Source organism: Schistocerca nitens, chromosome 3, assembly GCF_023898315.1.
Source record: "Schistocerca nitens isolate TAMUIC-IGC-003100 chromosome 3, iqSchNite1.1, whole genome shotgun sequence".
Taxonomy (NCBI): Eukaryota; Metazoa; Arthropoda; class Insecta; order Orthoptera; family Acrididae; genus Schistocerca; species Schistocerca nitens.
Genome location: NC_064616.1, coordinates 394577510 through 394649598, shown reverse-complemented (window position 1 = coordinate 394649598; position 72089 = coordinate 394577510).

Genomic DNA, 72089 nt, shown 5'->3' with positions numbered 1-72089 from the left:
GTTCGGATACTTTTGAGCCCGACTGTACATTTAGCCTTCTCCATTATCGCAGAAAGTTTTTATTCGCAACACGGAATCACGTTGTATGCATTTAGTTACATGTATGCGCATATCTCCCATCTGTTTTAGAAAGGAGGACTGGCATATGTTAATTACACTAGCGTACCAGATGTTTACTATATCATTCCAACCTAAGCAGTTGGAGAGACCACTACCTTCAGCTGTAAAAAACGAGGAACGGAAAAATATCAAAGTCCTACGTAAGAAACTTTGGAAGGAGACACCGTGGAGAAGAGCTGGGTCTCCCTGATTTGAATAAATGAGTATCAGAGCTGAGCTGATTAATAAACACCTCCCTTAAATGACTGCACATAAAAGTGTTACGCAAGGACTTGAATACACGAAATTTGATGTGTTTGGCCCAGCTACAACTGAGCCATAACAAAAAGTATGCACCTATGCTAAATAGATTGTTAGAATTACAGATCACGAGAAATTTAGGAATACAATCATTATAACTTATCAAGTTTAACTTTTAGCTTGACGTGCAATACGGGTGGCATAACGAACGTCTACTTGGTGTGAACTCTTTTTTTCATGGCTGTGGCTAAGACTATGCTAGCTACAATAGGTGGCCTGTGAAGATCCTGGAGTGGTTTCTCGGCGGGAGCACCTGCAAAGAACCTTCACAGCACAGCAAAACACTAGACATGAATCACTGATTAGTCAGGAGTTTTTCTCCCGTGTACATTATCGGGACTTTGTATTCTTGTGTTAATCGAACGGAAAATACTACGTAAACAGGATTTTCCGAAGGACAAATCAAATTATAGATTCCCTACTACATGATAGGCTGAAAAATAGTTGAATTAATTATCCTGACGTGGAAACCACCATCTGCCAGCTTCCCAGTCTTAGCCAACACTTTTGTCATGGTTTTGTCGTGGAGTTGCTGCTCTTGACTCCTCGTCCTCTGTGTACAGTACAGCAGAAGCTAGCACAAACGTTCGGTGACGTAGTAATATTGCGGCCATCTCACGACTCTCCTGCGGATGGACCGAACACAGCTGTGGCGTGGGTGGGCACGGAGGCCTTCTTAGCATCACACGCTTCTTTCTAAATACTCTCCCGAAAAACGGTGCAACGCTTAGAGGTATGCCAAAATGAATTCGAAAACTCCAATGAATAATGCCGTAACAAAAGGGAGGCCTGCCCATACACTGTCGAAACATCTTTCGAACTAAGTTAGCTCCTCCACAACGGAACCAACGTCGTAAGTCCAGGCGAGGTGGCGAGAATCAACGAATCCGATTTCTACACTGCAGACACTATGGCAAATATTCCCACGTAACAGTCAGTCTGCTGGTATAGGTTCGACGCATCACTGTAATCTTCCTTCCATTACGACATTCTCTCGCCACAGCCGTTCATCGAGTGCGTATGCGCGGTATACGGCGAAGGACAACAATATCCTATAAGGAATCTTCATTTACGTACGGATACAAATAATTATCACTCTTCTAATTCTAGCACAAAGGGCTTACTCTCGAAGAATCTGTTGTACGAATGATCTGAGCCCACCATGTGGATATGGCTTTATTCGAAAGTGGAAGCGGAAATTAGATGAGCCTTTCGTGCTCGTTGCTGGCGTCAGTTACACACCAGACTGCGATTTCGCTGTGTGTTGGTGGGGTTTCATGGGCGTATCTGAATTGCTTCGTCCGCCTGCTGGTCTCGGGTTGTTGCTCGCCGATTGTTGGCTCCATTTTGATTTTGGTCAGAATCGCCCTAGTTACGATCGTAACGGCAACCGTCATCACTTCCATTACCATTACTTTAGTTATCCTTCGGGTCATATTGATACCCTCGTTCCTTGGTTCTTCATGCGCACTGTTTCTGTCGTTTCTACCGTCATTTTTTTATAGGGTGGCTGGTTATCTTCCTCATTGTTCTTCTTCTGGTCCCTGGCGTTCCGCCTTTTATGAATTAGCTCAAACTCTTGTAGCAAACTCTTGAACGTGTCTATGTTGCCCCACACGTCCCCACGCGTGCGTCCTTCTTATGTGTCGAAAGTTTGGAGAAACAAAATCCAATAATTTGGTTTCTGCTGTAGGGCGTGTACCACCACTGATACTTTTTAGAAGTACCTCGAACATCTTGACGGGTCCCCTGAATCCCGACAACTCAAGATTCAGCCACATCATTATTTCCTGCTTGATCCTGTCTTGCGATTCTCGGGACCAGTAGGTGGAAATAAATGTGTCTCTCAGTTCTTAGTAAGAATGTACCTCGCTGCAACATCGTGTATCTTCCTGCCGTACGCTCAATGTGCCCGCAATGAATTCGAATTTAGCACTCAGAGGCGACAGTGAAGGTAACGATTTGGTGAATTACCGTATGCCAATTTTTTGATGAAGTGTGATCCCTTTCTCTCGAAAATGTTGGAATTTCAGTACCGAAAGGAACTGCTTGTGGTCGTATCCTGGTTCATCCCTGGTACTCGAACACGTTCCGGAATCGGTCACATGTATCTACTCCTCTTGGCGTGAGAATTCATGTGTCTGGTGACCATCATAACGCCATTGTAAGTATTTCGAGAGTTTTCCCTCGTTACCTGGATGCGACCTTGTGAGAGTTCACTCGCCGTGCCCCGGCGGCACGTAGTTTGCACCTCGCTGCTGTGTGTGGAGCCCGCAGGTATCGACCGTTTCGTTGAAAACACAAATCTACATACAAGACTGGTTAGGTCTGATCGTGATGCTCCCTTCCGCAGTGTTTGTTCCACATGAGTTAAGAAGTCGTCCCCCGAGATTGCCTTAACGACATCCTGTGTTTGAGCCTGTAGTAAGGCCAAAACTTGCCACAGATTTTTTTGCAATTTCCTTAACATGCTCCTCGATGCTGTTCACACTAGCCTTTATTTTTTATTCTGACTACTCGAATCTTTTGTCAATCTCCTTAGTGTTTCCTCCATGTTCAGTTTTAGATCTTTCGCTGCCTCTTCCAATTTATTTTCTGTCTTTTATAACCTATCTTTCATCTTTATCAGAAGTGCGATCACTGGGTCTGGCTGCTGCTCGTGATGCATGTTGCTAAACGGTGATATGACCCGCGGTCCCCGTGCACTTCTGCAGTGGCTTCACTTGGTGGGTCTGTCCTAATCCTTCTGTGACCACTGTTTCGACATGCCTCCTATCATACCTTGTATCAGTACTTCTCTCATAACAATTGTCTGTTCGCAACCGTCATCATCGTCCTGTAATATTTGATTATCATTGGTGGCCACACCTGACTGCTCCAGGAGATAAAACAGCATTCCATCACTGGGTATACCTATAGCCCTGCCCTAAATGCCAATCGTGGGTGAGCAGTATATTTCACGCCCATTACGCCTTCGAAACTAATGCGATGGACTCCCACTACACACACATATTATAGTAAAACAACATCCTCCAATTGAATGGCTTCCCACCAGAGTAAATGGTGCCTGCAGACGTGAGCTGACCTCACCCCCAGACCACCAATCCCCATGCTCACCGACTGCCTGAGTGGGAAGCCATAGGCGTGGGAGCACGTACAAGCAATATTCTAAGAAGGTGGCCTACGTGTGGTGCCAGAGGGCCACGTACTCTGCGGCGCCGGACCTACAGTTCTAGGAAAGCCAACAAACAAAGTCTGCTGACTTTGTAGGCGGAGCTCACTCATTTCGCACACAAGAACCATGCGTCCATCAGAATAAGCTATCGCCTCTGTAAGACAATTAGTGAAGGCGCCAGGGCAGCGTGGCCAGCACAATCTCACAGCCACATGCCCCGGCTAGCGTACAACAGCGGCCATGATTACCTGGGTGCCCGGTAGGTACGCTATTGTTCGTTCCTCCAGCCCTTCCAGAAGCTGGGAGGACGTCCTCGACTCTCTAATGTACCCCCCTGCTGCCTGCCTCTCCTGGACCAAGTGGCCACGGATTAAAAAAAATAGCAACAGAAAAAAGAGAGTTAAACAATACCAAACTATTTGCAATATTAAGTCGTGACAGTACATAGAGCTCAGTTTCTGTGTTTACATATAAAAGATCGCCCCACACAATAAATAAATTTGGTGTAACCGATAAAATGAAAGACGGATAGGCCTGAAGGGCCATCCATTTGGGAGACGGATGGGCCAGAAGGGCCTTCAGTCTTTCAACTTACGTATGACACCCATATAAAGGGTGAGAATTATTGAACGGATTGCCTTTGGACGTTCAAACTGCATGATTGTCCACGGGGCATGACGGGAACTAGTATGCGCATGCATAGTTTGGTTTAGCGACGAAGTCCACTTTCATTTGGATGCTTTCCTCAATAAGCAAATTGGCCCGTTTGGGGGACTGAAAACCTTCATTTCGAGATCGAGAAGTCTCTTGACCCTAACGGGTGACTGTGTAGTGTGCAATGTCCAGTCACGGAATAATTAGTGCGACGTTCTTTGATGGCACGGTGACTGCCGCACGGCACGTGGAGATTTTGGAAGATGATTTCATAACCATTATCCAAAGTGACACTGATTTTGACAAGGTTCGATCAAGACGGAGCTCGCCCCTATCAAAGCAGGAGAGTATTTAATATTGTGGAGGAGCACTCTGCGGACCGTTTTCTGGCTGTGGGGTACCCAGAGGCCACTGGCATGGGCCTCGATTGGCCGTCATATTCTCCGTATGTGAACACATATGACTCATTTTTTATGGGGCAATAGCGAACACACGGTGTACAGCAAGAACCCCAAAACCATTGCTGAACGAAAAATAGCCATCCATTAGGTCATTGACAGCATCGATGTTCCAACACTTCGACGAGTCATGCAGGATACCGCTATTCGTCTGCGCCACATCATCGCCAATGATGGCAGGCGTATCGAACATGTTATAACCTAAATCCGAATATCTATAGTGACGTTTATATGTTGATTAAAGCGTGTGCAAAATGGTTCAAATGGCTCTGAGCACTATGTGACTCAACTTCTGAGGTCATTAGTCCCCTAGAACTCAGAACCAGTTAAACCTAACTAACCTAAGGACATCACACACATCCATGCCCGAGGCAGGATTCGAACCTGCGACCGTAGCGGTCTCGCAGTTCCAGACTGTAGCGCCTAGAACCGCACGCCCACTTCGACCGGCAAAGCGTGTGCACGCCGTAATTAGTAACTAATTTACTTTTCTTCTCATATAGATCAATGATTTTCACAATGTACATATGCACACAAATCTCGTCTATAGTCATTTCCTTACCGCACTGCCACCAAAACTAAGTTATGTTACTGAGTACTTGTATTCACTATCGTTATAGGCAGAAGCTCAATTCAGTGAAAAGTCTCACAATGGATACATGGTGGCAACTTTATGGTTTGTGCGTTCATTGTCCATGCTTAAGTTGTGTGAGGAAACCCATCACGTCATTAGCGTAACGGGGCACTGTACACATTAGTGTCTATTATAGAGGTGAGACAACCTCACCAACACTGTCTGACTGATACGCAGTACCTTGATATTCGAACATGTTTGGTTCACGTTTCTCACATTCTGACTGCTCTCTTATTATTACCGAGTGACACATCATCAAAGGTGAGTCGAAAGCCATATCGGTTAAATAACTTTCTCCAGTTCTTTCACCCTACGTGTAGATTTCTTATCCTTCGGAGCCAGATGAATATCAAAGAAGTCCAGTCGTTGAGCAACTCAGTTAAGACAATCTGGAAACATTTCAGATAAACATCCCTAATCTGATGCTCCCAATAAAAATAATGTCTCCACAATCATCGGACCCTTTCCATCACACATTCCAGAGGTGTTGAGACGGAATGATAGGTGGAAATAAAGATGACTTTAATTGTCCAATGACTTAAAGTTCATGTCCGATGACGAGAATAAATATGAAGGACCATTATCAGGTGTTAGTATGCGACAAATATCACTCGAGCTAAGATTTTCTAAAGTCACTGACGGTGACTTTGCTGAAAGCGTATTTAAGGCGTGAGACAAAAAATATTTGAAGCGAAGAGCACAAAAAATAGGCTACTAATTTATTCGTTAGGGGCAGAGACTGCAATGCTGTACAATTGACTTGAAACAAATGAGCCAGGGATGACGTGGTAGGTGGTGGGGGCCGCTTTCAGCATAGTTAGTGCAACGAAAGCTCTCTATGGATTCTTTCTGATTGTCGATAAAAATGGTAGGTTTCACCGAGCTTGTAAAAGTAGTTATGAATACCCAAGTGATCAAAGCTCTAATGAGTATAGTAAATCAGTTTTTTGTTACTTCATTGGGAATGAGCAAGAACTCTGCGTCTGAATAAAATAGTATTCCTCACCAAATACTACTGTCTCAACGCCAGATTTGGCGCACTTTACCTTTATTTCTGGTAATATGGGATGGGTATCTTGTTCAAAGAACTAGCCATTGAAAGATATAGCAATGTGATTCCATAAAGTAATAGTTTAATACAAAGAATACTAAAGTACTCTCTTATGGGGACCTTCATTAAATAAATTGTATGTATTTACTGAACAGAAGCCCAAGATAAAGAATGTACAAACAATATTTTTCGCACTTAAAACACACAAAGCGGTGAAGTGAAATTCGTGCAAATACACACTAAGACAAAAAAGCGACGTAACATGAAGGAATTATCCGAATGAATCGGAAATCGTTAGATGTAATGTAAATGTACCGACAAAGAAATCACTACAATTTTAAAAAAATGATTGATTTATTCAAGAGAAAGAGCATCACAAGTTGAAGTGAGCAAGCCAATAACGCAGTGGTCCACTTCTAGCCTTTACGCAAGCAGTTATTCGGCTTGTTACTGATTGACAGAGTTGTTGGATGACCTCTTGACGGTTATCATACCAAAGTCTCTGTAATTGGACCGTAAGATAGTCAACATCCCGAGCTAGTTGAAGAGCCCAGTCCATATTTTCTAAACGATCTCAATTGGAGAGATAGTCGACGACCTTGCTGACCAAGCTATTGTTTGATAAGCACGAAGAAGAACAGCAGAAACACTAGCCATGTGCAGACGTGCATTATCCTGCTGAAATGTCGTGGACAGCGGTAGGATACGAACCTGATTGTTGCCCACCATGCTACCCGACAACTAGGGTTGACGGTCTGGAGTGCCATTTCTTTTCATAGACCCATATCGTCATTATCCACCGCAACCTCAAACATAATGTTATGTGGGCAATATTTATGCTCCGTTTTGTGGTCCTTCATGGTAATCCATGCTGGGCTTACATTTCACAAAGATAATGGCCGCCTGCAGGCGGCGAGAGTTTCCAATGCTTGTCATCGTGTTTACCAAAACCTACCTTGACCAGCAATGTTGCCTGATCTCTCTCAAACGGAGAAAACTAGGAGCATTATGGGTAGGGACTTCCATCAGGCTTAGGATTTTGACGATCTAACGCGCCAATTTCACATAATTTGGCTCCATATCTGTCAGGAGGACAACCAACAACACTGTCAATTAATACCGAGCCCAATAACTGCTTGCATAATGGCGAGAGGTATCTCAGCGTGTTACTGAAATGGTTCAAATGGCTCTCAGCACTATGCGACTTAACTTCTGAGGTCATCAGTCGCCTAGAACTTAGAACTAATTAAACCTAACTAACCTAAGGACATCACACACATCCATGCCCGAGGCAGGATTCGAACCTGCGACCGTAGCGGTCGGTTGGCTCCAGACTGTAGCGCCTAGAACCGCACGGCCACTCCGGCCGGCGTGTTACTGATTTGATTCCTTTGTGAAGTACCTTCTCTTCAATAAAATCATAAAATTTTACTGAAATTTTCATCATTTGTTTGCCTACACATGTACATGTCCTCTACCGATTTCTGTCCCATTGCAACAATTCCTGCGTGGTGGGAAGAAATCTGAGGGTTTAACATTGCAAACAAAAAATCAGTGTGCTAGACAATCATGATTTGCTTAGACATCGTAAGCTTGTAATGCACTGTGTTAAGTGCAGTCACTCATAATTTGACCAAAGAGGTAAAAATATACTCACATGAAGAAAAGTTTTTACATCACCTCGGTTCCGAGAGTTCTGGAACCTATTCAGAAAACTGGAACAGAGATCAACATAAACAACATTTCCACCCTTTTTATTGCTCATGATAAACACACATTGCATGTTGTACCTTCCGAAGTGGTGGTCCAGATTTCAGTACACACCAGTACCTCTAATGCCCAGTAGCGCGTCCTATTACATTGTTGCATGACTATATTCGTCGTGGCATACTATTCACAGGTTCATCAAGACACTGCCGGTCCAGATTGTCTCACTCCTCAACGGCGATTAGGCGTAGATCCCATAGAGTGGTTGGTGGTTCACGTCGTCATTAAACAGGACTTTCCAATCTATCCCAGGCAAGCTTGATAGGGTTCATGTCTGGAGAACATGCTGGTCACTCTAGCCAAGAGATTTCGTTATCCTGAAGGAAGTCATTCACAATATGTGAACGATGGGGGCGCGAATTGTCGTCCATGAAGACGAATGCCTCGCCAATGTGCTGCCGATATGGTTGCACTATCTGTCGGAGGATATCATTCAGGTATCGTACTGCCATTAAGGCGACTTCCGTGACCGCCAGCGGCGTACGTCGGCCTCACATAATGCCACCCCAAAACAGCAGGGAACCTCCACCTTGCTGCACTCGCTGGACAGTAAGTCTAAGGCGTTCAGCCTGACTGGGTTGCGTCCAAACACGTCTCCAACGATTGTATGGTTTGAAGGTATATGCGACACTCACCGGTGAAGAGAACGTGATGCCAATCCTGAGCGGTCCATTCGGCATTTAGTTGGGCCTGTCTGTACCGCACTGCATGGTGTCGTGGTTGCGAAGATGGACCTCGCCGTGGACACCGGTAATGAAGTTGCGCATCATGCAGCCTGTTGTGCACAGTTTGAGTCGTAACACGATGTCCTGTGGGTGCATGCAAAGTATTATTCAACAATGTGACGTTGCTGTCAGTGTTCCTCCAAGCCATAATCCGTAGGTAGCCTTCATACACTGCAGTAGTAGCCCTTGGGCAGCCTGAGCGAGGCATGTCTTCGACAGTTCCTGACTCTCTATGTCTCCTCCATGTCCGAACAACATCGCTTTAGTTCACTCCGAGGCACGTGAACACTTTCCTTCTTGAGAGCGCTTCCTGGTAGAAAGTAACAATGCGGGCGCGATCGTACCGTGGTATTGACCGTCTAATCATGGTTGAATTACAGACAACACGAGCCGTGTACGTCCTTCCTGGCGGAATGATAGGAACTGATCGGCTGTCGGAACCCCATCGTCTAAAAAGCGCTGCTCATGCATGGTTGTTTACATCTTTGGGCGGGTTTAGTGACATCTCTGTACGGTCAAAGGGACTGTGTCTGTGATGCAATATCCACAGTCAACGTCTATCTTCAGGAGTTCTGGGAACCGGGTTGATGAAAAACTTATTTTCATGATTATAGTATGAAGAGCTCAGAATCTAGTCACTGAACTGCTGCGCTCACACTTCGACATCCCTTAGATAGCAAAAGTAATAACATTACTACAGATGATGTTACCTTTCTCAGAGTCTTAGAAGAATTGCGTACCATAGCCAGGCCTTGAACCATTAGTTTCAATAGAAAAGTGTCTTGATAAGTCTTGATGGGTTAGGAGACAAGCAGCAAGCAGTGCATCCTTCATAAGATTTTTCTCTAATCCACTTTGGTCTTCAACGTCCCAGTTTCAGGTTTCCAATTTAATTCACGACACTTGGTAGTGTACATAACTCTTAAAGCGATAAATCCCTTATAAAAAGGTGTAAGACCAGAAAAGGCTCTTAACTGCTATTTCACTATGGGAACAGAAGAAGAGACCATATTATTTAATAGTAGTAGAAATATTTAGATGAAACGGGAATTTACGAAAGTGACAGAAACTACCGAAATATACGACAAAATTAAGACCTCAGTATAATACTTGGGTGAGTTAGAGAAGTGGTAGAAAGTGGGTAGATGAAAGTATTACATCACTCTTTTCTCATGTATATCGACGTTTCCGCTGTGGGTCAGTGTATGTTATACCTCACTAAGTGTATCTTAACCCGTAAATTAGACCCGTAGTGCCTAAAAACCAAGCTTTTGTGATTACGGAACAATTAAATAGTCAGATTTCGGTTTATTTGACGTTTAGTACTAAAACTGAGTTGTTCTTATTGACAAGTGCACTTTCAGCAAGTGATTCGTGATCGACCGACATCTCTAGGGAAGCTGAAAGACAACATCCGACGCCAATGCCTCACCATAACTCCGGACATGCTTTACAGTGCTGTTCACAACATTATTCCTCGACTACAGCTATTGTTGAGAAATGACGGTGGACGTATTGATCATTTCCTGTAAAGACCACCATCTTTGCTTTGTCTTACTTTGTTATGCTAATTATTGCTATTCTGATCAGATGAAGCGCCATCTGTCGGACTTTTTTTGAACGTTTGTATTTTTTTGGTTCTAATAAAACCCCATGTCATTCCAAGCATGTGTGTCAATTTGTACCTCTCTATCTACATTATACCGTGATTTGTTCAGTTTTCAAATTTATATTGACTTTTTGATCACCCGGTATATCCCACTCATTGTCCAGGACGTCAGTCTGTAGGTGTAACCTGATGATGATGGCACGTTACGCTGTAGAAAATTCGTTCGATAGCGATCAATATATGTTGGTGCATGCCCGTGAGACTTTCAAGCACATCTTTACGTATTTTGACAAATAATACAGGACATTTCATGTGCTACTTTATTTTGGTTCAGAGATACAATTTTCGTTCACGGTCAGAGATCTTTGTGGAACCTTGTCCATAACTGTCTCTGACGTAAACAGAGGTATGAAGGTAACACGTCGTATTTAGTGATTTTCGAAGTTCTACTTGCGAATTGTAGCTTAAGTGATAAGCCACACAAAAACTATTGTCAGAAAAGTCACATTTAGTAAAGTTTGTTGTGCTAAAACGTTGTAAAACGTGACGTTGGTGGATAAAAATGCTTATGGAGGTAAAGACTAAAATTTTTGCAGAACCTTAGTACAATAGGTCCGTCCAGAAAATGTCTGAAAGTACGTTTCTGGAGGCTACTGTCAATGTCCTTACATATTTTTGATACAAATTCTATAGGTTTGGTTATAACATTGAAACACTTCATTAGGAAGCTCACCTGACGTCTCCGATTCCGCGGAGGACGCATTCTGTTGCTTCCAGTTATCTGGGCCGTCTGTCCGTCCGCTCACTTACCAATCTGTAGAAAACATGACAGCGGAATTCGTACAATCCTCACCTTCGTTTCCAGTCAACGTATAGCACCACTTGTTCCCACTGAACCTTTCCGAAGTCCTCCTGTAATAAAAGAATAACACCTTGCAGTTTGTACAGTCTTCCACTATGTGGGTGCCCGTTCCTACTTGCCGTTGTCGCAAAGGACAGTTAAGTGCCTCAACATTAAACGATTCTCTTGTCTTTTCTGATTAATTCCCATCTATCATACGTGCGTGGACTGAGGAGATTACTTAACGCAAGAAGATCCTTCGGAAAATTTCACGGTATTAGCCGTAAGCTTTTCTTCATTTGAAGACTCGTAGTGCATTTTCACAAATGCCGAACTCCTATCTTGGTATTCAGTGTCTCTGCCACCTCTTCTATCTGTATTCTCTTTTCTTGCTCCGCTTGTTGATATTGGTTTCTTTGTTGATAATTTGTCGGTCTATTGGCGCTCCAATACCCGTTCCGGTTGTCGTTATTCCCTCTGTAATAGTTGTTGCCGTTCCTAGGTGAATTATAGTTATTGCCATATTCTCTTCTAAATCCATAACCGGTTCTTTGTTGAAATCTATTGTCGTTTCTTGGTGCGAAGTTATCACGTGGTTCGTAATTATTGTTTCTTCGTACTGTGTCTTGTGGATTCCACTGCTTTTTGCTTTCGTTTTCACGTGCGCTTCGTCTTTTTCTTGCGTCATCTTCCGAAAATATGAACTCTAGTTCCCTTAGAATACCTTCAAATGCTTCGACGTCATTGCCTCCGCGACCTACTAATGATAGCTGGTATTTCAATGGTAACTTCATCGCGCATAATTTAATCAACTCTCCGTCACTGTATGGTACATCTAAGCATTGATTTTTCTTTGCCATTAATTCGAAAAATTTCACGGGACTCTTCTCTCCTGAATTTTCAAAATATGGGTTCTGCAATAACTCGTACTTCACTCTGTTCTGTGCTTCGCTGGACAAGTATCGTGAGAGAAACTACTCTCTGAAATCTTCGTACGATCGGCATGTCGCTGCAACATTTTGCATGGTTTCTGCGACTGTTGCTGACAAATGTGCACATATAAAGTCTAATTTGTGTGCTAGCGTCCAGTGTTCTTTTAATCCTACTCGGAATTGATCAATAAAAGTTCGTGGATGTAATGAGTTTCCTTCTCGAAAGTGTTGAAATTTTCTGACTGTGAGGAAATGATCGTTGTCGTACTTCGTCATAGTTCCATATGAAATTCGCGATTCTTCGCCACTTTTGTTTCTGATCATTTCCCCGTCGTTCTTTCCGGTTGTGGTAGATCCATTGGATATTGTCCACTGTAACGTTCGCGTACCCGCGGTGCAGGCTGTCTGATTTCACGTATGTTACTTTCCGCCTGTGATTGGAATCGAAAATGCATGATATCTTCGTTAATTGCTTTTTTTTTCCGGTGCTGTTACAGATACGGATGTGGTTGCAGACTCAGTGCTTGTTCGATCTTGTTCACTACGCTCTTCAATGGTTTGCAACTACTCTGTTCGCAATTTCTGAAATTTTCGCTTCGTTTGCGCTTCTATTTTGACTGTGCGGTTATCATATCTTTTCAGCGCTGCTTTTGTGATACGTTTGTGTAACACACTGTTTTCAACAATTTCAGGCGCTGTACCTGCTGCTTGTCTAGTATTTACGTTTATCTGTTTCTCTAGTTTCTTGACTTCTCCCTGGGTGTTGTTACGTAATGTTTTGATCTCGTCCTGAGTGTCATTACGCAATATTTGTGCGTCCACTTGTACCTTGTCAATGTCTGTTCTCAATTGATTGTGAACTGTTATTAAGTTTCCTATCACTTCTCGAGATTCTTTTGCTTCGTCTTCAATATGACTTAGGTGTAACTGAATTTTTTTGTTTTGTACTTTAATCTCACGCATTTGTCTCGTGGTTTCTGCATTCTGAATTTGAATTTGGTTCGCTATGTCTTTATTTTGGCTTGTCGTGGTTTCCGTAATTTGTTGTAATAATTCTGCCAGATTGGTGGGTCCTATTGCGTCTTCTTCCGACGTCCTACGCGCTGTGTTTTTGCCCAAGTGTTGGTTCGCAACCGATTGCATTGAACTGTGCTGTGACACGTTTCTGCTCGCATTCCTTATACTCTGTGGTGAGAAAGCTCTGATTACTTGTACTATGGGTTCTACGTATTCAAGACGCAAGTTCGAATCCTCATCGACTGTGTCTCTACTTTCCTGCTCCTCTGTCTTATGCTGATTTACGTTTTCTATGCCTTGACGTACATTATCCTCGTTATGGTGCGTTATCTGTCCTATTTATCGCGATACTGCATCGTCTGTTGTACTGTCCTCTATTCTCTGTCCATCTTCATGTTGGGTCTCTACCTCAATTCGGTCAAGGTCTCGATCTGCCATAGCTAATCTTTCCGAATCCCTTATTTTCTGTTTTAAAAGCAATTCACGCGCCCTACTTCGCGTCAACATGCGCTCATACGATCTCACGCGTTTCATAAAGTTTTTGCACACACGACGTGACACTTATTATACCCAAGACTGACAATCCATTCACTTACTTGTTGGGTCAGAACCAACTTGTCAACGATGTATCTGCCACCTGTGCGCTTGCATTGAGGAGAAAACTTCATTCTAACAATTTTTAAAATTCACAACTTAATTATGCTATTGTCTCTGCTAGAATGTCTCACTTTCTATTGAATACTTTCTTACTATCTATCGCTGCAGCTACTGTTTTCAACTATTTATGCCTTTCAAAAAAAATTTTTTTTATTACGAAAATTTTTAACAGGATATTTTTCTGACCTAGTGAGGCATGTGGTCGACCTTCAATCATGGTATTTTACCATCCTGGCAGCATCGCCATTTTCTAACATTCTGCGTGGTGTCTGTTGTTCTAAGTCGTGTCTCCCTACCACATTCGTGCAACGACGCTCTGAGTGTATTTTTTAGGGAATTGACTAGTTTGAACCTGGGACCTGTTGGTGGTAAGGCGACGCCAGACCACACATGACATGTAGAGTTCAGAAGACTTCAGTGAGACTAGCGATGATATAACCAAATACTTACTGATTTCAGCGTCAGCTCCACTGCACTCCCTGTAAAAGAATCTTAATACTAACTAAATTTAGTGGAAGGGGTTCAAGGCTTTCCTATTTTTAGTTAGCTGGTAAAATAACGTCGAAAAAGCAGTTAAGTTTACCATTGGAAATTTAATTCTACTCACAAAACATTGTTTATAAATTGCACTATTGATAAAAGGAAATGGTTTAATACAGGATGATAAAAACCAACTGCGTTCAACAAAAATGTGAACGAATATTCCCTGAATGGGTTTTCAAGTTCTACAATGGATCGAAGGATGACCTATGCCATATCACATCTATAATCTAGGTTTAAATTAAGTTTCACAAAAGAGAAAACTATCAAAATGGTCTACAGTGACCCTCAATTATCTTTAATTACTTATCTAACTTGTCGTAAATTATATTGGCTGATGTGGCTTCGCAATAATTATATAACAGAAAAATTATCGCGTTTAAGATTTTAATTTACGTAGCAAATGTGAATACCATGAGCTTCAATTGACGATCGACACTAGTATTACATAAAAAGGGGACGTAACAGATGAGACTTCTGCAGTTCTGAGTGAAGCATTATGCGCTCAAAAATGCGGCATCGCGTGCGTTCATTACCTTGTCGGTGTTCGTCAGGGGGCGGCGGCCGGCGCAGCTCCGTACAGCTCGCCGTCTCCGAAGCAACTCCTCCCTAACTTCTCGTTACTACAATTTACCGAAGTTGGTTTAAAAAAAACTATCTGGTTGTGTTTTCATCTGACCAATCAGGGTCTCAATGTTAACCTTAAGCTCCGCCTACAAAAATTCTGTCTATCCAATGAGAAACGTTATACTTTTCGTGGTGGGGCAATGTTTTTAAATTTTGCAACGTAACAAAGACGCGAAAAAGTCTCACGCTAAAACTTGCAGCTGGTGTGGCCCTTTTAGTGTTATCGTAAGATCGATACTGTTCTTCTGGAGGGCTCTATCTTTTAACATGGGCTGAGGGGTGGTCCTGTCGGTTCCTTTTCGTGGTGGGGCAATGTTTTTAAAGTTTGCAACGTAACAGAGACGCGAAAAAGTCTCACGCTAAAACTTGCGGCTGGTGTGGCCCTTTTAGTGTAATCGTAAGATCTATACTGTTCTTCAGAGGCCTCTAGCATTTAACATGGGCTGGGGGGTGGTCCTGTCGTTTAGCTGGCGACGTGGGTGTCCGTCCCTTATCGTAGGGCCTTCTAGCTTAACACGGTTCTGCTCTCTGCTTCTGTTCTCGTTTCTCCCCTCAGAACTGCGTCTGTCTCATGGTAGGAAGGTATGACATGCATTTAGGCATTCTTGTGTTAGTCTGTGGTATTCCATTTGCTCACTCGTTACTCGTATTACTTTGGTTAATTTAATGTCACGATTTATTCGGAGCTACGTAACATACTACTGGATTTGCTTATCATGTCAGGGTTTTCATGGAAGGTGTTGGATTTGCCTGACACCTTACAGGTTATAAATGATCTATCCCTTCTCTTGAGGCATTCATTTCCACACCCTTCACAGAGGAAACGACAGTTTTCAGTGCGATGTGCAACAGGACGACGCTCTTGACAACTTCTGACACTTACGACACTCCCCTTCCGGACGATTGAACCCTTCTCTAACGACATCGCAGTGTTGCAACTGTACTGAATGTGATGTCATCCCAGTTGAGAGCAGTGTGACGGCACTTATTGGGTTGATATATTGGGTGGAACAATTATGGACCTTTAAAAACCATTCGATGATATTTGAAATGGTCTGAGGCAGAAAAGTATGTTGATGTGGTGTGTGTATAAGGAGGTAGTACACTGGCACACGAGCAAATAAAATAGCCCAGAACAGCAACAAATTCTGTGACACCTGGAGGCATCCAGTCACTGCGTCCTGAGCGCTATTGTGATAGGCAACTTTTTGGACACCCTTCACATTTCGCATGTAGCTCTTAGGGACTATTTCAGCAGCATAGTGACGCTCAGCTGAGGAATGGAGGCCCCGAGATCGCTGTTCAGAGTGGCTAACTGGATGCCTTACAGCCAGTTACCTGTTTTTTTAGCAGTGTGAATGCGTCCAGGACAGAGAGGACCGTATTAGAGCCATAATTCATCAAGCCGTTGATGAATTCAACCTCAAGTCGTCAGGAACGCCAAGGATGCAGCTTGTCCGTTGGTGGAATGATGAATCAGGGACAGAAGAGCGGCTGTGCAACAGACGAGTCGGTGCCCTAAGAATGAGCATCTTGAAGAGTTTCGTGTGGTGAGGGCAAAAGCGAGCAGAATAATTACGGACAGTAGGAAGAGGTCTTGGATATCCACACCCGGAAATAACGTATGGGAAGCTATTAGGAGGATTTCCAGGAGGAACTCATGACCGCCAATAACAGCTGTAGAAGTACATTGATATCTCCTAAGATACTGCGCGATGTGGAACAGTGGCTAGCACACTGGACTCGCATTCAGGAAGATGAAGATTCAGATTCTAGTGTGACAATCCAGATTTTGGTTTTCCGTGAGTTCCCTAAATCACACCAATCAGTTAGCGGAATTGTTCCTTTGAAAACGGTGATGCCGATTTCCTCCCTTGTAGTTTCTTAATCGGAACTTGGGCTCCTTCGCTATTGACCTCGCTGTCGAAGGGACGTTAAATTATAATCTTCCTTTCTTGCTTTCCTCTAACACCACTTCGAGACATCGCTTCGACAATGGCTGAATGTAATACCAACATTGCCGCTGGTTATAGCGCCGGTGCAGTTTTCCTTCGCTATCAGAGGAAACGGGTGGATGGGATTTAAGTTCCACCGACGTGCACAACCTTCCTCTTTCTCTTTGGGAGTTGGATTCTGGATTGTCAATAGTTCGTGATACTGAGCCCACTCACGACCTGGAGAAGCACAGCATGTTAAATCAGTTGAACCGGCAGTCGAATGAGTTCCTCTTCCAGTTTTTCAAAGATATTTGGGGACATGAGCATTCCTCGGTTCGTGGAAAGAAGCTATTTTAGACCAGATTTCAGATCCAGGGGAACATCATACTAACCCCAGTAGCTATCGTAGAGTCAGACTCACTACCTGCGCAGGACAGACACGAGCGTAAGGTCAACCGGCACTTGATGTGGATTCTCGAAACTAGGTCGCTACTAAGTCACTCCATGTGAGCATTCGACAGGTATCCTTCCACACTTGACAACCTGATCCTTCTAGAAGCAAGTTTCCTCATTTATGTCGGTGTATTCTTCCATTTGGAGAATGCTCACGGTACTACATGGAGACACAATATTTTCTCAGTACTTCAGATGGGATTTCAATGCATGTCTTCCCCCTTTTATACAGTCCTTCCTTTCATATTGATATTTTAGATACAGGATCGCTAATGTTCTCTCTGTATCACGTCTATGGTGAGCAGTCCAGTACAGTGTTCCCTGTTCGTCAACGAGCCCTCTACGTTCTGTGTGTCCCCCAACCTAGCAACGGCTACTCGGCAGCTAAATTTAACGCCAGCCGATTGGAAGAGTGGAAAAACAGCACAGGTTTCAAATTCTTTTCGATAATAACTGTTCGTGTTGATTGTAATCGCCCCACACTTTTTTAAGACTAGTGGATTCTGTCTTCACTTTTAAGGACAAGGTAAAATACCAGGCTAACATGGCTGCCATACCTTAAGGAACTAAAATTACGATGCCTCAAAGATTTAAGAATTCTCAAATGCGTCAGTCGTGGGTTTGATGAGAAAATAGGGCACGTCCGCTCCAGTTTTATAAAGCCTTCGTTTGGCCCCCCTTTAAATACAGATGCCCTATTTATGGATAAGTAAGGTCTTCATGCTTCAAAATGCTGGCTGTGATTCATTACGAGAGCATTAGGTTGCCAACATGAGCTTATCGGACAAGTCCAGTTTCCAGCTTGTGTACAGAGGCTGTAAAGCCTCCACTGCCTATTAGACGTCTTTTCACGATGGTAAGCCAATCATACAGAGCTTTGACTGTTCCAGAATCGCCAGCATGCAAATTCGTTAACTGTTCCCACTGTAACCTCTGTTGTGTAACCATTCCTGAGCAACAAGGACATTTGGGATCAGTGTGAGGGAGAATCATGAGTTACTGTAGGTGAATGAAAGTAAGGTCCAAAACCAGGGGTGGAGTAGGGGATTCCTCTGGCTATTAAAGGAGCCCTGTTTATCTTATGAACTGAATCAGTACAAGAAGAACTGTACCCTAGATTAAAATTTAAAAACTAAATTTTACGAGTTTTTAAATCGCTGTCCGACGTTTATTAGTGTTTAGAAAGATGGATATAGAAAGGGAAATTTTATCGGCTGCTCCGCGTGTTTACCGGCTTTATTCTTAGAATAGGGCTACCAGAACCGTTTATTATGCGGAACTGTTTGCTATCCTAAGGACATAGGAACAAATGAGGCGGCACTGTGGCAAGAAATTCCTCGTATGTTCTCCCAGTGTGCCTTTCCTGCTGTTGTTCAGCGGATACGATAGCGCGACGTGTCCAGGATACTTTACTTCTTTAACAATTGAAGGAAAAGCAAAGAACTTACTGCTGGGTTCCAGTACAAATAGGGATCCAGGAAAATGAACTCGCTCATGAGGCTGCCAAGCCGACTTGCTCCCGTCCATATCCTGCTCGCTGTACCGTCTCCCTACAATCCACATACAGACTGTTTTCCACATAAGTGACCTGAGTGACCTGTAAGACGATGTGTTGGTGGGAGGCTCAGTGTCTGGCAGCCTGGAGCAATAAACAGTGGGCAGTGAAACCGTTAGTGTGCCCCTACCTTACTCCCTACCGATCAAGACGAGTCGAAGAAACAGCACTTCTAAGGCTCAGAGCATCAAATGGCGTTTTCTTGTGTCACTAGCAGCTACCAGTGTGTCAAAATGGTGGTGCAAAGCTGTCGAGACTATATATTTTCGGTTCTAGGCGCTTCAGTCCGGAACCGCGCTGTTGCTACGGTCGCAGGTTCGAATCCTGCCTCGGGCATGGATGTGTGATGTACTTCGGTTAGTTAGGTTTAAGTAGTTCTAAGTCTATGGGACTGATGACCTCAGATTTTAAGTCCCATAGTCCTTGGAGCCATTTGAACTATATATTTTAGTTGAGTGTTTTTTATATGACGACCTTTGGGACAGGACCTCTCCTACGCTACACCTGGTAATAAGACGAATGTGGAAAGCGTTTTAATTTTTTTTTTACCATGTCTGGATACCTTCCCAAACCATTGGGTAAGCTATCTTAGTGTTTCTCAGAGTGCTAACCACCCGTCCCCCCTTTCCGCCGCCTTTTACACTTGGTTCAAAATATGGCTCTGAGCACTATGGGACTTAACATCTGAGGTCATAAGTCCCCTAGAACTTAGAACTACTTAAACCTAACCAACCTAAGGACATCACACACATCCATGCCCGGGGCAGAATTCGAACCTGCGACCGTAGCAGTCGCGCGGTTCCGGACTACAGCGCCTAGAACCGCATGGCCTTTAACACTTGGTCTTGCATTTATCTCTTAATGACAGTGTTGTAGTTTAACCGCTTGTTTGTTGATGAAGCTTGACTTTAAAACTTATTGGTATTTTTAGTAGATTTTCACCCCCCCCCCTCCCCTCACTATTTACTTCACGCAGAGGCGTTGATGAGCTTGACGTTTACAGCCCTAAAATACCAATCATAATCACGTCACACAGATTTAAAATGCGATGCTGGCATTCCAGTATCTCCTACAGAGTATGCTGCTACGGCTCAAACTCAGTCATTGTGTGGTATAACTAGACGACACAAATTTTTCCTACAGAAAGATGAACGAGCATATTGCATGACTGCAGTTAGTGGTGCGGACCACTCGCCGTACTCTGAATCTAGTAGGTTATCACTTCGCTGTTGGGGAGGCATGATGTTTACATCATTATCACTAACCAAAAAGTTATCGAATCCCACCCACAGCCTTAGGAAAGTGGGCGCAATTTGCCGGTACATAGTGTGGCAAGGGTACTGAAACTCTTTCTCGATCTGGAAAATTACCATCGAAAATTCACACACAACCATGCAAAATTATAAGCTGTCTACCTGTATTGCTGGATATGGGTGTTAAGCTTCATTGGGCTAAGAAATGACAAAAAAAAGTCAACTGCGCAGCTGAAGCAGCTACCAATATCCTCATATCCGGACTATGTAAAACTCTTTATGCTATCCTCCTAAAAGGAGTAGGATATCCTGTCATACAGGCGTACTATCAGCTGAACAAAGCCGCAAATAATAACTCCACAGCAGACATGGTATTAAAAATACTGTTTGCGATACGCTTACAGATCATAAAATTGGCATGTTTGAATATAAACGTCTTTTACATTCAGATTTTGTGTTGTAAAACGAAAAGTGCCAAATGTATAGCAACCCATCAAGTATTAATCACAATAATAGCGATTCCAACCTTTATTTAACGATAAATAAAATAGGCAATACTTATTTATATGGAACATAGTGATAGACAATTAAAGGGTGCTATTAAAAGAGCGGTGCTTTGGATGGAGAAGAACCATATTACAAATATATCTGACGTGTTATAAATTTAGAGACTTGCATCGAGCTACTCTCTGAACTAGTGAATATTGGAGACAGATAAGGACGACGTCGACACAGAGTAGGACCTACTTAGCTCGAACACATAACTGAATTTCAATAGGTTGAATGTGTGGAATTTTATTCCATTCTTTCAAACAACACATTGGACGTCAGATGTCAGTTTTGTGTTAATATTGGTATCTCAAGTTCAGATAAGGTGCACTCTCTCGTCTTCTTCATAGAGAACAACTGACGTATCATATAGAACGCCTGAGACGTATAAGGGATGAACATTAATAAAACCGAGAAACTCCAGGAACTGATTCCTGACTGGAAATGGAGGAAAAAAGGTCCTAAGAACATGTAACCGGAAATTTACGGTGTGCGCGCAACAACAAATCGTCCCGGAACGCAGTACAGAGGTGTATCGCATCCACGTCACAACCAATCTTCATAGTGCCATTCACGTGATTTCAGGTGATGGAGATATTGGCTGTTGACGTGTAGGATACACATAATCGTGCTTTGGCGTACATTTTGTTGGCGGTTCACTTGCCTGGAACTTGTAATAAAGTTAGTCTCAATATCGTGTACAAAGCGGTCCTCCAAATCTGGTGTACACACAGTCCGCCGCCTCCCTCCACGTTCATCTGTCTGAAAGGACCCATGATCACGCAAACGCCCATAAAAGGCTTGAAATGTTGTGTATCGAGGTTGGTATTTGTGAGCGTACTTGTTTTGGTATAGCTGTGCTGCCTCTTGACAGTTTCCACCTCCTTGGCCGTACACAAACACCATTTCGGCTTGTTCCCGACATGAATACCAGACATTTCTGCTGCGTCAATTACACAGCCTATAACACAAGAAGAACACGCAGCACGTGGTCAGAGAAGTACTCATTCGTCAGCGTCATCTACTGTCGCCACGATGCATTTCCGGACACTTTTCCATAGAACCTTTCGCCCTCCATTTTCAGTCAGGAATCAGTTACTGCAGTTTGTCGGCTTTCTCAATGTTCAACATGCATATTAATACTTTTACTGCCCCATCAGATAGTCATTACTAATGCTGCAACCACTGCAACTTAAATCAGTATAAATTTAATATTCAGAATGCCTGATAGAACAGCAAATGTTACATCAGTCAAGTCCTATAGTTGCGAATTATCAATAAACTACAGGAGCTCTTATGATTTTGTCTTGCAATTCACATGATGCATAACTTCTTCTTATTGGCTTATTGGTTTCACTGTCATACTAGCATGATTTCTTAAACGTAAAACAGGGTGCGAATAATACTTACACCAAAAATACAGCAATGAGATTTTTTATGCACGAATAAAGGGTCAATTTGGTATCTTTCATAATGTTTCCTATAACAAGCTTAAATGCTTTTTTCAAGGCGAGCCAAGGAACTATTGAACCCAACGTACAAGGAACTTGTAATATTTCTGGATTATTCAGCCATCATATTAGGCTCCAGGAAGCTATTCCCAGGGTAGTGGAGATGCAAGAAGCATAGAGATGACGCAATGTGGGATGAGGTACCGGTGACAGATGTTACATTCGGTACCATTCCCGTGAGGAAGACCGCCTGCATGATGCTGCTGCTCTGTGATTGGCTGCTGTGTTCGGCGGTAGGGCGCCAAAACGTTAAACTTTAGTTGCTATTATTAATTAAACCTGTCATCCAAATTACTTAATTTTTTTAAATAAACGTCTCTCAATAGCCAGCTATCAATCAGTCATTTCAAAATTATTAAAATCAAAGTTTTACTAAAAGAAAAGACTGACGATATTACTGCCGATGCACTTCGGTGGCGTTCGAGTCACACCTTGCTGGCTTGGCGCGCAAAGTGTCTCGGGCAGTCCGGCTCTCCAGTTCTGACCGTTCCGATTCCCGGCGGGGTCAGGGATTTTCTCTGCCTCGTGATGGCTGGGTGTTGTGTGCTGTCCTTAGGTTAGTTAGGTTTAAGTAGTTCTAAGTTCTAGGGGACTTATGACCACAGCAGTTGAGTCCCATAGTGCTCAGAGCCATTTGAACCAAGCCATCTGACCGTTCCAGTAGACAGACATGTTGTCTGTTATAGCAGTATTTGTTTCATGCAATTTTATTTACTACACTTCCGACCGTCGCTAGGTTACTGACATGTTGTCTGTAATAGTAGTATTTGATTCATGTAATTGAATTCTCCAGTTCTGACGGTTCCAGTAGACAGACATTTTGCCTGTGACAGGATGTATTTAATGTTATTTTAGTCAGATATAATGACTGTGGAAAGATATGAGCAATATGTTGTGATCAAGGATAGTTTCTCGTGTCTATTTCAATAAAAACGCGTGTGGCATTCCAAATGAGTTATAGTTTATTCGTAGCAGCAGTTCCTTGCGAAGTTAATTTCAGCCTCAAGAAAAAGAATCCACGACCTGCGTGCTGTTTTCTGCGCTGGGGACATCATCATGATGAAGACAGCAGGTTAGTGAAGTGTACAAGAACTTATGTATTCCACACAGGGCAGTAGAAACAACTAGGCACCTCACGTGTACTGCATGCACAGTACAAATGTGCTCAGTGACACGTCATCTGCAGTAATGCAGATGAGGTGAAGAAGGATGAAAGTATTAACACTATCTCACTTTTATTCCTTTTTTCTTGCCGTACATGGCATCCCTTGCGTGGATATCTTCGATGTTTGAGTGCTTTGGAGATATGAGGCTTGTTTATTAGCGAGGACTGTGAACTGTGAAAAATTCTTGGAAAAATTTATAACACCTAAAGTGACTGTTCTGCTACTACATGACAACAGAAATGTGTAGGATCTGTTTCAAATGATTTTTGAACTGTGTTTGAACTCTTTTGAACTTTAGTTGAACTTCGATGTTTGATGCCACAGACAAGTTTTTTTATTCACGAGAACATAACGTCCGTGTATAGTAGATGCTGAAAGTGTTAAAGAGCAAGTGACAGAAAATCAAATACGTGTGCGGGGTCCATGGGATTACGTTTAATTTTCATCGAGATTTCGACGTGCTACGAGGCGACGGAACGCAGTGCGGGGAGGCAGAGCCAGCGGCCACAGTTCTCCGCGTCAGGTGCGAGGTTCGGCAGCCAGCAGCGGGCGAGATCAGTAGCAGCAGCTGAACAGGGTGTTCTAGCAGTCCGGACAGCAGTACGACACTTACGCTTCAGCAGTCAGAGCAGAGATGGAGCTTCTTGACGGCAGCACGCAGAATAGCATCGAAGAGTAAGTGTTATTCTGGCGCAAATAGTAATCTCTGTAACGGACGGTAGAATAATATTGTAACTTCAGAGTCTAAAATTTGTCCCTTTAAACATATTTGGCTGAAATTTGTAAATTATATTAAGTATAAAATTTCTGACAAAACTGAAAAATGATATCCTCTTAGAAGTAGGGAAAGAGATCAAGTAGATGTTGATGGCAATGATCCTTCAGATCAGCCACAAAACTTGCAAATAGATAACATTGTTGATGATCTAGCAGATAATTTGCAAAGTTTAGATAATGAAACTGAAAATGTTTCGGAAAATGCTGATTCTGTGTTAAATGATCGTACTGAAAATGTAGACACTGTCGCTCCTGACCACAACGACGTAGTAGATTTGGATAAAGACGTCAGACAAACTGAATCTGACATCAACATTGCAAATGAGCAACAGTGGAGTCACGCAGATTAAGGCATGGTACTGCTTCAGCTGACACATTGCCAACAGTAGATAATGGGGAGATAGAAATCAGCAAGGAGCAAAATACGTTATCTATGTTATTATTACTTTTAAAAGAAACTAACGAAAATATAGATAAAACTGATAAAGGGCAAAATGACACTAAAGAAGAGATAAAAGCCGAGTTAAGCGAAACAAAAGGTGATGTCGGGAAAGCATATGCAGTAATGACTCAAATCGATAGCAATTTTAAGGCATTAGAACAAAGGGTATCAAAACTTGAAGCTAAAACTGAGGCTTGCTCCAGTAAAATAGATCGAGAAACAAAATAATTGGCTATGAAATTAGAATTATGTAAGCTTGAGATAAATCAGAAGTTTGATTGTAAAATTAAAAAGCTGAGTGATGATATGGGGGCTCAGGATTGTGTAACATTAACAATAAGTAGTAATGTTAGCCAAGTAATAAACGAGCAAAGCAAGGCTGCTAAAGAATGTACTGATTAACATGAACAGCAGTTAAGTGAGTTAGAAGACATCAAAGATGAGCAGCAGGTACTTAGTCGTAAGGTTTCACAAATAGGTGCTCATTGTAAAGGTAGCAGATGCGATTCAAGATAAATTGAAGTAATTTGAGCAAGCAATTAAGCAATTTCCTGACAAAAGTAAGGACAGAGTGTGTGTACATGCTAGTGATGTAACAAATCCCACTATTGTTTACCATCCTTTCTCTAGTAGAGGTAACATACATCCAGCTGATTTTATTAAACAGTTCGAGGGTACACTTCCTGAGAATCTAACAGAACAACAAAAAATAAATGCTGTGGAAGTAGCTAACATAAAAACGGGAGTAAGCAAAGTACTCTACAATATCGTAGACATCAAAGAATACTATGAGCATTAGTAACCCTCAGGGGGCAATAGCGTTCTTTGCATTGTTAGGTAGATGACTGCTACCAGGTACCCAAGTTAACTTCATTTTCTTTCATGCTGTTCGTTCTTCCTCTTCTTTCATTCAGAGCTATATTCTGTCTTCTTTACATTCTTTTCTAGCCACGGCTATGACAATTTTTTACCCGATTTGTGACAACAAACATAATTAGTGACAGCATAGTAACCTGGCAGTATAAACATCTGCATTGCAAGGGTGAAAAACAGGAATTGACGGAAAATATGTGAACTGCGAGTTTTATAACACCAAAGTATAGCATCACAGATACCCAAGCTAAGGAACACAGTATTACGTTGCCTTAAGAAACATCAGTATAAGCTTTTAATGATATTACATCTATTACAAAGTATACAGTGGAACGATTTATTTTTGAATTTTAAGAACTAGTAAGTACTACACATCACGAATTGTGTTTGAAAAATCTGGAAAAAGTAGCAAATAAGTGAAATATGGGTTCTTATTACAGACCTAAGCTAGCAGTTGCTAAAGAAGAGGACGACGCTAAGCCAGGTAAGTGAACATGACGAAAGAATGAGATTTGGTGGCAGAAAACGATGTCAGGAGATTATTAGTGCAAAAGCTGTGCTAAGTTTTGTGGAAATAAATGTATTATATTCTTAAGTATGAATTGCCAGCGACGCAATTTCCGCTGAGGCAAGAGAGTATGTATTTATAGGCAAGGGATGGTCCTGCCAAAGAGGTTTATGTTGTGGAAAAATATTATTAGGTGACAGGTAAGTCGGCCAATTGTAAATGAAGAAGTGAGGAGATGAGAATTATTCGGCGACGTGTAAGTCTGCCCATTATTTATGAAGTATGAGGAAGTGGAGGTAGAAGGCGACGTGTGAGTCGGCCCTTATTAAGGAGGTATTTACTGGCGAAGTGGTTCCGCCAACTGGTTATGAAGTACGAGCGAATGGACGTATTGTTACTTACATGAGCACGACACAACACCAGCACGAACATCTCAAGGGACACAGACACAATACAATTACGATTTAAAGATAAAGCCACGTTATATAAGATATGGAGAATAGCTCACTGGTTTATAATAAGAAGTATGAAAACTACAATGCTAGCAATGAATAGTTCACACAGCCCCTGCATGAATTCACATAATACGAGGCCTGTTCAGAAAGTAAGCTCCGATTGATTGCCAAATTGAAACCACAGTGAACATCAGAAATGTTTTACTTGTAACAATTAGCTACACCTTTCAGCTACTTCTCTACGTAGTCGCCGTTCTGACTTAGACTTTTGTCATAGCGTTGTACCAACTTTTCAATAGCCTCATCATAGAAGGCAGCCGCCAGTGCTTTCCGCCAATTCTCCACGCTGGCCTACACCTCGTTGTCTGTGTCAAAATGTTGTCTTCAAAGACAGCGGTTCATGTGACCAGAGATGAAACTCAGGGGGAGACAATTGCGGACTGTATTGTGGGTAATCTCACATTTCCATTTGAAAACGATGCAGGAGCATCTTCATTGCCCCTGCAGAATGCGGCTGAGAATTGTCTTGAAGAAGAAACAGCACGACAGTTATGTAATGTTAGCTGCATAGCTTCAGGCGAAATTTCTCACCAGGCCCTCGTACTTGGCGGCAGACACTATTTTCTAGACATCTTTACGCACTCACTGCGAGCTCAGAAATAAGAAAAGTGACGTGATGCTAACTGGGGTTATACTAGAGACACTACCCAACACATCTGTGCAAAGCTTTATCGGATTTTCGTAGTCGTTTCCATTTCGCGACCGATCGGAGCTTACTTTCTGAACGCCCCTCGTACTTACATACGACTTTTGACACAGGGATGATTACAGAAGTGTACACATATGAACACATTAATACAGTTCCACTGGTTATAGAAATAGTAACAACGCTTACACGAGAAGAGAAAGGTATTGTAACTTTTACTGTTGAGTGACGCAACGTTTCTGACAGCCAAAATTTTCATTAAGAGATTTATTCCGAAGTGTTCTCTCAGTATCTGTGAATCGCAACTGTGTGCCTATTAATGATTAAGAAAACTGTTTACGTAATATCTAAAATGATACTGTATTGAAAAATGTAGAAATAACGTATGAGAATGAGTTGGAGGTGCAGTCATATAAGTCTGCGTAATGAAACAGTTACACGGCCCAGAGCTATTTGTCAGAGTTAAAGCGTACGGCAACAGCTGGCGTCTGTATGAATGAGTCACGGCGCTAGTACTGGACGTCACATGTTGTGAATGGACATCGACCCATCATACTCTGTGGGCAACGCCCTAGCCATATGATAGCAGTCACTGTTTATAAGCAGTGGCACTGCATTCAAACAGAATGAAGTTTACTTTTTAGGTCTATTCATGTACATATTCATTGTATTGTATAATCAAAAGTTTATTTCAGGATTAGTTAAGTTTTATTAGAAACTTAATATAAGGCATTTTGTATTGTTACATGAAATGTACCGGTCCTGTATGCTGGAGTTGGAGACTGAGAATGGACAGTCACTTGTCAGACCCAGCACCTGTTGAGATGAACTACGCAATGCAAGACCACTTGATGGACAACGGAAGCCCCCGTTGCTGATGTGAGCCACATGCGTTTCCAGAATGAGATTTTCACTCTGCAGTGGAGTGTGCGCTGATATGAAACTTCCTGGCAGATTAAAACTGTGTGCCCGATCGAGACTCGAACTCGGGACCTTTGCCTTTCGCGGGCAAGTGCTCTACCAACTGAGCTACCGAAGCACGACTCACGGCCGGCACTCACAGCTTTACTTCTGCCAGTACCTCGTCTCCTACCTTCCAGGCTGTGGCTAAGCCATGTCTCCGCAATATCCTTTCTTTCAGGAGTGCTAGTACTGCAAGCTTCGCAGGAGAGCTTGGCAATGAGCCAAGAAGGTCTCTCTATTTTAATACAATTTTTGTAATGCTGTAAATTCTTTTGAGTTTCAATTGACGGCAATGAACCGATAATAATGTGAACATTTGTGTGCTGTTAATGTTTTTTAGATAACTTCACACTTTTTTTGGGTAAATTTAAAAGACAGCTATAAGCTTATGTTTTCTTGTGTTTCAGATAACTATGTGATTTACTTTGAAAATTCGTTTACTTCTCACATGTTTTGTGTAATCACATGATGATATACTATTTGTAAAGGGTTTATTTATTTTTCATATTATTGTGTTAGGAGCTGAAGATGTAACTTTATGTTGACAATGTTTGTGGTGTAGGGTGTTACTGTTTTGGAATTTATGGCAGGCATCACATTATTTCCTTCTTCTCAGATTTTGGAATTTTAATAATGATTTTAGGGCAGATTGGTTAAAGCAAGGTTCTTGTATACAGGTTGATTTTTTAAAGTAGGGACAGTGGATAGCTTGGCTCTTGAGAGATTACCTATTGGTTTACCGTTTTATCAAAATTTGGTTCTATTTTTTCATATATTTCCAAAATTGAGTGGTGTCTTCGAGAACACCCCAATTTTTGGAAATCTCAGAAGGAAGGGAGATGACACAAAAAATGGTTCAAATGGCTCTGAGCACTATGGGACTCAACTGCTGAGGTCATTAGTCCCCTAGAACTTAGAACTAGTTAAACCTAACCAACCTAAGGACATCACAAACATCCATGCCCGAGGCAGGATTCGAACCTGCGACCGTAGCGGTCTCGCGGTTCCAGACTGCAGCGCCTTTAACCGCACGGCCACTTCGGCCGGCGGAGATGACACAATGTGGGATGAGGTACCGGTGACAGTTGTTAGATTCGGTACCATTCCCGTGAGAAACACCGCCTGCATGATGCGGCTGCTGCTCTGTGATTGGCTGCTGTGTTCGGCGGTAGGGCGCCAAAACGTTAAACTTTAGTTGCTATTATTAATTAAACCTGTCATCCAAATTAATTCATTTTTTTAAATAAACATCTCTCAATAGCCAGCTATCAATCAGTCATTTCAAAATTATTAAAATCAAAGTATTACAAAAACAAAAGACTGACGATATTACTGCCGATGCACTTCGGTGGCGTTCGGGTCACGCCTTGCTGGCTTGGCGCGCAAAGTGTCTCGGGCAGTCCGGCTCTCCAGTTCCGACCGTTCCAGTAGACAGACATGTTGTCTGTTGTAGCAGTATTTGTTTCATGCAATTTTATTTACTACACTTCCGACCGCCGCTAGGTTACTGACATGTTGTCTGTAATAGTAGTATTTGATTCATGTAATTGTATTCTCCAGTTCTGACGGTTCCAGTAGACAGACATGTTGCCTGTGACAGGATGTATTTAATGTTATTTTAGTCAGATATAATGACTGTGGAAAGATATGTGCAATATGTTGTGATCAAGAATAGTTTCTCGTGTCTATATCAATAAAAACGCTAGTGGCATCCCAAATGAGTTATAGTTTATTGATTGCAGCAGTTCCTTGCGAAGTTAATTTCAGCCTCAAGAAAAAGAATCCACGACCTGCGTGTTGTTTTCTGCGCTGGGCACATCACCATCATGAAGACAGCAGGTTAGTGAAGTGTACAAGAACTTATGTATTCCACACAGGGCAGTGGAAACGACTAGGCACCTCACGTGTACTGCATGCACAGTACAAATGTGCTCAGTGTATGTAATACAGAGGAGGTTCAAAAATGGTTCAAATGGCTCTGAGTACTATGGGACTTAACATTTATGGTCATCACTCCCCTAGAACTTAGAACTACTTAAACGTAACTAACCTAAGGACAACACACAACACCCAGTCATCACGAGGCAGAGAAAATCCCTGACCCCGCCGGGAATCGAACCCGGGAACCCGGGCGCGGCAGAGGAGGTAAAGAAGGATGAAAGTATTAACACTATCTCACTTTTATTCCTTTTTTCTTGCCGTAAACTATTAGAGTATTCCTAATGTTCTCAAAATACGTAAGAGTTTTATGAGATCTGATTAGCAGCGTTCGTTAACGATACTGTTGTCTGACGAAAGTATTGTCGTTCGGTCACCTTAAGGAAATGCAGAAAGATTTTGCTGCGGCGTAGTTTCGTTCCTTTTCCTGACTCCCTCACTTACCCCAATGAGTTCCTTAGAACCACTACCACCCTGTAGTGACGTGTATCTTTATAAAACTGGAAAAGATTTCTTAGCTAAAATATCTGCACTGTATTATCACTTTAGCTGTACACATACTGCTGCTGAATCTGCTCTGGCACAGAGTTACTAATGTGAAGGCCAATAGTTGATCAAAACTTGTAATATTACGTTCATTCTCACATAATCCCTATCCCTAGTAGCCAGTATAAATACAGATTTCGCTACCAGCTGTTTATACAGCCACCACTTCAACCTGTCAATATGCAGTTTGAAAGTCAGCACGATGTTCATTAATTTAGAATGCTCATCCAATACGGTAAAATTCCCCACTATTCCATTATCTGTAGCTTCCATTATTAAAACAGGATTTACCTTCGAGATAGATCAGTTATATCTGCACACACATAGGGGCGCGTTCAACTAATACGGCAAACGATTTCGCAATCAGTTCGAAAACGGATGTAAATTCGGCAGTATCCTCAAAAAGTTTAGGAAATGATCCTTGTAATTCTTTCAAATCCCCAATGGATATTCAAGCCTTGCGTTTCCTTTTAATAGCAGTGAGCTTAGTGAACTGGTCTGAGATTGTTATAATGTGTCCCCTCTATTACACGAGTTTCCTTCTAAATGTTCTAAGTTTCGATCCTACACTCCTTTTTCCTTCATAAAGTCAACAACAGCGTATTTAAAATTAAGAATTCGATGCCGGTATGCCACTTGACTTAATCAACTTACTTTGCAGATACATATGAAGCGTCCATACTTTTCATTCAGTTCCATCGAAATCTGTTGCAACTGACAGTGTAATAATGCGTGCGACTTTAGAAAAAAAAAAATGGTTCAAATGGCTCTGAGCACTATGGGACTCAACTGCTGAGGTCATTAGTCCCCTAGAACTTAGAACTAGTTAAACCTAACTAACCTAAGGACATCACAAACATCCATGCCCGAGGCAGGATTCGAACCTGCGACCGTAGCGGTCTTGCGGTTTCAGACTGCAGCGCCTTTAACCGCACGGCCACTTCGGCCGGCTGCGACTTTAGAAAATTTACTGTTCATACTACCTATTTCATCATGTGCTCCGTGCCTGCAAATTTAGCACAAAATTCTTCTAGATGTACAGAACAATAAATCCCGTACAAATAATCTCTCGATGGTTGTAATTTTTTGGTATTTAAATTTGCTGATCTGTTACTGTATCACAAACGGTATCATTAATTCCTTGCTTGTTGTGCAGCTGTTTTATTCGACTCCCTTTAGCTGACGGTACGCACATGTGACAGGATATTCTGCTCCATCTACTTTCTATGAAAACACGCAATGAACTACGAAATCGCTGGTATGGCAGAATCATTAAAAACCGTTAAACGTCAATACAAACTTTGTTGATGTTGTTTGAAACTTGTGACTGTAAAAATTCGAATTATTGCTTCGCCTTACTATTGTTGCTGTTTGTGGTTGTAGAATGGGTGTAAGCCACACGAGTTTGTCAGATGACTACGTAAATCAACTTTTGTCTCAAAGTACTGCCAATCGGTGGAGAACCACTGTAAAGTGCAGATGAGAATTATAGTTGTTTTCTGTATGGACTGGCAGCAGTGGGATGAAAACCGCTACTCATAGGCTAAGACAATATTGGAGGACTTGTTAATCAGGGGCAAGGCCAAGTAGTATAGCGCATAAGTTATTTAACATAATTTTCTGTCTTCATCACTATTTTATTTTATAAACCGTGTGTCTTCACGCGTCTCGAATTAAGCAATTATCAGAATAGGTCACATTAGAAACAAACAAATGGTATTTATTCTTATAAAGACAGAATTTTACGTACGTATAAAATGAACTGAAACATTCTAAACTGAAAGAACGTCGGTACATAGATTCTTGGCAGAGCCCAGTGTAAAACCGTACCATGTACGAATGCAAATTTTTTTACTGAGGCCACTTTCACTGAAATATAACTAAAAAATAATACTTCGCGTCCGTCATTTCCTGTTAGTGCAGTAGGGTTTTCATGTTAAATTTCTAACAGTACTATAATAATAAATAATAAATTTTTATTAGACATATCATATAAATTGAACCTAAAAGAATAGTGTAACGTACCTTACCCCAATTTGAAGAACGACTTCAATACATATTATTCACTATTGAGCCATACGATAGCGTGACGTGGGAACGTGACTCTGTAAAAAAAAAGTACATTGACGGAAGAAATAGCAACAGCGAAAAATAATTAACGTACAGTAATGACATTTCGGGAATACTTTTTTCTAGGTAACACAAGCGATTGACATTGCAAGATCACTGGTTAATATAAGCGCGAGAAAAACCATTACAAACGCGAAATGCTGGTATATCAATAACCAGTGTAACCAGCAGAATGTTGAATGCCAGCATGCAAACGCAAATGCATTGTTTTGTACAGGTGCTAGATGTCAGTTTGTGGGATGGAATTCCTTACGTGTAGCACTTGGTCGGCCAGTATACGGACGGTTAATGGTGTTTGTGGATGATGCTACACTTGTCGTTCAGTGATGTTCCATTTGTGTTCGCTTAGAGACAGGTTTGGTGATCGATCAGATCAAGGCAACATGTCGACAGTGTGTAGAGCGTGTTAGGTTACAATAGCAATATATGGGGAAGCCTTATACAGTTGGAAAATATCCCTTGGAATGTTGTCACCAGGAAACACTATGCCCTCCAATGTGCTCCAGCTTGACACCACCGAAGTCCCAAATGACAGTAGTTTGGGGTCAGTGGAATACATGCTACAGGGAGTCTGGCTCGGAGCTGTCCTTGAAGTAACCGATCTGTCACAGTTCGTTGTGTCCCTTTGGTGCCAACTGCTGCTTATATTGCTGTTGTAGGAACAGTATGATGCGGCAGAGACATAAGCGGAACACGATGGTTTCCTCTCGATAGTGCCTCGTGGCCATCCCTGCCCGGTCTTTTTGTAGCCATACGTTCTCGTGACCTTCACTGCCAGCTATCATGTACAGTGACTACGTTCTCACCAAGTCTTTCTCCAATTTCACAGAAGGAAATCCAGCTTCTCGTAGTCTTATTGCACCACCTCGTTCAAACTCAGTGAGGTGTCAATAACAGCGTCTTTGTCGCTTTAAAGGCATTCTTGACTAACATCAATTCTCCACGTCCAGTCTCAAACTTAACTAACGCTCACGAGCTTTACAGCGTTTATGTAAAGTAAATCTGATTTACATGCTCATAGTGGCGCTACTAGTGCCACTCTTATGCGACTGGTGCGAAATTTTAGTAGACATTATCTTTCAGACGTAGAAACACACCTACTAACTTTTGTTTGGAAATTTGTGGTAAGGGCTATCGGACCAAACTGCTGACGTTATAGGTCCCTAGGCTTACACACTAATTAACCTAACTTAAACTAACTTACGCTAAGGACAACACACACACACCCATGCCCGAGGGAGGACTCGAACCTCCGACGGGCGGGGAGGGGAGGGGAGGGGAGGGGGGGCTGCCACGCGAATCATGACAAGACGCCAAATACCGCACTGCTATCCCGCGCAGGTAACTTTTGTTTATGTGACACAAATCCTTCTAGGTGATGCGTTTTTTTCCCGTGTATGTGTACTGTACAATCGGAGCAGATACGAATAGGGAAGTATTCTAGCGACGATGCTAGCCGAGACTTTCACCAAGGGCAGATTGTTGTGCACCGGATTCTGGTAACGACCATGATAAATATGGCTAATGTGTCCGGCTATTCACGTGCTATAGTCGTGGATATCTATGGAAGTTTGTTGGAGGACGCTGAAACCACATGTACGCGACAGGTGTTTATGTCCTCACCTTAGCATAGAACATGGAAGTCGGGGGCATCCCTGCTGAGTACGGTGCTGGTGCAGACATCTTTCGAAACGAACCTTTAAGGACAAATTGTTGGAAATAAGGCTTCGCAGCAGACGACCGCTACTCTACTCATGTCGACAAAACGACTTCGCAAATTACGATGTCGGGATCAATGGAAATATGTAGCATGGTCGCATGAGTTAGTTTTGTTGCTACACCAGGTCGATGATCGTGACCAAATAACCGTCATGTAGGCAAACGGCTGCCTGAAACATGCACCGGCACACGGATACAGGCAGATTGGTGCCGCGTTATACTACGGAAGACATTTACTGGGGGCTTCCATGAAACGTCTGGTAGTAACCTGGCCACAATGATAGCCGTCAACTCTGTGAATATATTGATCTTTCATGCTTGAGGTTCTTCCTGACGTCATGGTATTATCCGGCAGTATAATTGTCGGTGTCACAAGGCTGCAAGCCTGACACAATGGTTTAAGGACTGTAACGATAAATTGACGGTGAAGACTTAGTCACCAAATTCGCCTTATCTGAGCTCGATGAAACCCATATGGGACATTATCGGACGACAGCTTCACTGCCACAAACAACCAGGCCGTAATGTTCGGTATTTGCTTCTTTGTGTAGATATCTGGTGCTACATACCTCGAGAAACCTATAAAGGACTTCCCGTATGGCTTAATTCTAGTTTTGGCACTGGAATCATAGCTCCATACCCCATGGATGGCGACTGATGTACTAGCACCATTTCAGTACTTCACTAGCTCTTCAAAGATAAGCACCGGTTAGTACAATGGAGTCGCATTCCGGAGAACGACGGTTTAAAGCTGTGTCTGACCACCCAAATTTCGGTTATCTGTGATTTCTCTTAATCACTATAGGTAAATTCCGTGACGGGTCCTTTGAAATGGCACGGCCTATTCCCTTATCCTTTCTCAAACTATTCCTTCCTTCAAAGATAAGACGAAAAACAGTTAAATATAAAATCATTTCGTTCATTAATGTAGAGTTCTCTATCCATCTATCTGTCTGTTTGTCTCACCGTAAACAAGTTTTCATATCTTCCAGTTTATTTAAAGCGTAGTTTTTCGGTGCCGTATGTAAAAATTGTAAATTACTTTACATACGGCTTATTTTGTGTTTATCGGTATTCACAGGCTTACATAGAACACCTTTGTCCAGTTCACAGGTGTGCTTCCTAAATCGAATGACGAATTTGCTGCTCGACTGAAAATTAAAATGCTCCCCTCCCGCCAGAGGTACGAGTCCTCCATCGGGCATGGGTGTGTGTGTTGTTCTTAGCATAGGTTAGTTTAAATTAGCTTAAGCAGTGTGTAAGTCTAGGGACCGATGACTTCTGCAGTTTGGTCACTTGAGAACTGACACACATTTGAACATAATTAAAATGTATCACTGTCTTGACAGTTAATTATATAAACTCTCGAACCAATTGATTTGCTACGTTACGCGCCGAACTGATGTCACAAATTCGACCCCATTGCTTCTGTGTTAGTAAAGGCTATCTTCACATACGCTTTCCTTCAATCTGAACAATTCTGTCTTTTAATCTCTTTCACTGCAATATATTGTTTATTACGAGTCTGCCAGCTTACCTGAGTGGTTACGTGCTTGCCTCCCATGCAAAAGGCCCGGGTTCGATTCCCTGCCGGGTTGGAGATTTTCTCCGCTCGTGGACTGGGTGTTGTGTTGTCCTCATCATCACCGATGCGCAAGTCGCCCAGTGTGGCGTCGCCGGCAAGAAGTCTTGCAACCTGGTAGCCCAACTACCCCGGATGTGGCCTCCCATACAGCAGTGCCACACGGTCGTTTCATTTTTTCTTGTTTATTGCGAGCATCTTTTAACTCTTACATTTTTCATGTACCGACAGAAAGAAAATTACGACACCAAGAAGGAGTTGTGGAACGTAAACGAAAGTTGGTAGGGCTGTTGCTACACATAAAAGACGACGCCTATTCGAATTTCGCGCCAGTCGCGTAAGAGTAGCGCTGGTAGCACTACTACGAGGACACACATCAGGTTTGCTTTAAATACACGCTGTAACGGTATAGAGCGTAAGTTACCTTCGAGACTGGACGTGGTGAGTTGATATTAGTCAAGAATACCTTTAGGCTGACAAAGATGCGATTATCAACACCTCACTGAGTTTGAAAGAGGGTGTGTTGTAGGGTTCAAATGGCTCTGAGCACTATTGGACTTAACATCTATGGTCATCAGCCCCTAGAACTTAGAACTACTTAAACCTAACTAACCTAAGGACATCACACAACACCCAGCCATCACGAGGCAGAGAAAATCCCTGACCCCGCCGGGAATCGAACCCGGGAACCCGGGCGTGGGAAGCGAGAACGCTACCGCACGACCACGAGATGCGGGCGTGTTGTAGGGCTACGAGAATTTGGATATTACTTCTGCGAATGGCGGGAATGTAGTGACTGTATATGATCGCTGGAAGCGGTGGTTACACGAATATACGGTCGTGAGAAGACTACACCACAGACCGACACGTGGTACTACCGAGAGGGAAAACCCTCGTGTTCGGCATATGGCTTTGGTGCATCGTAATGCATATACAGCAGCAAATTGCGCAGCAGTTGGCACTACAGTAACACAACGAACTGTAACAAATCAGATACTTCAATGCTAGTCCCGAGCCACACGCCCTGTACCGTGTGTTCCACTGACACCAAACCACCGCCATTTGCGACTTCGGTGGTGTCAAGTGAGAACACGCGGGAGGGCAGCTTGGACGTCTGTTGTGTTCTCTGAAAACTGGTTCTGCTTCGGAGCCAGTGATGGCCGTGTGTTGGTGTGGTGTGCGTACTGTAAGACTTCCGGTACACACACCATCAGATTATTTGACTTGTCGCTCTAATGAAGTAGGCGACTGCCAGCAATATGTCTCGTGGCGTGTTTATCTTCTGCCGTTAGGTCAGACGATAGAAACGCCACTTGCACGCTTAGAGTAGCACATTGACGGTGACCAACTTTAAACAGAACTTGATTAATTTTCACACACATTTATTAAAATAATAAAAAAACATAGACAGTACGTAACTTGATTCTGGATGCTGTTTACAATTGACAATCTGAAGTTCCTTTGGTCTTGGTACGTTCATCTTATTCTCAAATATCTCTGATACTTGACAAAGTGTCTATACATTTATCTTCATGGCTATGTACAGGAATATGATAGTCTTATTAGGCGCAGACGGAAACTTGACTATAGACTAATGCAGACTAATGCAGACTGACTAATCGGAGGTCTGTACACTCGTTATAATACCTCGCGCGTTCAGGTATCACTGCGCGAGTGTGATCCGCGAGGTGAAAAGGTTCTACGTTAGCAGCAATCCCATTGGCTGCGTGACATATTAATACGCGGATCGGCGGAAGCAGAATTTGGTCCGTCTCTAAGACAGCGCCATCTTGTAGTGCGGAGACGGACGAGCGCTGCGCCTGCACTGTTGTGCTTAGCGGGGCGCGCTCTAGTGGGAAAGTTGTGTACGCGCTGACTACGCGGAACTATGTACACAACAGTTGGTTAGAAGGAGGTCAGTTGATAGTCTGCAACTAACCTGTCTGTGTGCCAGACACACTGAATCTACACCTCGAATTATGATCTGGGATGCGATTTCGTAAGACAACAGGAGAATCTCGTGGTTATCCCACGCACTCTGGCTCCTAACTTGTACGTCAATCTGGTGATTCGACGAGCTGTGCTGCCATTAATGAACAGCATTCCAGGGGATATTTTCCAACAGTATAACTCTCGCCCACATACCACTGTTGTAACCCACCATGCTCTACCGAATGTCAACATGTTGCCTTGGCCTGCTCGATCACCAGATCTGGCTCCCGTCGAGCACATGTGTAACACCATCGGACGACAACTCCAGCGTCATCCACAAACAGCATTAACCGTCCCCGTACTGGCCGACTAAGGGCAACGGGCATGGTACTCCATCCGACAAACTGACGTCTGGCACCTGTACAACACAATGTATTCACGTTTGCTTCATTCAACATTCTGGGGGTTACACTGATTATTGATGTACCAGCATTCCACATTTGCAATTGTTTATGTCGCTCTTACATTAACTTATGATTTTGAAATTTTAATCTTATATATATTACCTAGACAAATGTATTCCCGAAATGTCATTATTCTACATTAATTACTTTTTGTCGTTGCGATTTTCTTCTGTCAGTGAGTTTTCCGGAACATGTTTGCTTGTATCGCTTGGATTTTGCCACTTGCAGTATTACGCAAACTATTATTCAAGCTCATCATAATTTTAATGGAAGATTAAGGAACGTATGGAACGCTAAACTAAAGCAGGCTGTGGGGACCGGTCGTGAGTCGTGCTTGGGTAGCTCAGACGGTAATGCACTTGCTCGTGAAAGGCAAAGGTCCTGAGTACGAGTATAGGTCCGGCACGCAGTTTTAATCTGCCCGAAACATTCATATCAGCGCACACTCCGCTGCAGAGTTAAAATCTCATTCTAAAATACGCTCATTCGTATCTTCTTGGATGACAAGAGTCGATAATTATAACTGTACTAGATTTCATCAGTTTAAAAAGCCTCCAAGTAAATATCTACCATTTTTCTTGGCGGCTGTGAGATCTAAAAAGGTAATGCTGTCTTTCGTTTTGAGCTCTAAAATAAATTAATGTTTGTTGGTTGCATTTCTAAGCGTATTGACTCAGCACCCAGACACACTCCATGGCTGTCTGTGATTAAAAGCATGCTGAGTCAGGCATATGACTGTCGACTACAAGAGTAAAAACTGGCATTTCTGTGTGAGTAAGAAAGCGCGTTTAGGTGTGCCTCTACATCATTACAAATGTTCAAATGTTCAAATGTGTGTGAAATCTTATGGGACTCAACTGCTAAGGTCAACAGTCCCTAAGCTTACACACTACTTAACCTAAATTAGCCTAAGGACAAACACACACACCCATGCCCGAGGGAGGAGTCAAACCTCCGCAGGGAACAGCCGCACAGTCCATGACAGCAGCGCCTAAGACCTCTCGGCTAATCCCGCGCGACTCTATCATGACAACTAGCAGATATTTAAGAACAATTTGGAGATGTCTATCGCAGTGATTAGAACTAAAACTAGAGGATTAAGTTCGTCAGAAGCCATTTCATTGGAGATGAGCACTATGGGACTTAACAGCTGAGGTCATCAGTCGCCTAGAACTTAGAACTACTTAAACCTAACTAACCTAAGGACATCACACACATCCATGCCCGAGGCAGAATTCGAACCTGCGACCGTAGCGGTCGCGCGGTTCCAGACTTAAGCGCCTAAAACCACTCAGTCACACCAGACGGCAGCATTTAATGCATAAAGTACAATACTGTCTTTGAAAGCAAAAGTGAAATGAAAATAAACAAATGTTGTAATAAGAATTTTCTGGATCATCTGTTACAAGCGTTTAAAGCGACTGATTAATTACATGAGAGCGCTTAATGGTTGGAACTACTTGCATCAGAGAAGATATGAAAACTTGCTTTAAGATGAAATTCTTAGATTTATAGAGATTCTGGCACCATACTTCGCTGAATTCTCGAGCTAACAGCAATTCTACCATGCACTGTAATCTCTCTCTCTCACTCTCACTCTCACTCTCTCTGCCTTTCTGTCTGCCCTACCACACACACACCCACACACACACACCCACCCACCCACCCACACACCCACACACACACACACCCACACACCCACACACACACACACACACACACACACACACACACACACACACACACACACACACACACACACACATATATATATATATATATATATATATATACTTTCAACAATAAGTACGTCTGGTTTAATAACACACTGCGCTCTCAACTAGTACCAACTTAGAGAAATGCAGCTGCAGTAGAAGTATAAAAACTCGGAAAACTCGGATCGGATCCGAGAAGTAAAACCGCAGCTGATTTGGAAACACAAATTAGTCAACCAAAACAGGGTAAACTAACGGTTTAGAAATTTTCAAAGCTTAATTTAATCTCACTCTTCTTTTCTTGCATGAAATGTACTAACTTCAGGTAATTTCCATCTACTGTGATCTCTCGTATTCAAGAAGCTTCGTAGGTTATAAATACCTGTACGAGAAATAAGTATTTCCTATTAGGAACTACTCCACTCTAATGCATAATGCTGATTACATGACAGACATAGAGGATCGTCAGCAGATATTTCTCTTATGTTTCGGCAGATACATGCATTTTCATTTTTGCACTGTGTAGCCAGGATCAGCCCAGTCAAATAGGCCTCATCACGTCTTTCATGCGACGTCCAGTGCAGGTGGAAAGCGCAGGTTTGTTTCCCGTTACAAACAAAATGATTTTTAAAGAGAAATGTTTCGTGCCCATTCGACAGAGCAATACAAGCTTAGTATAGTGTGAAAGATGTTAATTGGAAATGCATGAAAAGAGACAGTAAAACACGAAGAATACACAGCAATGCAGGAGCTACTCAGTAGCGCTGCGTGCTTGGCGGTAGATACCAGCGCAAACCAGGACACTGCTATCGCTGGTGGAGCACTGGTTTTCCTTTGACTTTTACTGTATCTGTCAATACATATCGATAAAACAAAAACCGCGGTGGTGGTGGTGGTGGTGGTTAGTGTTTAACGTCCCGTCGACAACGAGGTCATTAGAGACGGAGCGCAAGCTCGGGTTAGGGAAGGACTGGGAAGGAAATCGGCCGTGCCCTTTCAAAGGAACCATCCCGGCATTTGCCTGAAACGATTTGGGGAAATCACGGAAAACCTAAATCAGGATGGCCGGAGACGGGATTGAACCGTCGTCCTCCCGAATGCGAGTCCAGTGTGCTAACCACTGCGCCACCTCGCTCGGTACAAAAAACCGCACTAGATTGATTGGGAACCACTCAATCGAATGGGAATCTAGAATTTCGCTTTAAAAATAATTTCCTTTATAATGGTAAACGAACCGACGCTTTCCATCGACCCCGGGCGTTGCATGAAAAATGTAATGAGCACTGTTTGTTTGGGCTGCTGTAGCTACACAATGCAAAAATGAAATTACAGGTATCTGGCGAAACATAAGAGAAATAGCGCCTGATGACTCTTAGAAGAGACACCAAGGAAGGAGGAGTGAGATTAAATTAGGCTTTGGAAATTTCATGACAATGAGTTTACCCTATTTCGGAAGACTAATATGTGACTCCAAATAAGCTGTGGTTTTACTTCTCGGATCCCAGCCGAGTTTTTATACTTCTACCTCAGTCGTATTTGTCTATGTTGGTACTAAGTGACGGTGCAATGTGTTATGGAACGCAGTCATACTTATAGCAGAAACTGTTGGAGCAGATGTGAGTTAATGTGCTTCTCATGAGTGTGATTTCCATGTATTGTTGAGCAATGTGAGTGTTTGCTTGTGTGTGATGGTAATAGAGGTACTTACTTACTCTTGCTCTTACTCTCCTGGCCCCGTCCGCAGCTCGTGGTCGTGCGGTAGCGTTCTCGCTACCCACGCCCGGGTTCCTGGGTTCGATTCCCGGCGGGGTCGGGGATTTTCTCTGCCTCGTGATGACTGGGTGTTGTGTGTTGTCCTTGAGTCAGTTAGGTTTAAGTAGTTCTAAGTTCTAGCGGACTGATGACCATAGATGTTAAGTCCCATAGTGCTCAGAGCCATTTGAACCATTTTTTTCTCCTGGCCCCACAAACCGCAGTCGGTGTTTGGCCTCGTCAAATAGCCTCATCCACGGTATTCTGTCTTCGGTATCTTCTCTCCTTACTCCCAGTACCTGTAGATCCGTGGCAACCTGGTGTCTCCATCTAATTTTCGGCCTGCCTACAGGTCTTCGTCCTTCCGGTTTATTCTCTGAGACTTCTCTCAGTAAAGATCCCTGCTCTCTTCTATAGACGTAAGCGGTCCATCTTAATCTTCTTGTCTTGGCTTACGAAACTACATCTGGTTCATTGTATAGCTCCTCGAGTTCTCTATTCTTCCTTCTTCGCCATTCTCCACTCTCACACATTGGTCCAAAAATCTTTCAAGGGATTTTATTTTCAAAACTTTTACTTTCTCTCCATGTATTTATCTATTCTCCATATTTCTGCCCCGTATAGTAATACTGTTCTGATTATGGTTTTATATATTCTTACTGTGGTCCCTCTTGAAAAAAATTTAAATGGGAGTAGTTTATTGAGTATGACGCTCAGGATGTAGCTTTGATCATCGCCACAATTTCTTGCTTTTCTTCGTTTTTGTAGTTTTCTACTACCCACAGATATTTAAACTCTTCTTCAAACATGTGTTTATCGATCCGCAGAATTTCCCGTTTTTTTGTTCTGTAATTTCCTTCTGCACTCATGAATTTTGTTTTCTCATCATTTACTTCTAATCTAGCTTCCTTTGATATTTGAAAGAGTCTTTTTATCAGTATTTTAAGGTCATCCGGATTTTCAGGGATTAGTGCTGCGTCGTCTGCTAATGCCAGTACGTTTACTTTTGCTCCAATTTTAATTCCCTCTTCTGCTTCACTTGCTGCGTCCAGCGCTTCCTATATTACAATGTTGAACAAGAGGGCTGATACTCCATCTCCATGCCTGACTCCCGATTTTATGTCAAACACCTGAGAATATTCACCATCCATTTTCACCATCCCTTTCAAGCCTTTCTGTGTCACTTTCTTCCCTGATATTCCGAAACTCTGCGTTTTCTCCCATAACTTATCTATGGATTTACTGTAATAGGCTTTCTTAAAATCAATAAATAGTACTGCCATTGTTTTGTTACACTCCCAATATTTGAATATGTCTTCTTTCAGTATGAATATCTGGTTAGTAGTTGAACGATTTTTCATAAATCCCACTTGTTTCTCATTTAGTATATCTTTTAAATATGGTTCTCATTTTATCTGGCGGATCTTGGAGAACACACTATAGGCGGTGCTCATTAATGGGGTGCCTCTGTAGTTCCTGCATTGTTGTTTGTCTTCCTTTTTATGAATTGGTATTATTATCGCTTCTGTTCACTCCACTGACATTATTTCTGAATTCCAGATGTTCGTAACAAGTTTGTGTATTTGTTTTGTAATTTTTAACAATTCAGCTGTTATATTTCTGTCTCTTTCATTGTCGGCGGTTCCACGAAAGGACCTAAACCCTGATTATCATGTTGTTGATCCATTTCTGCACTTCTGTCTTTAACATTTATAAGCTCCCCAAAATGTTCCCTTCATATTCCCATACCTTTGGATCTTTCAAGAATTGTATTGCCACTTTTATCTTTAATGCCATTAATCCGTGGTATACATCTTTTTCTGAAAAATCTGTCTGACCTGTAACAATCTCTTGTATTCCCAGCACTTTTATCCTCCTTTTGATTAAACTATCTGTTGTGTCTAGTTCATACAGCATAGACACAATGAGGTGGCTAGGTGCACGCTAAACTAACGCAGACGGGCTTGAAGTTCTGGAACATGAGACTTATTAATGAATAAGAAGAAAAGTACGTAGATGTTACTTAACTTTTATTCTCTTGTTGGAATACATCTCTCTTCAATATTAGTAAGCTATAAGCACTGATACAAATGGCGCCTTGCTAGGTAGTAGCTATGGACTAAGCTGAAGGCTATTCTATCTGTCTCTCGGCAAATGAGAGGAAGACTTGGTAGGTCTAGTCGCAAGCAATGTCGTCCGTACAACTGGGGCGAGGTCTAGTCCGTGTCTTGTGACCTGCCATGTGGTGGCGCTAGGTTTGCGATTACACAGTGGCGACACGCGGGTCCGACATGTACTACCGGACCGCGGCCGATTTAAGTTACCACCTAGCAAGTGTGGTGTCTAGCGGTGACACCACATTCCTCCCCCGCAAATCGGCGAACGGTCGTGAGATAAGGCTTCCGCCCGCCGTGGGGAGGACCCCATGTTGACGTATGCGATGAGGTGGGGAGCCTAACAACAGGCGAGGCTGTGCCACCCGCACCCGGCCATTCGGTCCGAGGGGAGCTAGGAAACGCCTGCAAACCTAGTCCAGGGTGCACGTCAACATGGGGTGTATGCGCACGTAATGAGACAGGAGGGGCCGAAGGGTCGACCTCCATGTGGTCGGAGCACCCGACGGGCGAAGACGACATCTGGTCCGGAGCGGGCAAGAGGTCCATGGCGGAGGACGGCTGGTCACGGGAAGCGATCGGCGGCGCGTGACCCAGGGAGGCGCGTGGCGGCTGCAGCGAAGCGTCCACTGCGGGCGGCGCCGGCGGCGGCTGCGGCGGCGGCGCGACGCCATGAGGCAAAATGGAAGGCAGCGTCGGTAACACCTGGGGATGAGGCGAGCCAGGAGATGGGTCCCCAAGGCGCTGACCGGACGGCTCCGTCGCTGAAAGCAGACGGGGAGCGGCAGAACCCAGGCGACGACAGAGGCGCAGCTGATTGAGATGCCGACGCACCTCACCAGAGGCCCCCAAAACCAAATACATCGCGCGGCCGAGGCAGCGAAGAATGCGCCCTGCGAGCCAACGCTGTGAACCGCGATAGTTGCGATAATAGACAACGTCGCCAGGAGCAAAAGCAGGAGTCTGCCGCTGCACAGGAACCTGATGTGGCGGATGCAGCAAAGACATCAGGGTGCGATGAGGACGACCATGGAGCAATTCAGCCGGCGAGCGACCATCGCGGGGCTGAGAGCGATACGAAGACAAAAAGAGCAACAAAGCGTCCTCCCGAGAATGCGACTCTTTCAATTTCAACATCTGTGACTTGAAAGTCCGGACCAATCGTTCAGCGGCACCGTTTGACTGAGGCGAAAACGGCGCGGATGTCAGATGTTGAATACCATTGGCCTTGCAGAATGACTGAAATTCTGCGGACATGACTTGTGGGCCATTGTCGGAAACAATAGTCTGCGGAAGACCTTCAATGCAAAAGATAGCAGACAAGGCTTGGATTGTGGCAGAAGACGTCGTGGAAGACATTCGGACAACAAAAGGAAAATTACTGAAAGCATCGACCACAACCAACCATCGAGCATTCCAGAATGGACCAGCAAAATCGATGTGCAAGCGTTGCCAAGGGGAAGTGGCTTTCGGCCATGCAAAGAACTTCCGCGGCGGTGCGGAGTGTTGTTCGGCACACGCCACACAAGAGGAGCACATATTCGTAATCGCAGCATCGAGTCCGAACCAAGTACAGTGCTGACGAGCAAGTTGTTTCGTACGCACTATACCCCAGTGTCCTTGGTGGAGAAGCTTTAAGACAGAGGACTGTAACGAACGTGGGACCACGACTCTGGACTGATCATTATCGGAACGCAACAACAAAACACCACGTCGTACAAAAAGTCTCTCCTTGTGAGCAAAAAAACGGCGAACCAAAGGATCCGCGATCCGGGACTTGGACAAGGGCCATTGCGTAGCAACAAAACGCAAAACAGTAGCAAGGACAGGGTCAGCAGCTGTGGCTGTAGCTACACGACGAAAATCAATCGGAAACGATGCGACCACGTCATCGGCTTCCGAATCAATGAACATGCAAGCAAGTTCGGAAGAATCGAATGCTTTATCCTCAGCAACAGGCAAACGGGACAACGCATCAGCGTTTCCGTGCTTAGCAGTGGACCGATACAAGATATCGTAGCGGTACTGCGAGAGAAAAAGTGACCAGCGAATGAATTTCTGCGCTGTACGTGGAGGTACAGTCTTGTTCGGATGAAAAAGCGATGTCAAAGGTTTGTGGTCCGTGATGATGGTAAAGTGACGACCATACAAGAAGTCATGGAACTTGGTAACACCAAACACGAGAGCTAAAGCTTCTTTCTCTATCTGTGAATAATTTCTTTGCGCAGATGAGAGCAATTTTGACGCAAAGGCAATAGGGCGATCATGCGAGCCATCCTTGTGCGCAAGCACAGCACCGATCCCGAAATCCGATGCATCTACCATCAACAAAAGGGGTTTTCGGGGATCGAATGGCGTAAGGCAAGTATTTGAAAGTAACGCCGATTTCAACTGGCGAAAGGCGCGTTCGCATTCCGTCGTCCAGACGAACGGAACACCTTTACGGCGTAAGCGATGAAGCGGAGCTGAAATGGAAGAAGCATTGCGCACAAACTTTGCATAATAATGAATTTTACCCAGCACACTCTGTAGCTGTTTTAAATTCTGCGGAGCAGGTAATTCCTGTATGGCACGGAGGTGCTCTGGACTCGGATGTATACCTTGGGCATTTATGACATGCCCCAGGTAGGGTAAGTCCCGAGCAAAGAACACACATTTGTCCTTCCTCAAGCGAAGACCATTCTGACGCAAGACCTGAAATAATGTTCGGAGATTTTGCAAATGTTCTGCTTCTGTCTTTCCTGAGATCACAATATCGTCCAGATAGTTCGCAGCAGTAGGGACCGACGCACACACAGTTTGTAAATATTGCTGAAACAAAGCAGGGGCGGATGCACACCCGAATGGCAGTCTTTTGAAGCGATACAAGCCAAGATGCGTGTTAACCACTAAGACGCGCTGGGATTCTTCGTCCACAGGTATTTGCAAGTACGCATCTGCGAGGTCCAATTTGGAAAAATATTTTCCCGGGCACAGTTTGTCAAAAAGATCTTCCGGGCGGGGCAAAGGAAAAGTAGCAGTCACAAGTTGTGGATTCACAGTGGCCTTGAAGTCCACACAAAGTCTCAGTTTTCCGGAAGGTTTTGGCAAAATTACTAAGGGTGAGGCCCAGAGAGAAGCCTGCACACGTTCAATTACACCTTGAGATTCTAAATCGTGCAATGTTCTTGCGACCTCATCACGCAATGCGTGGGGAACATTGCACGCTCTGAAAAATTTCGGTTGCGCGTTGTCTTTCAATTCCAAATGTGCTTCATAGTTCTTAGCGCAACCAAGGCCCGGTGCAAAAATGTCTGCAAATTCGTCACAAAGACTAGAAACACTGGCGGAAGGCTCAGTCTGATTCACTGATAGGACCTGATTTACTATAGACATATTAAACAATTGAAATAAATCGAAACCAAACAAGTTCACTGCACTAGAAGAACGAAGAACGTAAAATGACACAAGTTTCGTTTGTCCCTTGTATGTGGCAAGAAGGCTGCACTGTCCTAACACAGGGATCTGTTGTCCTGAGTAACTAGTTAACTTAACATTTGCGGCACGCAATGGCGGTTTGCCCAGTTGTTTGTACGTGTCGTGATTGAACAATGAAACTGCAGCTCCGGTATCGAGCTGGAATGGTATCACTTTTCCTTCAAAGTCTAAGTCCACAAAAAGTTTATTGTCCTGCTGACGACAAGAGCGACTGTCACGTGCAATTTGAACTGATACAGGTACAGAAGCACTTGCGACTTTACGGGATTTCCGGCGACGTCGACGCACACTTGTGGTGGGACGAACACAGTCACTGTTAGCTAAAGTGTCACTGGACGGGTGGGAATGAACTACATGAATGTCCATGGGCGAAGGTCCACGAGCCCGATTGTCCTGGGTTCGATTCCGGCGCGAAGCAAAAGGCCTGGAATTTGTGTGATTGTCTGATCTAAGCTTTTTCTGGCAAACACTTTGAACATGTCCTTTCTTTTGACAGTAAAAGCAAATAGCTTGGCGTGACGGGCAATTTTCACGCGAATGTCTAGTTGCACACCTCGGGCATGATTTCACTGCAGTTGCTTGCTTACGCGGCGCACGTGTTTGCGAGCTAGGCTGCCGCTGCTGTGCGGACGGGCGCGAGGGCCGTGTAGCGTCCCGGGCAGCGCGGCCGGCGGGCCGGTTAATGTGACACACGGCTGGCGAAGTTTCAAATGATTCCTGAGCAAAGTCAAGTGTGTCTTGCCTATCCAATATGTCTATCACTTGTTGAAGGGAGGGATTAACTAGTTTCAAAATCTGTTCCCTTATGCGAACATCAGAAACGTTCTGTGCTATTGCATCACGCACCATAGTGTCTGAATAAGGAAGTCCACAGTCACATTCAAAGGCACACTCCCTAGTAAGTCCTTGCAAAGTTGCTACCCACTCCCTATTAGTCTGACCGGCCGTACGTTTTGTACGAAAGAACGTATACCGTTTTGCAACTACATTTACTGTTTCTTTGAAATAGGCATCTAAAGCAGACAAAATTTCTTCGTAGGACAGAGTTGCTACGTCGCGTCGGGGAAACAATTTCACAATCACACGGTAGGTAGAGACACCGACACAAGAAAGCAAAAACGGCTGCCGCTCTTTACCTTGAATTCTGTAGGCTGCTAGATGAAAGTTGAACTGGCGAGACCACTCGTGCCAGGTCTCATCGGCCGCCACGTATGGCCGAAAGGGAGGTGCAACAGCGTTTTGTGGCAGCGGTAGCGAAGAAGCGGCGGCTGCCGCATCGTTTTGCAGCGCACGTTGACCCTGGACGATCTGTCCAAGGGCTTCCAGTAACGCCTGCGTCTGCTGATTCTGCAAGCGAAAAAATTCGGACAGTACATCTGGAGATTGTGGCGAAGCCATGACACAAGCGAATTAATACAAACTCTTTTGCTCGTCGCCAAATAATGTTGTGTCTAGTTCATACAGCATAGACACAATGAGGTGGCTAGGTGCACGCTAAACTAACGGAGACGGGCTTGAAGTTCTGGAACATGAGACTTATTAATGAATAAGAAGAAAAGTACGTAGATGTTACTTAACTTTTATTCTCTTGTTGGAATACATCTCTCTTCAATATTAGTAAGCTATAAGCACTGATACAAATGGCGCCTTGCTAGGTAGTAGCTATGGACTAAGCTGAAGGCTATTCTATCTGTCTCTCGGCAAATGAGAGGAAGACTTGGTAGGTCTAGTCGCAAGCAATGTCGTCCGTACAACTGGGGCGAGGTCTAGTCCGTGTCTTGTGACCTGCCATGTGGTGGCGCTAGGTTTGCGATTACACAGTGGCGACACGCGGGTCCGACATGTACTACCGGACCGCGGCCGATTTAAGTTACCACCTAGCAAGTGTGGTGTCTAGCGGTGACACCACACTATCCACGTTTTCTTCCTTTTTCCTTCTGAGAAGATTTTTAGTTTCTCAGTTCACATTTACGTATCCTTCTTTGATTTCGTTGGAATCCTCTTGCAGGTGTTTTTCTTTCGCTGCTCTTCTTTCTTTCACTTATAGCTCACATTCTTCTGAAAACGATGGATTTTCCTTCTTTTTTTTTCTTTTTCCGCATACTTCTAGCGCCGCTTCTTCCACAGCTGTTTTTATCATTTCCCAGTGGTCTCCTGTGTCAACATTGTCTTCCATTGTTAGAACTGCAAATTTGTTTTCAAAATTAATGACGACCTCCCGTGCTTTTCCGTTATCTTTCAATCTGCTCATATCGATGTTATGGTCTTTTATTCTCTCCCCCCATCTCCAGGCTTTTCTATGCCTATTCTTTGATGTACCTCTGCTACGACTAGATAATGGTTTTCACATTCATTATTTCGCTTTTATACCTTTGATCTACCAACACATGGTCTATTTGGTTTTTTGTTCTTCCATCTGGTGATACCCAAGTTACCTTGTGAATGTCCTTTCGAGGAAAGTGTGCTCATAAACCTTAGGTTGCCTGCACTTGCACAGCTTAGTAGCCTCACTCCATTACCAGTGCTTTCAACATGTAGGTTTTCAGTCATAGCTATTCCTTTCCAGATGATCTCCCTTCCAATTTTATCATTGTCATCTCGCACAATGAGCTTCATATCATATCCTGGTGTCTTACTAATTACCTCTTCGAGAATTTCGAAAAAACTTTCTTTTCGTCCTCCGCTTCCTCAGTCGGAGCATAGAGTGTAACTATTGTTATAGTCGTATTTGTGAATCTACAGTTTAGTCTCATGACAGCTATTCTATCAATCGGTTCCAAATCAATTACTGCCGTTGCTTAACTTTTTCTGACAATAAAACTTGCTCCCTTCTAGGACTTCGCATCTTCCGATCCACTGTAGTATAGAATATGCCTGTCCGTTTAAAGTTTTCCTGTTCCTGGATCTCTAATTTGTTGTAGTGCTACAAAATCCATTTCATATCTGTCGATTTCTTCTGACAGAATATTGTGGGTTCCAAGTGTTACCAAAGTCCTAATGTTCCCCGTTCCAAATCGTAAGTCCTTGTTCGTAGAAGTAGAGAAGTAGTTACATTAAAATTTTGATGACACTGAGTACGGGAAAATTATGTAGATATTAATTTTTTTCTGTGTGCTAAAACGAGCGAGTTGAAATCAGAACCTAAGTGTCAGTAGTGTATGGAGGATAAAGTGAACTATTTGTGGAAAAACATGTAAGAAGTGGGCCACAGGGTAGCCTAAAACAGGGTTTTCCAAAGCGATTTGTCTCTGAAGTATTTAATTCCTTTTTTAAGAGTCTGTATGTACTGAGTGCCGTTGCATTGTCACTGTGTAGAATATTGGTTTCAGTCCGGCTCGTGGAAGAAATTCGTGGGAGAGAGAGAGAGAGAGAGCGGACGTATTAGAACACTGCAGCTGTTGAAAGTGAAGGTAACTGATAATGAATTAGCTGCAACCAGTTACTTACAGAGGCGTTTAATTTTTCCATAATGACATATCAGGTTGCCTGGCATCCCATCTTCAGACCCTATTCTTTAATTCCTTGTCGTGAAATTTTTTTCACTTAATTTGTTGCAGAATTTTGCAACCGGTTGTTGTTGAGATACCTGTTGTAAAATATCATAAGTAAAGATACAATGTTCACGACTTGTAAATAAATGTAAACGTCTGAAGATGGGGTGAACATAAAATAAATGTACTCTCAAAACCGTGTGCTTTGAGGCATAATTTGCTGGCTTTGCCATTCGGGAAATTGATGTTGTTCACATCGGTGCGTTAGCGCGAAAGAAATTAACGTTACGAGCACTAAAATTTTTACGGCATACACTAGGAGAGCTGCCAGCGAGCTTAAGTATGTGAATAAGGCGCACCGGTCACCGAAGGTTGCCCATACCTTGTGCAGAATATGATTTAACGGCCTTTCCACACTAAAGAAATAACTGTCTAAGAGAAAGACCTCTTCAGAATACTTTGCTGTAAGCTTGATGAGAAAGGACATAAAGCGAATCCTGATAGTCTTTTCTTGTGACTACTGCGACATATATTGTTCAATTTAGTTTCATTTGTTATGGCGCTTTGGCTATGCCATTATTAGATCAAAACTCACTGGGTTGCTGTTCCGCTTAGCCATGGATTTCATTGTAAATGACCAACAACTTGGCTTTACGAGTTCGGATTTCCTGTCTAATGCCACAGTGGCCTAAACGTTGTAATAAATGAAGATACATTAAGTGATTTAGACCTTATTAGTCATAAAACTGGACTAATTCAAGGAGTTTAATTCTGCTGTTAATAATATTCTTGTTTATTCTTATCCAATATATATTTTTATTAATGGATTGCTTGTTTCATTGTAGCAGAATTGGAGATTCGTGTTCCCCGTTTATGGCTTACGACGAGACCACGCTGCAATAGTACTTTTATAATATTTTATATTGATGGTTTGCAACGTTCAGAACTCAAATATCAATTTCACCAAGCAGTCCGACGTAACTCTTAACAGTTTTCGAGAAAATCGATTTCAAATTTTTCCGAGTGTCTTTAATACCCTAAATTACGATCGACTTTTCAGCAGGCGGAATGGTGCTTTGGTAGAGTACTTACCTGCCACTTGGGCGGCCCGGGAGGGCCGTGAAAGAGGCAGTTTACTGCCTGCTCCAGCGTCACGAAATATTCAGAGTGCAGCGCACAACGCAAACACTAGGCGTGGACGGTGGAGTCGGTCCGATCGACGTTCCAGAGGAAATGTGCGGCTCTGCTGATCCGCCGAATGAGTGGCACGGCGAAAACCTCAAGAGTTGGACAACCGCTCTGTTAAACTCGTACCGGCCAGAGTCCTAGGAAGGTGCTGCAACATAACAGATATCCCGTATAGGTTAAAATACGTAACGAAATATTTCCTACGAAGAGAATACTTCTTCGACGCAATTACCAACCTAAGCACGTCGTAAAAACGATTGAGTCGAAGAAACCTAAACGCAAATAGAAACAAGTGTGGCAAAATTTTTACGAATTCTCCGTGTACCAAGTAAAGGGGACTTGGAACAAAAGCAGTCAACAACGTCGTGCCCACTATGGCACTACTTCCAGCCATGAAAGTCAGGCTGTCAGAGAAATACTACGCCTGCGAGGACACCGACATCTTAGAACATTCCTTCCAAATCGAAGGCACGTAAACAATACGAAAGCCTACAGAAACATGCTGTCAATGGTCAACAGAAGTGGTCCACATATTACACGGCCCAGTTACATTATTGTGACCACTGCCCATCTTTCATGTCAGCATGCAAGAACCTCTCCAAGACGGCAGGAGACAGCACTACCAGTGGAGGGTATATAGAGCGTGTCGGAAGGGGAGGGGGGAGCGGGAAACAGTTCAGTCATTGCCATAATTGGAACGCATTATTTGACGTCCAACAGGGCATCACCATCGGCTTCCGGGTGAAGGGTGGAAGCATTTATCAAATGGTGCTTAAGTACGTAAATGGTGCGCGTGGAGCCGTTGTTAAAGCACACCGTGCATGGCAAAACTGTGTTATTCAAAACCGCCCCCAAGGCCACTTTGCTGCATCACGGGCCATACACTATGTGATAAAAATTATCCAAACACCCCAAAAAACATACTTTTTCACACTAGATGCATTGTGCTGCCACATGCTACCACGTATTCCTGGTCCCTTGGTCCCTTCAACCCCCACAAACCAACCAACCAACCACGTACTCCATATCAGCGACCTCAGTTGTCTTCGACGTTTGTGGTAAGGTCTTCTGGGACTAAACTGTTGGGGTCATCGGTCTCCAAGCTTACGCACTACTTACTCTGACTTAAACTAACTTACGTTAAGGACAACATACACACCCATGCCCGAGGGAGGACTCGAACCCCGACGGGAGGAGCCGACCGGACAGCGACAAGTCGCCTGAGACCGCGCGGCTACACCGCACGACGACCTCAGTAGTCAGTAGACATCGTGAAAGAGCAGAATGGGGTGCTCCTCAGAAATCACGGACTTCGAACGTGGTCAGGTGATAGGGTGTCACTTGTGTCATTCGTGTGTACGCGAGATTTCCACACTCCTTAACATCCCTAAGCAAACTGTTTACGATGTGGTAGTGATGCGGAAACGTGAAGGGACACGTACAGCACAAAAGCGTACAGGCCGACCTCGTCTGTTGTCTGACACAGACTGCCGACAGTTGAAGAGGGTTGTAATGTGTAGTAGGCACACATCTATCCAGACCATCACACAAGAATTCCAAACTGCCTCAGGATCCACTGCAAGTACTACGACAGTTAGGCGTAAGGTGAGAAAACTTGGATTTCATGTTCGAGCGGCTGCTCATAAGGCACGCATCACTCTGGTAAATGCCAAACGACACCACGCTTGATGTAAGGAGTGTCAACACTGGACGATTGAAGAGTGGAAAAACGTTGTGTGGTGTGACAAACCACGGTACACAATGTGGCGATCCGATGACAGGGTTAGGGTATGGCGAATGCCCAGTATGTCATCTGCCTGCGTGTGTAGAGCCAACAGTAAAACTCGGAGGTGGGGGTGTTATGTTGTCGTCGTGTTTTTCATGGAGGGGGCTTGCACCCCTTGTTGTTTTGCGTGGCACTAACACAGCGCAGGCTTACATTTCAATTTTAAGCATATCCTTGCTTCTCAGTGTTGAAGAACAAGTCGAGGACGGTGATTGAATCTTTCAACACGATCAATCGCTTTTTCATAATCACGACCTGTGGCGGAGTGGTTACTCGACAATAACATCCCAGTAATGGACTGGCCTGAACAAAGACCTGACCTAAAGCCTATAGAACATCTTTGGGATGTTTCGAAACGCTGACTTCGTGCCAGGCCTCACCGACCGACGTCGATATATCTCCTCAGTGTAGCACTACATGAAGAATGGGCTGCCATTCCCCAAAAACATTTCCAGCACCTGGTTGAACGTATGCCTGCGAGAGTGGAAGCTGACATCAAGGCTAATGGTGGGCCAACACCATACTGAATTCCAGAATTACCGATAGAGGGCGCCACGAACTTGTACGTAATTTTCAGTTGGGTGTCCGGATACTTTTGATCACATAGTGTAGACGCAAGGGGTGAACAAAAGCTGAGGATAAGTGTTCTGGCGACCAGACGACGTAGAGCAACTGATCGCCAGATGAACCAAGGGAATACCAACAGTGTCTCCTCAACGAACGTTCAGAGAATGTTACTGCGTATGGGCCTCCGCAGCAAGCATCTGGTTTATCTACCCATGCTGACTGCTGTCAATCAGCGACGAACGCAGGAATTTGCATGCCAATACCGCAGCTGGAAGTCCACTGCGAAGTGAAAGGTGGCCTTTTCAGGCGAATCACGTTTTATACTAGATCGGACAGATGGCCGTTGGCATTTACGGCAAGAAACGTCCGAACCAACACCCTGCAACAATCGTCGGAAGGGTCATGGCCGGAGAAGGAAGCGTTATCATCTGAGGAATGTTTTGGAGACATTCCCTGGCTGATCTCGTCATTCTGGAAGGCGCAAAGCATCAAAACAAGTATGCATTTACCCTTAAGATCCATGCCTATCCCTACATTCATTTTGTGTTTCCTCAGCACGATGGCATTTACCAGGACGGCAATGCAACGTGTCACACAGCTCGCATCATACGCGCGTGGTTTCGAGAGCACCAGAATAAGTGTACTGTATTCTCTGGCCACTAGACTCCCAGGATTGAAACCGAATCGAGAATCTGTGGTATCACCTGTACCAGACTGTTTGCGCAATGGATCCTCAACCGAGAAACATAGTGCAGATGGCCACGGCATCGGAATCGGCATAGCTCCACATCGTTGTCGGTAGCTTCCAAAACCTCTGTGACTCCTTTCCTGCGTATCTTGCAGCGGTCCTCGTTGCAAAAGGTGCTATTCAGGCTTTTGACAAGCCGTCTTATTATTGAGACTGGATAGTGTATAATCAAAGAGCTACTTACCGTCCCTCACAAAAACATTACCCACATCAAAGGTGACAAATCACAACGGTAGTAACTGGGTACGTTGAGCGCACTAAGGGTTTACTTAATGAGCAAAACCAACCCACCCACAAAAATAAAATAAGATAAGACATAAAAAATTAAATCAATAAAAAATTTATTCAAGCAATGAACTCTAGCTTGTGAAATACGTAATCATTATTTTGACCTCTCTTCATCCCGTTATACTATAGTTTAATATCACCATCTTCGAAACATTCAAAGTTCGATTCACTTATCACATTATTAAACCTGTCTGGCAAAAATATACTGTCAAGCTCCATACAAATTTTCCTTCCATATCTGGTATTCAAATATTCACATCCCATAATGTAATACAATTCCTTTTACGCTAGCTCACCGATATTTATAAACCGAACAGAATTGCTTGCATTATTTATCCTCTTCAGTAGAGAATCCATTTATATAGAATAAAAAGATAACAATATTAAAAATTTTCACTCAAAATTCTATGCTGAGCATCATATGTAAAATTTTTCTGACCATACATGACTTCGGAATTTTATCATTAATAGTGGCAACTAATTTGATTGACGTTTTCTGTGTGGCTAACACATCCATTCTCCTAGACATATTTACAACAAAAATAGCTCAATAAAGCTGATGGGATTTACATAACATCGTCATTCAATTGAGTGATTCTCTCAAAGTCGAGGAAAGGATCATATGCTTTCCGATAATTATTTGGTGGATGAAGATTCCAAAATTCTTGAGGAAAAACGTCATTTCTTCCATTTTCTACATAGATTTTTGTAATTTAATATGATCGAATATAGAAGAATCAATTAGTTGATTATTTTTTCGATTAGTTTGAAAAACCAAGAAAATAAAGTAAGGCATATCAGATTCTGAAGAATTATAATAATTAGTAATATCTACTTCCAAATTTCTTTTTCCTTCTAATCTGGCTATTTCAACTGTTTGTGATCCAAAGAAAAAAACTGGAATTTTTTGATTATTTAATCCTTCTTCTTCAAGCTCTAGTGAATATTATGGTTCATCCCTTAATACAGGAACATGAATCTCCGTAGATTCTACTACAATTTTGCCTCTTTTGAAAGTGCATTGCTTATATCATTTTTATCAGCCCGCCTAAGAATAGCATGTCCAGCACTTGAACTCCCAGTAAAAATTTCTGTTAAGCCTCTTTCCCACATCACTTCTTTATAATCTTTGAAAAACCCACCAAAAAATTTATTCTAAAAAGTACTTCGATTTTCTTACTTTTTATCTTACCATTATTAAGGATATGACGTTCCATAGCCAAAGTTAATCTCATAATGATAGATGAAGAAATAAATGGATGCTCCAATATAGACACTATATTATCTTTCTTCATGGTAATGACACCACACAACTTTGCCACATAGTTATGAATTAATTTTTATTGGATTTTCCATCATATGATGGATGATCTCTACCGTCTGCTACAATAATACTGGAACTCATATATAATTGAGCATGATTTGGATGAATCGATCAATCTCCGGATTTTCCATCACATGATGGATAATTTGTACCATCTGCTACAATAATACTAGAACTCATATATAATTGAGCATGATGTGGATGAATCCATCAATCTCCAATATTTATATTCATCTCTGTGTTCTTATTGGGTACATTTAGATTATTTTTAGTCTTCTGCTTCACAGGGAATGTGTAAAACAGACAATTCTCGATTTTGTTCATGATTTAGTATGAATAAAATTTATTAAGACATTTCTAAAACTACTGTTATACAAGCACCATTAAAGTCAATCAAACTGTCATTTTAATCAGTTATAGTTATTTCTAAATTTTGAATATGTTGCTAGGAGTTAATTGTTTAATTTCATTTTAAATATATATTGATATTATAAAGCTAGTGGATTATCATATTTGATTTCTTTGTATTCAACATTGTAATTATTTAAAGATATCAAGAAATTTCCTTTTATTCATTTAATGTTATCAGGGTTGACTCAGCGGCCCTATAATTCCAAACTTAATAAAACAAAAAATTTCGTTTGTGATCAACACGTTTCCTCATCGAATAATGGAGCCTAAATATCTTTAAACCAATTACCTAAATTTCAATGATAATTTTTAAAATTAACAAATTCAAATATAATCATGATATATGATTCAGCAACAGTAGTCGATGTATCAGCTGTTTATGTCGATGTAATTGTTTCCATTTATATAGAACAAAATTTTAATAATGTTTTAAATTTTAATCCTTTAAATATGACTAATGCACAGGATAAATTTACATTTGACATTTTGTCGATACAAATAATAAACCACGAGACAGACAAGTTGAATGTAATATTTGGAACAAATATTTTAAACCATCTTTAGCTATAGAACATTTGAGAAGGCGGAACAATTATGTAAAAATAAGCGATATGGAAATATTTCTACTTCTGTATCTAGCGTGAGAGAAAACGCATTAGTCCCACAGTGCTACTATCCCAGTTATCCATCTGTGAAGCAACTTGTGTTTAGCCGCCCTGAGTTTCTGTCTTTGTAAACTGGTCGTCGCCTATGACGCCACAGAACGTGGAGAGATCCGAGAAACTAATTAGCAGTATTTCACAGTCTACTGATCCGACCGCATTTGCTTCTGAGCGCATATTCTATTAAGACGACTAATCGTAATACCAGCGGCGTACGTGAAGGGCGACTGCAAAGGGAGCCATTGACGCCACACATCCATAAACTGTAGTTTGCTCGTAATTTGTTGCAGTCCGATGAAATAATTAATATGTGAACCGCCCACCAGACCACGGCATCTTTGATTGATACTGTAAGTCCAGGGGTGCATATTAATTTTCTAGTCGTAGTTCACGTAGTGAATGCGTATTCGCAACTGTATTGGACTTGGTACAACTTTAAGTAACATCTGAGAATCTACAGTTTACGTTTCACTTGATTTCCTAATGTTTATTTGTCTTCTGCCGTGTTCTTTGAAAGTAAACTCTTATTGCGATGCCAGAGCTGGTTTGCCTATCGACTGTCTCTGGTTTGTATCCGGATGAGAGAAAGAAGGAGCATTGTAGAGATCGTTAACTGACTTTGTTTTTTTATTTGGTGGGTTTTCACCATTTGAATTTCAGTGGTTATGCACAATTCATCTTCAGTCGACCATTCAGTGGGAGCCGTGTCTACGTCACGAAAGGAAGTGTCTTCCGACTTTGCTGAAATTCTCCCGTCTGTGACTGCGGTTGAAAATGGAACGAGGGCTGTGGTGTTAGTGATTCGTTCGCCTGAGCGCTAAGTGGTTCGACTGTAGCCGTGGTAGGTCGTCCTAAATTTTCTTGGCTTACGTGTCTTTGTGTTTGGTCAATAGTATGTTGCTCTAATTTGATTCATTTTGTGGGTGTCTTCCATGCTTCTGCTTGATGATAGTTGAAGTAGTCTACGAACGCGAGTGCAAAGCCAACGTAAGTGATAAACTTGTCCATATAGAGCACACGTTTTGGGTTGACATTCATATGCGAGTAGGGCCTAAAAACGTTTCATATTAATGTGAGATGGGACATGTTTTTCCATATCGATGCAGACCGCTCCAACACCATTACAACATTTCAGTAGATATTCGTTGTCCACTTCTCTTGTTTCATTTCCAGAACCGTGCCTTAATCCATCAATATCGACTCAGTGAGATGGTCTGGCATATGAAAGGGAACGTGAAGTGCCGTAGGGGTGCGTCATTCCATTCCAGCTAACGATATTCGTACCTTGATAATTTCGCCTGAGAAAGCCACAAAATCAATGTCTCCTTTAATCTTTTCCACATACCGTTGGAATATTAGTTCTGAGTTGACTCTAACAAAAACTGCGTCCAGCAGTATAAACCGACGCACTACGATGGAATTATGCGAATTTGACGAAAATGGGTACATCTGATGTACATGTACAGAAAAATAAATGAATATAATTTCAAAATAATTGAGCAAGATCCGGCGACCTTGCTCGCCAAGGTATGTTTTGGGAAGGGTGAAGAAAAGTAATAGAAACCTTTACTGTGTGTCAGCGGCCAATATCTTGCTCAAGTGTAAGTTCAGAATGGCTTGCCTTGAAGGGCAACATAACGGGACGTAGAGAATTGTCGACGTACCGCTGTGCGGTGGGAGTGCCGCGCAAGACAACCGAAGAAAAGAAATCTCACCCCAAACAATCATTCCTGGTTGTGCGGCCAAATGGTGGGCGACAGCCAAGTTGGTATCCCACAGCTCTCTTGGGCGTTTCCAGATACGAATCGGAACTCATCACTCAAGACGACTTTAATCCTTTCAATGATATTCCAGCCCGAAGAAGTGCCTGGAGAGGCCCCAGACAGCTGTTGAATACCAGCCTGTCTGTAGCCCACCATACAGCCCGACATCGAAAAGCGACTGTCTGGGGTGCCTTTTCTTCTCATAACAGGAGCCCTATTATTCTCATCCGCCGCACCCCTACAGCAGAGTAGTATGCTGACGGTATTCTCTGCCCATTTTGTTTCGCTTTACGGCAAGCCTTCCTGGACTTACATTTCAGCAAGATAACGTCCATTCGCTCACAGCGAGAGTTTCTACTGCTTGTCTTCACGCTTTCCGAACCCGACCTTTCCCAGCAAGGTCCCCGGATCTCTCCCCAATTGACAACATTTGGCAGGGTCCTCCAACCAACTCGGGATTCTGACTATCTATGTCGCCAATTGGACAGAATTGGCGCGATATGCCACAGGAGGACATCCATCAACTCTATAATCTGAAGACGAGTAACTGCTTGCATAAGGTCCACATGTGTACTAACGCGTTATTGACTTGCTCAATTTATGAAAAACTTGCTTTTGCCGGCCGCTGTGGCCGAGCGGTTGTAGGCGCTTCAGTACGAAACCACGCGGCTGCTGCGATCACAGGTTCGAATCCTGCCTCGAGCATGGATGTGTGTGATGCCATTAGGTTAATTAGGTTTAAGTAGTTTTAAGTATAGGGGACTGATGACGTCAGATGTTAAGTCCCATAGTGCTTTGAGCCATTTGAGTAAATCATTCAGTTTCTCTGAAATTGTTATCATTTGTTTGTCTGCACATGCACATCACATCAATCGATTTCCGTCCCTTTCAGTTATTTCTTTCCTGGTACGTCCTTTTTTTTCTCTTCTTGAAGTGTATATCTTCTGCGGGTAAACCTAGTTGCACAGTGAACCAATATTAATCCCGCAATTTTACGCAAGCCGGCCGCGGTGGTCTAGCGGTTCTAGGCGCTCAGTCCGGAACCGCGAGACTGCTACGGTCGCAGGTTCGAATCCTGCCTCGGGCATGGATGTGTGTGATGTCCTTAGGTTAGTTAGGTTTAGGTAGTTCTAAGTTCTAGGGGACTGATGACCGCAGATGTTAAGTCCCATAGTGCTCAGAGCCATTTGAGCCAATTTTACGCAAACATATGGGAAGCTTAATCTGATCATATCCTTCGGGAGTTATTCCGTGCTCGTAACATACCATGCTAGCTACTTACAATTACTGAAGTCGAACGATTTAGCGTCATTGTTCTCCGGCGATGTATTTGTCTCGCCACGCCGACGCTGCACCGCTGGGCCGTAAACAGGACGCGTCCTCGCTCACCGACCGCCGCAGGCAGACTACCACAAAGTCTCACTGTTTGTCGGAATATCAGTCTTTCTTTAGGGTACTAAAGACACCGTGGAAACACCTAAACTTCAAAGTCGATTTTCTCGAGAACTTTTGAAATTTGCGATTGATATTTGAGTTCCGAACTTCACGTACCATAAGTACAAAAAACTGCAAAAGTCAGAGTGCCATGTGGACTCCTTGTCAGTAGTGCCTAGTACTGGCTAGCTAAACACTACAGGGTTGTGTCTTCTCGTAGACAGAGATGGGTGTGTAATAGAATGTGACAATCTGGTCGCAATCGAAACTGAGAACTGTTCGCCAACAGCAACTGCGAAAATGTTAAGTTATGGGTTGTACACATATATTTATGAGGTACTTCGTCAAGTTATAATTCACCTGCACTGGTCGTACTAATATCAAGTATTATGGAGTGTAGGATAGCTCTGACAACGAATGCATACGGAAGGTTATGCGTCCACTGTTGTCCCTCTTCCGTTTGCTTTGCCTAGCCTCTGCAGTTGGGTCACTTCCTTGTAATTGACGTAATCCGTCCACTATTCCTTTAAAAGGCTTTATCCCACTCACTGGAAAATGGATGTTTTTGTAGGCAGCAGCACTTTAACATTTACAGGAGACGTCATCTCCACGACCTGGTATGGTCCGTGGTATTTCGCCAAGAATTTTTTCCTCTTTCCCTTAGGTGTATCGTGTATTCGTGATCAGTACCCATTTATCTACCCTGTACTGTGGTAAAGGTCCCAACTGCTTATTCTGTTCTACCTGTCTTTCCCTTCGTATTGCCCTTCTGTAACCTCTTTCAGACTTCCCGTACTGTCCGTGCAAATTTCCTCAATGCCCCCCCCCCCCCCACCACCTTTAGCTCCCGATTTCGGACCTAGAACGTCAAATGGTGATGGCATCTTTCTTCCATAGACCACCTCGAACAGTGACAATCCGACTCCCGAATGTATTTTGGTGTTGTAACTCGATACCACGTACGGAAGGTAAACGTCCCAATTATCATGGTTTCCATTCACATAATAACTTAGCATTTTTAAAATTTTCTTATGTACTCGCTCCGTTTTCCCATTCACCTGCGGATGAAATGGAATGGTCCGCAATTGTTTAATTCTCAATAACCGACACAACTGTGACATTAATTCGGACATGAAGTTCGTTCCCTGATGGTATCAGGCACCCCAAACATCAATAACCGGTTATTGACTAAAGCTTGTTCTACCGTACTTGCCTGTTGGTCTGGTATTGCGACCATGGCTAGAAACCGCGAAAAGTGATCAGTTATAGTTAAAACGTGATGATTCCCTGCCGGTGTTTTGTTATATGGCCCGCAGATATCAAGTCCGATCAACTCGAAAGGTTTCGAAGCCTCTGGTAACCGTTGCAATGGAATTCCTACACGCGTCACATCCGTTCGTTGCGCACACGGTACACAACTTGCTACGTATTGTTCCACATTCCTTCTCCGTGCGCGCCACAAAAATCGTTCTACTACTTGTCTTTCCGTTGCTCGACGACCCCCATGCCCTGAAAGCACATGATCATGGACCTGCTTTAAGCTTCCTCTCTCAATCTTTTTGATACCACTACCCGTGGTCCACATCTGGTAACTCTAGACAACAAATTTCCCTCCACAATGAAATGTGATTGAGTTCTAAAACCCTGGCACTCCTCGTCCTCTGCTTGTGCTCTTTGCCATTCCGTGACACTCTTACCCATTACTTCTAATGCGTCTAACTTGAATCTTAATACATCTACATTCCCGTGTTTCTTCCCTGGCTTATGAATTACTTCAAAGTCAAATTCACTTAATTTTAGAGCCCACCGTGTTAACCGACTAGACGGATCCTTCAGTCCCAGTAACCATATCAACGCTGCATGATCTGTCACGACCTTAAACTTCCTAGCATAAAGGCAATAACGAAAATACGTTACTCCATATATTACAGCCAACATCTCCTTTTCCGTTGTGGAATAAATCCGCTCTGCCCTATTTAACTTTCTGGACGCGTACGCCACCGGATGTTCCTGTCCATTCACCATTTGTCCCAAAACACATCCTACTGCGTCATTTGAATCGTCACACGATAAGATGAAGTCTTCTTCAAAATTCGGGAACACCAACACCGGACCAGAAACTAATCTCATTTTTAATTCATCGAAAGCTTGCTGGCATTCCTATGTCCATTGAAATTTAACCCCTTTCTTTAAAAGCTTTGTTAACGGCTCAGCTATTTTAGCCAAATCTTTTACAAATTTACAATAATATTAACAAAACCCAATATACTATTGTAACTGCATCGTTGTACGTGGTGTTGGCAAATTTTGAACTGCCTCTGTTAACAGAGGATCGGTTTGAACCCCTCGTTTACTAATTGTTGTTGTTGTTGTGGTCTTCAGTCCTGAGACTGGTTTGATGCAGCTCTCCATGCTACTCTATCCTGTGCAAGCTTTTTCATCTCCCAGTACCTACTGCAACCTACATCCTTCTGAATCTGCTTAGTGTATTCATCTCTTGGTCTCCCCCTACGATTTTTACCCTCTACGATGCCCTCCAATACTAAATTGGTGATCCCTTGATGCCTCAGAACATTTCCTACCAACCGATCCCTTCTTCTGGTCAAGTTGTGCGACAAACTTCTCTTCTCCCCAATCCTATTCAATACTTCCTCATTAGTTATGTGATCCACCCATCTAATCTTCAACATGCTTCTGTAGCACCACATTTCGAAAGCTTCTATTCTCTTCTTGTCCAAACTATTTACCGTCCATGTTTCACTTCCATACATGGCTACACTCCATACAAATACTTTCAGAAATGACTTCCTGACACTTAAATCTATACTCGATGTTAACAAATTTCTCTTCTTCAGAAATGCTTTTCTTGCCATTGCCAGTCTACATTTTATATCCTCTCTACTTCTACCATCATCAGTTATTTTGCTCCCCAAATAGCAATCCTCCTTTACTACTTTAAGTGTCTCATTTCCTAATCTAATACCCTCAACATCACCCGACTTAATTCGACTACATTCCATTATCCTCGTTTTGCTTTTGTTGATGTTCATCTTATATCCTCCCTTCAAGACACCATCCATTCCGTTCAACTGCTCTTCCAAGTCCTTTGCTGTCTCTGACAGAATTACAATGTCATCGGCAAACCTCAAAGTTTTTATTTCTTCTCCATGGATTTTAATACCTTCTCCGAATTTTTCTTTTGTTTCCTTTACTGCTTGCTCAATATACAGATTGAATAACATCGGGGGAGAGGCTACAACCCTGTCTTACTCCCTTCCCAACCGCTGCTTCCCTTTCATGTCCCTCGACTCTTATAACTGCCACCTGGTTTCTGTACAAATTGTAAATAGCCTTTCGCTCCCTGTATTTTACCCTTGCTACCTTTAGAATTTGAAACAGATTATTCCAGTCAACATTGTCAAAAGCTTTCTCTAAGTCTACAAATGCTAGAAACGTAGGTTTGCCTTTCCTTAATCTTTCTTCTAAGATAAGTCGTAAGGTCAGTATTGCCTCACGTGTTCCAGTATTTCTACGGAATCCAAACTGATCTTCCCCGAGGCCGGCTTCTACTAGTTTTTCCATTCGTCTGTAAAGAATTCGTGTTAGTATTTTGCAGCTGTGGCTTATTAAACTGATTGTCCGGTAATTTTCACATCTGTCAACACCTGCTTTCTTTGGAATTGGAATTATTATATTCTTCTTGAAGTCTGAGGGTATTTCACCTGTTTCATACATCTTGCTCACCAGATGGTAGAGTTTTGTCAGGACTGGCTCTCCCAAGGCCGTCAGTAGTTCCAATGGAATGTTGTCTACTCCGGGGGCCTTGTTTCGACTCAGGTCTTTCAATGCTCTGTCAAACTCTTCATGCAGTATCGTATCTCCCATTTCATCTTCATCTACATCCTCTTCCATTTCCATAATATTGTCCTCAAGTACATCGCCCTTGTATAGACCCTCTATATACTCCTTCCACCTTTCTGCTTTCCCTTCTTTGCTTAGAACTGGGTTTCCATCTGAGCTCTTGATATTCATACAAGTGGTTCTCTTATCTCCAAAGGTCTCTTTAATTTTCCTGTAGGCAGTATCTATCTTACCCCTAGTGAGAAAAGCCTCTACATCCTTACATTTGTCCTCTAGCCATCCCTGCTTAGCCATTTTGCACTTCCTGTCGATCTCATTTTTGAGACGTTTGTATTCCTTTTTGCCTGCTTCATTTACTGCATTTTTATATTTTCTCCTTTCATCAATTAAATTCAATATTTCTTCTGTTACCCAAGGCTTTCTACTAGCCCTCGTCTTTTTACCTACTTGATCCTCTGCTGCCTTCACTACTTCATCCCTCAAAGCTACCCATTCCTCTTCTACTGTATTTCTTTCCCCCATTCCTGTCAATTGTTCCCTTATGCTCTCCCTGAAACTCTGTACAACCTCTGGTTCTTTCAGTTTATCCAGGTCCCATATCCTTAAATTCCCACCTTTTTGCAGTTTCTTCAGTTTTAATCTACAGGTCATAACCAATAACTAATTACATGACCTAAATATTTTACCTGCGTCTGCGCATAATTACATTTTTCTTAACTTAATGTTAACCGTGCCGAACGCAATCTTCTAAAGACTTCTCTTAACCGTGATACATGTTGTGGTATATCCTTTGAAAATACTATAATATCATCTAGGTAAACCATACATGTCTTCGGTTTCAATCACCTAAAAATCCCGTCTAATAATCGCTGAAAAGCTGCCGGCGCATTCGTCAACCTGAACGGCATACGTATATACTGATTGTGTACTCCGGGAACAGTAAAAGCTGTCTTTGCCCTATCCTCTGGCGCTACTTCCAACTGATGGTATCCACTCCGTAAATCCATCGTCGTAAAATACTTACATTGTCCCAGATTGTCCAATATGTCTGTAATATTCGGAATCGGAATGCGTCCGAAATGGTTTTCGCATTCAGAAACCTATAATCACAACAAAACCTATATTTCCTTGTCTTAGGTACGAGAAGTACATTGCTTGAATACGGACTATCGTTATGCTCTATTATTCCTTTCAGTAATTTTTCTATAAACCCCTCTAGTAGCGGTTGGATATGCCGTGCTACAGCGTCAGCCAGTGCAATTCCGCGTGCAACGGTCAGTGCCAACGTTCGTTGCCGCTGCCAACCGACCGCATGGTGAAGTGATGCCGGGGCTGGACTTCAGCTAAGTAGTTTTATTCGACGTGGCACCACGGTACTATAGGTTTTAATTTTAATGTTGACTGTGCCTTACTCTGGCATGTTATAGTTATTTTATATTACTGAAGAAGGCTAGATTAATTTAGCCGAAACCTTGTAGAGACCAGAAAATTTGTGCAACGGAGGCTGATTCCTCAAAAGATTGGTCTATCACAGTTGCTGACGGAGCTGCTATATGCTAAAAATTCTTAAATTTGATAGGAGATACCTCCTTGTGTGGGGTCAACAACGACAGTATGTGCGGGGTTGGAGTTCCTGGAAGCACAGAACAATTTGATGCGTTGCCTCTAGCTGAGCATGTGCACATCTCGCTACTGATGAAGAAAGAATCAATCTTTCATATATATATTTAGCTATAAGACACGCGAAAGTTGCTGGGTTCGAACCCCTGGCATGCAAAAACCATTTGTATCACACTGTTGGTGAACATATTTAATATCTGACACCTTACAGTGCTTAGTTAACAATTCATATAGGTACTAGTTTCTACTTCCCGTTCACCACCACAACCATACTGCATGACGTTCCACACTTGTGCCACCTCTGGTGGTTACTTCTCAGGGGCAACATAAGTTTCTGGGGGGTTCCCGATGCAGTGCTAAATGTATCGTCATTTGTTTCCAGGTTCGGACATTTCCACTTGTAATCTGATACTGGTGAACACTTCAATGTTTCACGTCTCTTTATGCTAGTCAAGTCTCGATCAGAAATCCAAGTTTTGATTAACAGTGAGTTGAAATTCTCATCACAAACCACAGCTCGTCATGTCATGTAATGAGTGGGATAAGATTTTCTGCAGTGCCACATACTGCAATGTTGTTTAATTTAGAAGCGTTAAGGAATGTCTAAACTCTAATATTATTCTTTCTAATACTTTTTGCATGATAGCATTGGTAGACATATGGACTGTATGCTATATGCTATATGCTATGAAGAGCAGTGTTCTCTAGTAGTGTCTCGTGGTACCCATTGTTTATAGTCAAACGTTTATACTGCGGTGAGTTTAGAGGACCTGCGACTCAGCTATGCTATGTTGGTTGCGTACATTCAGGTGCGACCTACACGTTGGAATTCAGGGGTGGCCCATACTTTGTGCTGTTGTGTGTACTTAACTTTTCTGTGAGCCGACTCGCCGACTAGTATCGTGTACATAAAGGCAAAATTGCAACTTTTCGGAACAAACTACTGGCTACCAATCAGATGCTGTCAGGTTTCTTTGTTGTTTGACCCAATAAGACGTGCAGTTACATGTTATTCTGTGAGCAATGGCCTTTTAGCCCTTTACGGAGTACTCGATTCCTCATGTTTATTGCATTCACTTCACATTGTTACTTTGGCTCGTAAACCACTTGAGAAGGGCATGTGATATATCATGAAAAAATACATGAAAAGCGCGATTAAAAATTTTTGATGTAAATAAAGTATATGACACACAGGTAAAGCGACTTGCTGTATCGTAACGCAATCAACAAATTCGTAAGGAACGAGTTGGGGTATTCTCGAAGTGAATGATCAACAACAAAAACAACTTCAGATTTCCACGAGGTTACAGTTTATACTTCCGTCCAAATTTATGTCTCAAGTAGAACGTAAGATTTCCCAATCAGCTCAACAAGTTACGTTCTGAAATACAAATCACAAGTAAAAGTTTAGGGTCTTAGGCAGATGGTAAAGTACAAAAGCTGTAAAAGAATCACAAAACATGGAATTTCTTGGGGCTGTAATTTGTTGATGAATATCACCAGCACTCAGACCGACGAAGTGAAAGCAGTGAGTACCAAGGCCTACTCGCACTGCATCATTGCATTGATGAGGTCTGGTTTCTCGGTGATGTGAAGAGTGGAGAGGCATCTACATTGCAGCGAGTGATGTCCTGATGAAGTCTTTCTGGGCTTGTCGTTGCACTGGAACTGACTACTGGAGATTTTTTCCCCGTTATTGTTATTTCATCCCCCCACGACGCATGTGGGTGGGGTTGGGAGGAGGGGTTGGCAGTGATACAAACAACGCGCTCTTCAGCCTGTAGGCATTATTCTCTAACTTACAAGCTACACAAAAAGAAGGAGGCATATTTCTCATGAATTTAAAGTTATTTTAAAATTTGATGTTAATGGGAGAATGTAAGAAATAATGCTGTCTTCATAAATAGTATAAAAACGACGATGAAGATGTGGAGAGACAGCACAGTTAAAAACTTGAAAAACACATGAAGGACACTAAACACTTGACAACAACGTTTGAAAAATTGGGAACACGACAGAAGAGACACTGACCATTAAAAAGGGAGTACTGTACAGTTTCACTACAGTTGAAAAAAGACCTGTCCTGTAATGGTAGATCGTTGATGAAAAGAAAGGTAGATATGGAGAGAGATAGGAGAGTGTTAGTGATAAGGAGAGGATTCGTAAGAGGTGGTGATGAAACGATGGTGACTTTGGGGGGACGAGGATAGAGGGGTCGCTGGGATTTGAATCTATAAATCTGAAAGGATAAATGATATGGGGAGCGACAGGGATGGGGAAAAGGTAGGAGGTGTATTGGAGGGAGAGAACAAGGAGAGAGCCCTGGAGGGATGGATAGGATGGAGGGGAGGACGGGGGCAGAAAGCATATCGTTCAAGGATCTGTAGGGACTTATAGAACTTACATGTGGTGGATATCCATGCAAAATTGCCATAGAAAAACATGGGGTGGATCAGCGATTTGTATATGCGAAGGACAATGGAGGATCATTGTCCCCATGTTTGATCATTTAGTTTTAGTAGCTTCAGTCAATTGGAAGCTTTCTTTTGGATGGTCAGTAGGTTTCCATGTTAGCTGTCTTTCGAAGGTTAATTAAAGGTATTTTAGTGCGTTACTTACCTGGATAGGACGGTCGTAAATGGTGAGGCAGAGTCTTGGAGATGGAAGGTGTGGAGCCATTGGTTACAACAGGAGGTAAACTGACTGAAGTAGATTTGGAGAGATTGTTGGAATTTCCGGAGAGTGGGATGGAGGGTGAGAAAATCAGTGTCCTCAGCATACTGAAGGATGTGGTTGGGTATATCTGCATTGTGTAAGATGTATAGGAGAGAGGAGAGAACTGAACCTATGGGACACTCCTGCAGTGGGATGTAAAGTATAGGAACTGGTGTTGTTAGCAATGACATAGGATGGGCAATTAGAGAAAAGATGCAATAAGGCGGACATAGTTGATTGTACGTGTATAAATCTGGAGTTTGAAAAGGAGATCGGCATGCCATATGTGGTTGTATGCTTTCTCTAGGTCGAGCCAGACATGGGGACAGGGTAGTGTGCAGGACAAGGTGAGGAGGACAGGTACGTTGTCACATCCAAGTGAGTCTGTGGCTTGTGCAGTGAGGTGTTCAAGGAGGTTGAGAGATGCTAGGATGATGTCTGTTGTTGAGCTGTTGGGATAGTAGATGGATGAAGTTTGGGAACTGATCATCAGCAGAGAAGAAGGGACAGAGGAAACTTTTGATAATAGGAAGCAGATGGCTTTCAAAGTATTATTACAATCTGTTATTGGATAACAATACGAACCTGTGAGTACCGAGCCATTCTGTGAAAACTGCACAACAATGGCACTTTCCACTTAAGCAATATTTGCGGTGTAAGTCTTAGGTGATTCACTCTATACATTACAGGATGTAATGGTTATAAGTGCAGATATTTATATTGTTCACTAAGGATGGCATACTGAACAACATTAGATCATTATTTACGCCATTCTAAGAGTAGTAATTATCGCTGTTACAAGTTGCATGTTTTTAGGTTGGGTAGCACTTCGAAATACACAAGGCAAGAGCAAGAAATTAACTCGAATTTTCCCCTGGGTAGCACATCAGGTGTTGAGGTGAGGAAGTGTGGACGCTAAATCGTTGGTCTATAATGACAATTGAAGGTCACGTAGTGGTGCAGCTACAACTGTGCAGAATACGTCAGGACATAAAGATGGTAATGTGTTTTTGGGAAGACTGTTTGACACAGGAAAAGAACAAATAACTCACTTACGTGTGTACATATTAAGTAACACATACAAAAATCATAAAAATATCTGCACTTTTACCCGTTGTAGTGTAACGACGTAAGTTTCTTATAAATGATTTTATTTCGACATATGACCATGTGTAGACTTCGTCACCTACGTCAGGTACAACCCACTTCAAAATTATTTATATTCTTTTCAAATTGTCTCAGAATGGTTCTTGAACGAAACTGCAAAACATCATTTGAGTCATATGCACAGAATTACGTCACTCGGGGCAATTGGTTTGCGTAAACTTTTTTCAATTTTTAGGTGTCGTTTGTTTCTCCTCAGAAATTATATTGATACACGTTATCTGATTTAATCGATATTAGAACCACTTTGAATAAACTTTTGAGATTCAAAGTCGCGATAAACGCTGTCAAAATCCAATAATCTTGTCAAATATATTATTAATTCATTCACATAATTCTTCATAAATAAATCCTCGGAACACGTATTTCAAATTTAGTAGCATCCACTAGTTTATTATCTTCCTACATACAGACGTGAACCTGAGCCTTGACGAGACAAAACTAACATTTTCAATAAGATTAAACTTCCTATGATATCATTGTTGTACAAAACAATACAAATTCTCATTTATTTGATTTTTAGAAGCACGACGCAACAACTCGGTTTCAGGATCTTCTGTTGCTCTTTGGCTGTCGACCCGCGACGTATAGTGGCCAGCAATTTTCTCTCTGGTCCCGGCAGCGAAGATGCTGTCTCCGTTCGTTGCGCCGCCCTCTCCGTACATGAAACATAAAAACAAAAAAAAAAAACTTTAGACAATTCACAACCATTACAAATATTACAAAAAATACATAAACAAAACTAAATTAAACTTATATTCACCTGCAAACTGGGCTGACACTGGTGGATGGGTGACGCTTCAATTTCGTCCCACTACACCGTTACACCATATATGTATATAGACATAAAAAAAATTTGTATCACCTCACTTCCGAGAGTTTCGGAACTTGTACAGAAAACTGGAATAGAGATAAACATGAAAATAATTTCCGCCCTTTTTATTGGTCATGAAAACCACACATTGCATGTTGTTCCACCATAAAGGGAGACCTTCAGAGGTGGTGGTCCAGATTTCTAGAGCAAGAAATTGATTCGAATTTTCCCCTGGGTAGCACATCGGGTCGTGGAACACTGACTTTTTTCCTCCATTTCCAGTGAGGAATCCTTCGCAACAGTTTCTCGGTTTTATTAATGTTCATCCTATATATATATATATATATATATATATATATATATATATATATATATATATATATATATATCAAAAAGAGGCTTGCATCACCATGGTTCCCAGAATTCTTGAAGATAGACGCTGACTGTGGATATTGTATCACAGACACAGTCTAATACCCAATAGCACGTCGTCTTACATTGATGCATGTGTGTATTTGTCGTAGCATACTGTCCATAAGTTCATCAAGGCACTGTTGGTCCAGATTGTCCGACTCCTCGACGGCCATTCGGCGTACATCCATCAGAGTGATTGGTGGGTCACGTCGTCC